Source organism: Micromys minutus (assembly GCF_963924665.1).
Source record: "Micromys minutus genome assembly, chromosome: 19".
Classification (NCBI taxonomy): domain Eukaryota; kingdom Metazoa; phylum Chordata; class Mammalia; order Rodentia; family Muridae; genus Micromys; species Micromys minutus.
The window spans coordinates 32,473,407-32,539,991 of NC_137954.1; the positions used below are offsets into that span (position 1 = coordinate 32,473,407).

The following is a 66,585-nucleotide window of genomic DNA, read 5'->3' on the forward strand; positions in this document are numbered from 1 at the left end:
TAAAGCTGATCCTTGGGGAATTTCAGATACCAAATAGGTTGGTAAGGATTCGTAAGTGTAAGAGAATTTCATGAATGAACACATAGGTGGAAGATCTTCCCACATATCAGTCAGTTTGGTAGCTCTGAGCATAGAGGGATGAAATGCCATCCCTGCCCACCCAATGAGCAAGACTTATGTCAAAACTAAAGTGAAAGGAAGGCCCATGCTCTGCTGATGGGGGAGCAAACTGTGGCTAAACCTTCCGGGGGGACAATCAGTTTGGCATTTGGCAACACAGGTGTATGGGCTGTGACTCAGCAGTTCTAGCTGTCCTGTAGAAGAGCATGCACCGTGCACGTGTGGGCAGGGAGTCTTGTTCAGGAGTGTTCGCAGAAGCATTGTTTACAGTGGCTCCAAACTGGTCTAGCAGCTTTATGATGGATGGATAAGTGAGTTGTAGACTATCAGACACAACGGCCGTCTGAATGGAGGAGATATCAAAGGATGTGTAACTAAAAGTAGTGGCACTCTGGAATGGTAAACATGCCTTTGAGTGGAAGGACAAGGGCAAAGGGCTTACAGGCATCTCTCTCTCTCTCTCTCTCTCTCTCTCTCTTATAAAACTGAAAATGGTTAGCAGTAAATCCATGAATTCATGTGTTTCAACACAGATGCCAAAGGTTGCTGGGAAGGCAGGAATGTCTCTGCGATAAGGCACCAGTGAGCAGGGGCAGGGTGTGTGGGGTTTGAAGAGCTTTGGTTTTTACAGAGGTGATAATAATTGAATATACTAAATATTTATTCTTGGATTCTATAGGCTTTTCTATTCAACATAGTGTTCCAGACATTGATTTTGCGATCTCAGTTTGATTTTAGGTTGGTAAGAAGGTTTAATCTGTTGGCTGATATATGTACAGGTGAAGGTCAGGTGGAAGGTGACCCTGGAAAACTAGAAGATAAAAAGACATCATTTGGCCTGTGCAACAGGTCAGAGACAGACGTCTCCACCAGCTTTCTGGGGGTATGAGAATTACTGTTATGGAAAGGAAGATCTAAAATCTCTCCTCTTAAACAAGCAAATGCAAAAACACTGACAAAAATCATGAATGCTAAAGAGAAAAGGGCCATGAATATAAATAAGGCATTGTTGTAGAATGAATGGAGGGATGGGATGAGAGGGGAAGGAGACAGTGAGGGAGGAAGAAAGACATAAAAAGAAAGAGCAGAGGGAAGAACTATGCCAAAAGTTGAGAAACAAGAAGCAAGAAGCAAAAGAGACATTTGCAGCTAGGCTCTGATGCTGTTTCCCATCTCTGAGGAAGGCAGGACAAAGGTCAAAAGAAGTGAAAAACAGTGTGGCCCGGAACAGAGAAATTACTCAAAGATTTGAAAGAAACATGGGAATCAAAAGTTCACGAATAAAAAGGAAATGATGCTATGTTTCTTTCTTTCATTCGTTTTTGAAGATAAGAAATGTCTATAGGAAAACAGAAGGGTTCTCATTTCAATGTAATAGGAAAGTAAGGATGATTCGCAATTGGATTATTAAGGCTGGGATATTAACTGGCGGAAGATGAGGGGATGCCACTCATTCCATCGATCATAGAGAGGAGAGCAGAGAGATGACTCGGTGTTTAAAGTGCTTGCTGTGCAAACTTGAGGGCTTGATTTCTGTTTTCAGAATACACCTTAGAAACAGGGGATGGTGGCTAGACTGGAGGAAGTCCTAATGGGCAGAGTCCTAGGACTTCCTGACCCATCACTCTGTCCAAATCAGCCATTTCCCAGCCAAGGAAGGGACCTTGCCTCCAAAAGCAAGGTGGACCATATTCCTGGGGATACATGAACTTGACCTCTGGCCTCCATATGCACCAAACAGACGCGAACACAGACACAAAGGAAATACAGGTCACAGAACTGCTAGAATCTTACAAAGGCCAATGCTACTTGCATTTTATTATAAGTAAAACTGAAAGGAGGCAGAAGAGTTGAGAAGTACCACAACGGCCATCCATTTATTTGGAGTCACTCCCAGTCATTAAAACAGGGGAAAACCAGCTATTGCAGAAAGGAATGCTTTGGTAAAGCTGGAGAGGCGGATGGGAAAACTCAAGCAGAGGGCTGTTTGAACTATGAATTCATCTCTCCTCCCCTCGGGCTTAAGCACTAGCTCTGCAGGAAAAGCAAGTTACATACCGGCCAACGGGGCCCTAAGGAAGTGACATCACATGGTCCTGTGCTCTGGAGTCATTTGTGCCTTCCATGATTTCGCTCAGTCTACCACATCTTGACCTAGTTTGAAAACTGGGTCAGGTCGTTTTTCTTTCTTTCCAAACAGAAGTAAACAAAGCCCCCTCCCTTCAACAATGCATAGTGTGGATTGTTTTGTACAAGTTTCCATTCTACCACTTTGGGGATGCTAAGAAAAGTTACTAAAGACAGTAAGACAGCCGAGAGTCAGAATCCATGGGGCAAAGAGCCAGAATCTGGGAAACCAGAGGGAAGGCAGACATGTGAACAGCCAGACCTCTTGGTCTGTCCCTGGTATCAAGTGGCAGCTCAGTGCCCCCTGTCCCCTCTGAGCAATGGGAGAGGTGCAAATGATTCAATCTCATATCAAAGCTTTCTAAGAGGGACACAGAACAGAAGCAAGAGACATGGAAGAGCAAGACATCAATGAAGGTACAGAAATAGATCCAGACATGGATCACCAGACCACATTGAGACTCTGCGAAGGTGATAGAATGGTAATACAGCCAAATGCATCCGGAAGCAGAGCAGAAGGGACTAGCATGGCTGGTGAGTGATGTGGGAACCATTGGCTGGAGTGTGAAGCCAGTCAGAGAGACTGCTGGGTGATGAACAACTGTGGTTCAGTGTGAGTCACAAACATTGGAACACCGTTCCCCATGGTGTTTTTTCACTTAGCTGGTTGGTACAACTGCAAGAAAAGTGGTCAGATAAAACAAATTAAAGGATAACTTGTGAACTTTGATTTCAGGCAAATAACACAATTACTGTATTTATTGTTTATATATGTGTCTGGGTGCAGGTACGCCACCTGTGTAGGGACCATGATGGCCAGAAGAGGGCGACAGATCAACTGGAACTGGAGTTACAGGTGGTTGTGAACTGTCCCAGGTGCATATTGGGAGCCACACTTGGGTTTTTTTTTAAGAGCAGCAAGCATGCTTAACTGCTGATCCTTCTCTCCAGCGCCCCCCCCCCCGCCAGCATAACTTTACATTGAAATTATGTTTTACACATTTCCTGCCCTGTCTTCCTCTCTTTCTATGATTGCTGAGAAGATGTAGAGGATGTGTAGGCTGAAAAGACACTGGGGGACGCTCAGAATCAATTTGTTCATGAATGCATGATTGACAGATAATCCAGGTGCAGAATGACCCAGTATTCTTTCCTTAATGTTTCCCGGACATTATCTCTTCTATTTCCTCCTCATTTTCCTTGAATTATTTCCCTCTTCAAAATTCTTTCTTCTCCATTTCTGTCCCCAGACGTCTCTATCAGCTACCCAGGCATCATTCAAGCATTTATCCATCTACCAATCTTTGGTTTGTTTTTCTTTATTTGAAAAGAACATTTTCAGATCTATTAATTTTGACCTCTTCCAACTACTTCATACATTTTATCATCTCTGCCATGGTGTGCCAGTAGGTATAGACGTAAGAGTGAACACATAGGCTACTCTTGTATTGAGGAAATTTTGTAGTTTTCACACTATAAATATGGGAAGAACAGTTTCAGAAAAAGGGGGACTATTGTCAGAAGATATTGGAGGTAAACATGGTGACTTATGGGTGTCTTTGAAAGAGCATTAAAGAATTCAGGTAGGTAAAAATAAGAACAATAACACAAAAGTTTATTTGAATTGCATTTTCTCTTCAAGCTTGTCAGCTACACATTTATGTTTGATGTAGCATGATTTCATCTTATCGGTTTATTATTGAAGCTCTGTTCTCAGGATAGGTGGACAGGACCAGAAACAACAACCTGAGGCCACGTCTCTCAATCTAAAGGGCTCTGAGTCAGTAAGTCCAGCCAGGTTGTAGTTAAGGCTTGCCTTGTCTCACTCTTGAAGAAGATTCTGTGGTTGGCGATTTCTAACACTGGAAAGTAAAAGACTCAGAAGACGCAGGACATGTCTTTCTTGGGATCAGCACACACCCTGAACTGAACCTCAGGAACTTAGTGTGGGTCCAAATGAGAGAGATCTGCCCAGGGAATCTTCTCTTGAATACACACCATGCTTGGGAGTCAGCCATTTTTCATTGTGTTTGAAAGTATGATGGCAACTTGCCAGCTGGTGGTTGTCCAGAGTAAACCAGAAACTTCTATGTAGGTTTACAATAATATGGTTATTAAGTTCCATTTTATACCCAGAGTTCCTGGGGGCCTGGCTATTGCTTTTCCCAAACCAGTCAAGTGATCAGATGCCCACTTGTATTAAGAACCTTGCTCTGCTCCTGTTTATATCCTTGGCTGTATTACAGTCTTACCAAAGACTTCTTACATCTGGATAACATGTGTGGGGTGCCAGTACACATTAGAAGTTTTAGGAGCTCCCAGACAAACATATTACATAGCCATAGTAGAGAACTTTTAGTGGGAAAAATGCTTGCATCTACATAACTTTGCATATTGTTCTTCAAGTTCAATATTAGGGAACCTTGCCCATGATACTCCAGAGCCAAGAACCAGCCACTCCTTAGTGTGACTGTAGAAACCAGGGATTCCTTGTGGAGGCGGGACTGTGCTCAGTACTTCCTGAGTGCTCACCAAGTCCCCAGGCATGTACTGTGGTGGCCATATATTACCACATCTCTCAAGGACTCAAGAATGTTTGGATTGTTATCAACCTCATTTTGTAGGAGAGGATAAGGAGATTAACTCTGCTGCTTAGATTCATGTTGAATGGCATGGAGCCTGACTCAGAACTTGTCTCTTTACTAGACTGGCAGACAAGGGAAATTAGAGTCTGGCTGGGAAGGGCTTACTGGAAGAATGTTGAAGAAGAAAATGGGTAGACAGGCTTATGGTATGTTAACCTCCAAGGGTAAATCCAGGGAGAGCCTTAATCAAGGCAGAAACTGAAAGAAAAGAACACACATAGATATCCCTTTAGGAAGGAGCATGGATACCTCCTTGTGTAAAGGCGCACACTTCATTGACTCCTTTCAATAACTTCCAGAGGAGGGACAGAAACCGATTCTTAGTATAAAGCATGTAAGCCATAAAGTACTCATCAGGGAAAGGACTTATCATCATGTGGCTGCCCTCTAGCCCCATGCAGCCATCACAAAAGGCATAATGTTAGACTTAGGGTTCCTAGAATGAGAGACACATCAAATCATTCCTTTGTTTTTTCAGACCACATCAAAAGAATGAGCCATGCTTGGAAAAGAAGAGAGGATGGAAGCATTTTTAAAGGATATGTTAACTTTAGGAGGGAGGGACTTACCTGGATCACAGTATAAAGGGTGCATAGTTCACTATAGTAGGCAAGGCATGGCGGAAGGAGCTTGTGATATCTCAGACCAGGAAGCTGAGAGCTGATAAGGAGTGAGGTTGAACCACAGCCCCCAAGTGTTTCTCCTTAGCAACCTACTTAATCCAAACCTAAACCTTCTACAACTTCCTAGAACACTACCACCAGCTGTGGACTAAGTATTTAAATATGTGAGGAACATATCAAGTGCTTTTCAACTGAAACCATAACACGGTCTCAAGGATGAAGGCTGTGGAGACTGGTGTAAAGAAGGGGTGGGCCTTGGAGGCCATTTTGAAAGGTGTGTCCTGATAGCTTCCTCCGAGATGTTCTGTTAAAAAAATAAAGTTAACCTTGCTGGGTATAGTCCCAAGAACTCACCTGGTGGTAAACCAAGGCAGGAGGACTTAATATATTAAGAGAATACGGTGTCTGAGTACCTTGAAGAATATATCCCAAGTTACTGCAAAGACCCAATGGAGCTGAGCAATGACTGTAGACAGGTCTGGGTTTTCAGGTCTTTCAAGTGGCATGTATATTATGCTTTTCCCATGATTCCCTCACTTCATGCAGAGCAATGGCTAATTGGCTTGGTGATGAGGATGGTTGATTTTGTGGTAGATGCACACACATAATTGGAAAGTGCAGAAACAAACAGCATGACTCATGGACATCTAATGATAGACTTTCAGCATGTGTTTTTGAAGACAGTGCTTCCTTCTTATACTGTAGAGTTAATCTCCTGATCTCCACTTTCCTTCATCCCTCTCTGTCTTTGACTCTCATTCTCTGTTCCTCTTCCTCTGTTTCTGATTCATCATCTTCTCATCTAGACATCTTTCCCTGAGTTTTCTTTTTAACAACTTTATTTTAAAAAACAAAGATAAATGAACAAATTTCAAGCATTTTTGCATACAAGTGTACGAATACATTTTTGTCAGGGCTTGGCTTTTTTTTCAAAGGTTTGATAGTGTGCATTAAGGTCTTACTAGTTACAATGAGCAAAAAGTACATGTAAAACAGGATGTAACCTGGAATTAGTCAAAGTTTTGTTTGTGTGTAAGGATTGAGCATAATGTTTTTTTTTTCTTGAACTTCACGCAGTCTGTGAGTTGATTCTGGGGTGTTCAGAGCTTTCTGGGGTTAGTATCTCATTATCAGTGATCCCTGAGTTCTTTTACCCCTCATTTTTTCCATCTACCTCATTGCCATTACCCACTAATAGATAAACAGCATCAACGCATTTGTTTTGAACAAAACCTACCATATAGATACAAGCATTTGTAATATACACACTCATCGTTTCTATGTTCTTGGTTGCATAGGAAAATAAAAATTTAACACAGCCTGCATTAAGTTTCATATATGACTTCCTTTGAACTCCTGATACATTTTAGGAAGAGAAAAACAACCCACCAAGTTCTTCATCTCTCCCAAATCAATGCACAAAAGAGGATGTTCTCTCTCTACCCTGAGCATACTAAGTACTGAGAGGCTTATACCAGAAACTACATTACATGGTGTGTGCTTTGTTACAGAATAATCAACAGCTTTCTTGTTCTACCCCAGGTGTTCAGGTGTGAGATATTTCTGAAGCAACACTCTCAAGAGAATGGTTCACTGAACTTCATTGTTGAACAGGAGGTACTTTCCACTGGTAAATAAATCATTTGAATATATTTCCTGTCTAGAAGTTAAAATCCTGGGTGAATTTGAAGAGCAGGCAATCAAGAAAGTTCTGCTGTAGTAAGAGACTGGAGGGCGTGTAACAACAGCTTTCGGGAACTTTACCATGCAGGAAGAACTGCAAAGGAGGTCACTCTGGGCAATTTTTATGCATTAAATAGCACATCCCGCACCAAAAGGGAACATTAACAAGACAGTATTGCATAAAAGAGGTCCATATGGTCTATTTCTGTATTCCTGCAAGGCATGAGATGGTCTAAAAGTTTTATTATGGTGTTGGGAGGCTTTGCTCACATCCAGAAGAGCAATCAGACTCCAGCCGGGATAAGATTTCCCCTGGCTCCAAGCCGAAGTAGATAATATCGCCAACTTTTCTCTTATTCTCCCTGGATCACCACACAGATTTTTACTTTAGTTGTCCCTGGAAAAACGTAACGAGATGCCACATTGCCAAGACCATCTGTCAGTCATGTGGACTGGTATCCTGTGGTTTGTGCCAGGTAATATACTAGTGATTTCCATGTCTTTTTCTTTATTTTTTTCAGGGTTAGGCATTTATTTATTTATTTTCACATGATAGGAAGGCTCAAAGGTCTATGAAGGCCACAAATTACTCACATTCTCATAGATTTAGAAACAAAAGATGAGTTGAAGTTCCCATTTCTTTTTTCCTGACTTGCACACCTCTCAACTTTCTGGAAATTTAATTAAAAAAATTGCCCTTATCTAGGTTTAAACAACCTTTGCCTTTTCTTTGGCAAAGCTCTTAGAAAGCTTGGGTCTGCTCACAGTGAAATCCTGAGTCAGGGTGACTGGGAAGTGTGTGTGTGTGTGTGTGTGTGTGTGTGTGTGTGTGTGAGTGTGTGTGTGTGTGTGTGTGTGTGTGTGTGTGTTTCAGTTCCAACTTGCAATAAGGTGCAGAGATAAAGTGGTTGAAGTAGACTTCATGGGGCCAATGACTATTTTTTGCCTCAGCTACTAAATATCCATACACACTCTTCTCTCCTTTTAAGATTTCAAACCATAGCAAAAAGTCCTGAATGATGTGCTCATGGATGTAATGAACCCACCACTCATGCAGATGAGAACACACACAGTATTTTTCTCAGAGACCCAAGCAACAGCAGTCATCTCTGGGCATCATTCTCTCCTCTTATCACAGTTCTCATACTTTACCTTGTCTATAAAATTCTGAACTCACATGCTACCAACAGTCCCCCAAGTAAGAGAGGGAAAAGGGATGGAGAGAATAGAATGACACACAAGGAGATACATTAGCTACAACAACAATGTTCCTTGTTTAATTCGTATATACACCTGATATGTTTCCCCATTCCATTACCAACGCTGTCTCAGCTATCTATCTACCAGGTTAGGGTCTAAGTTACAAGATAATTCAAATCATAATTAGTGAAGGGCATGGAGATTAATGAGATATTAATTGCACTAGTACCCACAGTGCAAAGCCAAACCAAAACCAAAACAAAATCACAAACAACTCCTATTGGTTTTTGCCACTTGGAACAAAAATGCCATCTCAGAGAAAATCTAGGTTTGAAGACTAGTCTCTCATTTTTACAGGAATCTTGTTTCCTCTCGATAATCTAATCTTTCCAGTCACTGTGGTAACTTCTCATTTTGTTCTCTCTATCCTAAGATATAAGCAACCTGAAATGACCCAAAGGAAGTTTTTAGCTATGAGAACATATTTATTATCTTTGAATAATTTTGTCCTTGGGAATCTCAATTTCCAAGGAATGGGATTGATGGTTGAAAAAAAAATCTATTTGAGTTAACTGCTAGATAGACGTTTTCAGAGATGGTAAAATCACCTTTATCCTGTGGATCCCAGAAGAGTGTGCTCTATGTACAGAGACTTTGTACCCAATCTAGTTTGTAGTTCAAAGCAGATGATCCTATCAGGACGATAACATGTTGTTTTCTACCCAGTTGTGTAACTATGTCCTCTGTACATGTCTGTCACTTTCAAGTTATGAAGTCAAGAGCAGAAGTCCTTTGAATGCCTTTATTCTTTGGCCTAGATATCAGGTTCATGTACAGAAGCAATATTACTTAAACAGTGTGATTGTGACTAAAGCACCTCATGTTTCATAGAGGAACAGAAAGAAAGTTCTTGTCCAACTTTACTCTTTTTCAGTGAGCATAACCTTTTGTTTCCTCATCAGTAGAGCATTTCTTTCTCACGGAGATCATCCTAGCCTTCAGGATGCTTAAAACAACTGGGGTTTAAGGTTGGTTCCTGTTAAAGGTGACCTCAACACTCAGCAAGCAATATGTACTCCAATCCAGTGGCAATTGGTCAGCTTTCCTGAAAGAGAAACCTTCCTCCCTCCCTGCCTTTAGAGCCAACATACGCACGGCCCACTAGAGTTCAAAATGGAGTTGATAGAGAGGAGGCTAATAGATCCCTTTGCCATATGTCTCCTTTTTCTGTTATCTTCTGGTAATACTCATAGAGCTTAGGACGTAGCTCAGTAGTATAATGTTTACTTAGCACACACAAGGTCATGAGGTCGACCCCAGTTAAGGACTTAGAAACCACCCCCCCCCAACAAAAAGGAAAAAATACATTGTAATAAGCGCCACTCTTGTGGAGACCTTTGGCAAGCATTCTCACAGGACATAGTCCTTCTAGCTAGAGTATAACTTTATAGCCATCCACTCACCACTTATGGGGACATATTTAAAATATACTTGATTATATTCCCTGCAACAACTAACTGAGCTCTGAAAGGGAAGAAAATTGTAGGAGGAGGAAAAGATGTTAAGTAGGCATCATCTCCAGATAGGTGTACCAGACACCTATATTTTGTTCACCAGGTGCCTGCAGCATCAGGGTTTTCTTTAATCAGACCATTAGATGCTATTCCTACATAGTTTGCCAAGAGCAGAGGATTAGTTTTTATGAGGTCCATATGATAAGCCAAAACTATTTTTAAAAGAAGAGCTGATTAAAGAACAGGAGATGGTTCACTTCCAACCCTGGGTTCCAAGCTGTACGTCTCTGTGAAGGCTTTGCCAGAGGTTCTATACCATATTCTATGAAACCGAAGACCTTTGACTCAGAACTGCTTCTGTTTGCATTGCTTCCCAGAGCAGATGCAACTACTTATAGCCACCTCTGTCTGTGTTCATTGCTTTAGAATTTTACTCAGGAGACAGCATGTAACATCTTTACCTAGGTTTTTACTTCCTAATGAGATAGGATGTGTATGCATTTTATGTTTTATATTTTTAGCTGTCAAGAACACTGGTCTCCTAGAAAGTTCGTGCAGTGGCAGACCCTTGTACTTAGCAGAGATTATCTTTAAACCTTCCTGGTTCATTATCAGAAATCCTATTACTTTGTGTTCATATTGTCTTATTAGTGTGGCAACATCACAGAGGAGCAACATGGGCTGCTGAGAGGGTTCTATGCATATGGTAGCTCTCTGCATCTCTTTTTGTCCTGGTTGCTGGACCCACAACCCTACAACTAGTATAGTTCTGTCTCTAACTCCACATCCATAACAACTCCTGTGCTCCACCATCTCCAGCCTCTTCCTGGACTCTTTTTCTTTTCTTTTATATTCAATGACCCTGCAGGACAATCTCTACAACACTGACATGGTCACTCTGACTGCTTAGCGGGTAGACTCAACTGGAAGTTCTCAAATTTTGTTCCTCTGGCTGTCCAGGAATATTAAAAGTTTTTGTTTTTCTGTTTTAAGAATTATGGTTCTAACTACCACTGAGTCACATCATTGGTTGGTAAGATAGGTGATTAAAAGCATCAGACTCTCAAACAGCAGAGTCCAGGACTGGTTTAAAACTTTTAAGTATACTTTATCTTTAATTGATAGCCAATTATTGTAGACTTTTGTGGAGTACAGTGACATTTCAATTTCATGTGCAGTGTGGCTTACTAAGTTGGAATCCTTTTCTTTTTCCCCCATAAAATAAACGGACACTTTCAGATGATATTAATTTCAGTAAACAAACACATATTTAAAAAAAACATTTTTCTCTCTTAAAATATACTCTGACCTCAATTTCCACTCCCTCTTCTCCTTCCCACTTTCCCTCTCTCCCAGATCCACTTCTCCCTTCAGGAAATAGCAGAGTTCCAATGGATATCAATAGAATATGGCACAAAAAGATACAAGAAGATGAGGCACAAAGCCTCATATTCCGGATGGTCCAGGAAACCTAGAAGAAAAAGGGCCCCAAGAGCAGGCAAAAGAGTTAGAGACACTCCAGCTCCCACTGTTAGGAGGTCCATAAATGCCAAGCCTACAACTCTACATATGCAGAAAAGGAAAAAAAAATAGCTTCTGTCTTTATATGTTTTGTTATATCCATGGTATTGCTTTTAAAGATTGGTTTCATAAAATGAAATGGAATTGGCTTATTCCATTCAGTACCTAATGCCCTTTGGTCTGACCTAGCCAAGGTTCTCCAAAAGAAAGCAACATACTTTAGATAGAACCATGTGAACCGCTGCCCTCTACTGTCGTGGAGTTATTTATCATATCCAGAACTTTTCCCTATGACAAAACTCCTCCCATGATACTTTACTTTGAATAAATTGACAATAATCAGCATGCCAAGACATAGTTGAGAGTTTAAGGATTCTGTTATGGGGGGGGGGGGAATAGCTGTGTTATGACTTTCTAGAAAAAAATGTCCTAAATATCTAAAACTTGGACCCAGTGTACTACATGTATGTGATTGACTCTAACACTCCCATGAGGCAGGAAGTTATCATTACCCTCACTTTAGTTGGAAGCAACTGACCTTTTACAAGTGACTGTAGTAATAAATGGCAGAGTTGAAACACTAAGATCAGATACCTCTGACTAATAGTTGTGTCCTCTGATGTGCATGCTACCTCCCCAAAGAGGACGACAGAAGTCTGACTCTCAGCAATTCTAACCTAGTCACATGACACACCTAAAACGTGAAACAAAGCACAGATGCTCCCTTGACTTGCAATGAGCGTAAATCCTAAAGAACCCATCTACATTGATATTGGGCCCCACTGAACATTCTAGCTCAGCAGTATAATATCCTGTTGATTGTTGGCAGTTGTTCGATATGGTTCATTGATTCCAGCATAGAAAAGTTAGATAATATTAAAAGTCAAGACTGAGAGTATGTATAGCTATTGAGTATGTATTACTTCTGCATCACTGTAAAGTCAAACTATTAAAAAGTTGTAAGTCAAATTGTCCTAAAATGAGAAACTGGTCACATACTAGGTTGGTGTGGTGTATGGCTCAAATAAGGAAATATACACAACCCTCATTGCCAGTAGGGTTAGCTTAGGGAGAACTCCTAAGAACTGGAATTCCTGAGGCTGGGAAGTCTCGTCAGCTTAGAGAATCTTGCCTTAGAGGATGGTCAGGATAAAGGCTGGCTTTGATGACCTCTTATCTCCCAGCCGTGTGAAGGTCTCATTTGGTTTCACCCTGGAGGTCATGAAAGTGTGAAGTCTCACCCATTCTCACAGGAGATGTATCATTTGCAACTGTAGCAAAGGCTCTTCCCACCAGCAAGACATAGGGCATCCAAGAGCTGGGTTCAGCCCATCCCTTTCTAACTACCAGTAACATATCTAGACGATGACTGATTTCATAGGTGTGGTAGAAGAAGGAAGGTAGACTTTGTCACAGCTGCACGTAGAAGGACAGGGTTGCAGAACTTCACTAAAATTTTGGGAACCAAGCTGAAGGAAAAAAACAAACAAAAGAATAACACGCAACTTCCCTGAGGTGATGATGGACTTTCAAAAACCCCATAAAGAAACTTTCATGTCCTGCCAAAAGGGTGGAAACTGAGCAGAAGTGACAGCCTGCAGCAGGCACCACTGGGTCCTTAATTTTTTTTTTTTTTTTTTTTTTTTTTTAGTGAGCTAGAAATGAGGCATTTGGAAGACCACTGGGGCCCTGGAGAGGACCATGAGACTTACTAGTAGTTGGAGAGCTCCTTAAAGGTTCACACAATGAGGTTCCAGTCTGCAGTGTGAATATCTGGTTGATGGTGTAGACATGAAAAACATTTGAGGGATAGAGGCAGGCGGTTTCATCCGGCCAGACGGGAAGTGTGCCCCTTGAAACCAGGAGTTCCTGTAATCATTTGGCAGTGATGTGTGTGCATGTGCTAAGACTGACCACAGGTCATTGTCACTTCTCAGGGTAGAAAATAAGAAAATTTAGGGATGCCAGAAAGCACCACAAGTTGTCCCCAACTCAAATAGCTTTGGGCCAAGCCCATTCATATAGGACTTGTCGAGAAAGATTTAGTACCAGTCATTCAGCTCCTAGTTAGTGTCTTGTCTCATCCTGGTAAGAAAACCCATAACTACCTTTTGAGTTTGTATTTCCATGCTGAAGTTGAAATTTGAGGTATGCTTTTACAGACTGTTTGAATCTTCTAGTGTCCAGAAAACTTAAATCCAAGGTGTTGGAGCAACTAAAAGTGAGAAAAAAAAGACTTCAAGATGGTTGAAGATATGGTTAAGTTTTCCCTAATGAGCTAGATGGCAGGATTCTGTCCCATCGGCCGAAGGTATCTGAAAGCATGGTGTACAGATATAAACACACACACACAAACACACACATACAAACACACACACATAAACACACTCACACACAAACACACCCACAAACACACATACACACATACACAAATAGAAACAGAAACACACACATAAACACACTCAGACACAAACACACACACAAACGGAAACTTAAACACACACATATAAACATACTCACACACAAACACACATTCACACACACAAACACACAAACATACACACAAACACACACACATAACCACACTCACACACAAACACACACACAAACACACATAAACAGACGACACACTCACTCACAGGGTGAGGGTGCAGGTTGGTTAAACAAAAGCAAAGAAAATTGGTTGGAAGAAAAAAAAAGAAATTTAAAAGTAATGGAGCTTTCAACAGGAAGTGGCTGAGGAATCCTGGGTCACGTGACTTTATCCACCAGATGTGGTTTTCTATTTGAATGCTTGAGGAGGGAGCAGCAGAGCAGGGATGTCGTGGAATATGTGATATGCAGTCCACACGCACCACACTCTGTGGAATGGAGTTGAATTGAGTGTGTTGAAAAGATGAGCCTACCTGGGTAATGCTTGAAGCAGCTGGAGTAGGAAGCTTATCAGGATTCAGGAATGAGAGGGAAAAAAATCCAGTGTAGAAATGAGCAGACTGTGGGATGTGAGCGCTGAATGGAATGGAAGAAAGTAATCTAGAGTTGAGTAATCAAAGGTGAGCAGGGTAAGGAATACGCTTCATCAAGGTCAGGATGAGGGGGCCAGGCTTGGGAAGTGTAGTTTTCTAGTCAGCAACCTGTGTTCTTCCTTCCTTCCTTCCTTCCTTCCTTCCTTCCTTCCTTCCTTCCTTCCTTCCTTCCTTACTTCCTTTCTTTCTTTCTTCCTTCCTTCCTTCCTTCCTTCCTTTCTTTCCTTTCTTTCATTCATTCTTTCATCTCTCTCTCTCTCTCTCTCTCTCTCTCTCTCTCTCTCTCTCCCTTCCTTTCTTTTAACCATCCTTCCCTAATCTCTAATGAAAATGCAGATACATTAAGAGCACCGAACCAGAATCTCAGAACTGCAGGGGAAATTTCATCTGGTTCTGTCGCTGAGCCAATTTGGCAGCAAGTTCTGTAACTTGGCTGCTGGTCATACCACAACAGCTAGAACATTTCTGGTGCTGGGAAATTCTCTGAGCTTTAGAGACAGCCTGTGTTAGTCAACTTCATTACTGTAACAATATCTGAGATAAAGCAATTAACATTTGAGAAATGTGATCATAGTCACTCTCCTGTCCCAAGTCTTCCCAGGTCCACCCCACCGTATTCACCCAACTTTGAATTCTCTCTCTCTCTCTCCCAGTCCCTCCCTTCCCTTCCCTCTCCCTTCCCCCTTTCCCTCATTCTCCTTCCCTCTTCCTTTTCCCCCATCCTCCTCTCCTCCCTCCCTTCTCCCTCTCTCTCTCTTTCTCCTTTTTCTTCATCTATCATTTATAGCTTGTGCTGGGGTAGATTCTTGGACATCCATTGGAGCACATTTGACTTACCAAGGACAACACTCTTAAGGAAAACTGATTCTTTCCCTGCAGCCATCTGTTGTAAACAGTCCCTTAACTAGAGTGGGACTTCATCTCTTCCTTCCTTCTCTGTGGGATTTGGTCTGCCTTGAGCTTGTATGGGGTTCATTCATGCTGTCACAATCTCTGTGTTTATTTCTACATTGTTTTCAGAGGACTCTGTTTTCTTGCATTCAAATCCACAGCTTCTGGCTCTTAAAATGTCTCTACCCTTTTCTCTGCAATGATTCCATGAACCGGGAGGAAGGGGTGTGAAATACACATCCCATTTAGGGAAAAGCGTTCTGTAGCCTCTTACTCTCTTCACCCTAGAAAGTCGTGGGGTTTTGTGTTAATAACCATGCACTACAGATGGAGGCTTCTCTGTTGAAGGTAAAGAAATGGATTAATGTATGGGTATAAGTCACTAGGAGTCCATTTAAATCTACACTTACTTATCAGAATAATAGGAATAGGTTCTTTCATAGGGCCCATGACCCATGTAGCCACAGGTCCTTGGCCCCCGTGATGGTGCCAGACCTGGGTTTCACCTCAAGGAGTAGACTGTAAATCAGATGAGAAAGTGGTTGGTTCCTCATATGATATTCATACCATTATTGTACCTGTTGGGATGTCTGGCCAGGACAGATGTTTTACTGAAGCTCACAGGGCTCCAGCCTGGGTAAGATTGATGATCCTTTATCTGTAGTATGGAGGACATCACATCTTTGTGCACCATAAACGCTAGCCAGTAGAGAGGAGGCCACCCGGTCAGAAACAGCTTGATATATCCACGGTCTGGGTCTCAAGTGCATGGTTTCCAGCAATAGGGCATTGCCATCAAGTTCTGGATGGTAACCGACAACATTTACAATAGCCTGTAATGTTCAAGGATCCATGGGACCTCAGTGGGCAACAACTCTGAAAGAGGGAATCTATTCCTGGCACCAGACATCTGTTTGTTTGTTTGTTTACTTAGCTTGTAGCGTCTAGTAGGGACATCATTGTCCTTTTATGGGGGCAACTCCATTTTAACCCTTTTCATCTAATTGTATGTGTACAGACAATGCAAATTTTAATAGACGAAGCTAGTTTGGATCTTAGTTTTGGAAAATTAAGTCCTGAAGAGATTGTCTCTGCTGTTGTGACAGCACATCACAGTGAGGAGTGTGTGGTAGAGCCAAGCTGTTCACCTCAAGGCTGAGACTCAGAAGAGATAAAGGAAAGGATTGGACCCTTCTATCTGTGCTCAGAACATATACTCCAACCTAAGTGTGACTCATTTCAAATCCACCTGAACACTGATTCCTTTTCGATGTTGTTCAGGAATAGGTATCAGTAACAGTAGCATATCCAGCTTTACCAGATCTCCCTGCATATTTATTGACTGACTCGGTGGTTCCTTACTGCCAATTTACAAGTTCCAGGTAAGATCAGATGTTTCTGAGGCCTGCTGTAGGAGTGTAAGGACACTTGGGGAAATGGTAAATATAACAAGATATTACATACTCCTTCACAAGCAGTCCCTCCACTCTGAGGCCCATTGAGCAAGGCCACTCCTAGTTTCTGTGCATAGACCGTCTTCCCTTCCTGGCTTCTAATATCCAATATTTTCTTCCTCTCTAATAGAAGGTGGAGGCTGTGTTTTATCTACTGCTCCCCATGAAGGCCCAGTGATGCAGATTGGTCAGATGCAGGTCAAGAAGGGTCCAAATGGATTCCTCAAAGACCAGCTGTTGATGGAAGTTGTACTCCTACCCTGCCCTGTCTGTCCCCATCCAATGCTGAGCTGGACCCTTGCTGCCCAGCCTTGACTTCTTGCCTTTGTCTCCTTGCCTTTCTGTTTCTATCACTCTTAGGAATGACCCTCTCCCCTACTTTTGCCATCCTGATGACCTTATCACTTTCCCAGCTTGTGCCCACTGACATTTGTCCGTTCCTGGGATTTATCTAGAGCACAGTTAAGGGTCTTATTCAGATATGAAGATAAGGTCTCTGCCATCTGCTGCATTCGAATACTTAGTTCCCAGTTTGTGGTGCTGTTGGAGGAAGTCTACCTGGTGTTGTCTCGCTGCCACTGGGAGTGGGCTTTGAGAGTTTAAAGAATCCTGCTGTTTCTAGTTCTCTCTCTCCCTCATGTTTGTGATTTAAGATTTGAGTTTCTAGTTTTCTGCTTCAGCTACCATGCCCGCCTGCTGCCACCCTTCCTCACCACGATGGTGAAGCACTCCCTTTGGAATCACGAGTCATGTGGACTCTTCCTTTTGTAAGTTGCCTTGGTCACAGCAACAGAAAGACAACTATACCCTGACCTGATATGAATATAGTATAGAAAAGATCTGACAGTGGGAGACAAGGCCCAACTTGAATCACTCAGTGAAATGTATTAAACCAGTGCTGTGAATCTCAAATTTCATCCATCATGATTATCACCAAGAAATTTGTTTCAAATAAAATTGTAGGGCCTCCTTGATGGTTTTGTTTGTTTGTTTTTTGTTTTTTGTTTTTTTTTTCTCTTCAGCAAGTCTAGGGAGACAGGAAATGAGCACAGAACAAAATGTTGTGAATTTTGTTGCAACCATTCCTGGACCACATTGTGAGAATTGAAGGCCACAGTAACTTCCTTTGACTAGGTTGATTGGTTTAGAGGAATAAAATTAAGGCCACTGCATGTGTTGCTTCTGGCTGCCCAAGGTTGATTGCCTTAAGAGCATCTCAGTTCAGACTGCTGCAATAAAATGTCATGGACCATAGATACCAATTCCTTATGATTCAGGAGGCAGGAAGTCTGGGCAGGGTGATCCTCTAGTCAGTTCTGGTGAGTCTCTCTTATGGGCTTTAGGTTGTTAACATCTCACTGTATCCTGACATAGAAAGAGGATTGCAGAGCCCTCTGAGGGCCCCCCTTATATCAGCCTTATCCTCAGAAACTAAGTTGTTCCTCAACCTCCATTTAATATGCCAGCTCTCTTGGGTAAGAATTTGAACATATGAAATTTGGGGGGAGGGGAACAGATAGTCAGCCCCCTGCAGGGGACAGACCCAGCGCCAGACACTACATTCTGTAGAAGTCCTGGCCAGTGTTGATTGCTCACCTAGTGAGGAATTGTGCAAAACCACTGAGAGTTCTATTCATGAAGGATGGTTAATGTCACCCTGTGAGGAAGCCACACCAGCCACAAGCTGTGATGGGGACCAACATCTGGGCAGACTTCAGACTTTTATTTTGGTGACTCATAGCTTAATTCGCTCGAGGTGAAAGAACTCTGCACACTGGTTGAGAGACTGGTCCTGTGGTTTCTGGTAATGAGTAAGTGATAAGTCAACTTTAACCTCAATTTGAGCCACTGCCAATGGAGGTTTGAGTCCATTTGACAATCTACCTGTCTTTTTTGGATCATTTGTTTGTACACAAACAGAAGACAAAAGTCTTCTAGGAAAATGGCACAGGAGAACTTAAATTGGGTATCTGACAACAGTTCTGGTTTGTTGAATTAGAACCCGAATATCCCTAATATAAGAGGTTCTTGAAGAAACTACTATGGTTCTCAAAGTGCCACTTCTAAAAAATATACAAAGGCCAAGGCAAGACCTGCTGCCTTTCTGGGAGGTCTTCATCATTAAGAGATTGGGATTCAACTTGAGGGGTATGCTATAGTTTGGGTTTGAAGAGATATGTATTGAGGGCTTGGACCCCAAATGTAGTGTTATTCAGAGACAGGGTCCTTTGGAGGTGACTGGTGACTCTAACTTCATCAATAGATTGACCACTGAGGAAGTCACAGCTAAATTGTCTATTGGGAATTAGCTAAAGGAATTGGGGCTTACTTAGAAGAAGGAGAACATTTTTGTACCTTAATTTGTCCTTTCCCTTCCTGTTAGCTCTCTGGTCATGATGAGGTGGGTAGCCTCCTCTAGAACATATTATAATGTCTCAAGGATAGACCCCAAAGGGACAGAACCAACCATAGACTCAAACTTCAAAATCCATAGTTCAAAACAAGCCCTTCATCCTTTTAGTCGATTTCTTTCAGGTATTTTATTATCCAGAAAACTGACCCATAAGGAAAGAGGGATGCTTCCTTTCTGATTAGGTCAAATAATGCATTCTTGGCAGGACTTTCAGAATCCTGTCCTCTTCTGTGGAGGATAACAGCAGGTATGGAACGTCAGTGTGTCTCAGTATTGCTGATGGTGACTTTGATCATGTGATTTAGATTTGTCCATCAGATTTCTCCACAGTGAAGTTGTTTATGTTCTCAAAAAGTAGGTGTGGGAGCATTAACACTGCTGAGCACCATCTATCAGACCTCTTCATTTCCCGAAAGTGACATTTTTATCTTTCTTTTTATCCCTTCTTTTTTGTCCCTGAGCCTTGTAATGGCTAGTAGGATGGCTGAGCAGGAGGAGACAGTAGGTCACACATGTGTCTGTTTGCCTAGCATGAGACACTTCCAGACAGAGGTGCGTTGCTGGCTTCTACTAGGTGTGACTGTATTTATCAACAAAGGCATTGAACCCTTCAACTTTCTTTCCAATCTTCCAAGCAAGAAGTCTTGGTTGCCTTGTCTTTTAAAAATATTAAAGGGGTTGTCATATTTTTCTTTAACAATGAAAGGAAAGAGAAAGCATTGGTTTAGAGGCGTTGGCAGGAAATAGAATACTAATCTGGAGTGATCAAAATAGCTCTTTAAAATTGCATACTTGTATTTGCTCTTTATTGAAAACTGTATGAATATTTTATTTTCCACAATTCTTTTTATTACAGTCTAAAAGAAGGTAAAATAATGAGTTGATTTAAGAAAATTTTAAACAGTTAAAATCCCTCCCTCTTTCTTTCTTTCTTTCTTTCTTTCTTTCTTTCTTTCTTTCTTTCTTTCTTTCTTTCTCTCTCTCTCTCTCTCTCTCTCTCTCTCTCTCTCTCTCTCTCTCTCTCTCTTTCTTTCTTTCTTTCTTTCTTTCTTTCTTCTTTTATAACTCTTTTCTATGTGGTGGGCCGATGTCACCCTGAGAACACTGGCTGCTCTTCTGGCTGCCACAAGCTGAGCCACAAGTTGAGTTTTCCTGGGTTGCCGCGGGGCTGCAAAGAAACACTTGCGCATGCGCCCCAGTGTCCCGCTGCTGTTTGTCCGTTTCCATGACTACGAAGCCCATCAGGGTAGGAGAGTAAGAAAATGAAGCTTAAGAGCCTCTTGCTTCGCTATTACCCACCAGGTATGGGGTTCCCACGAATGAGCCCTGAATTCTCATTCTGGGATGGTCCGGGACGAAGGAGGGGGCGGAGACTGGGGAAGGGCTCTGAGTAGCCTGGTCTCAGTGACCAAATGGGACAGAAAGAAGACAAAGCTCTCCAGTCTGGGTCTTCCACCCTTTTCACACGTCCGACCACTGTTCTTCAAAACCGTTTCAGTGACTCTTTGAGAGACTCTTTAAACTTTTAAATGCTTTCTAGTAAGTCATGAATCTAAGGAGGAAGGAGCTGAGTGGTAAGAAATAGTGATGCCCTAAGACAGTGTTTTCTGGAACTGCAGAGGTGAACTCCTGCTATTTTAAAGTCTTAATGATCAAGTTAAAGCGAAGGAAACACAAAAAGAAAAGTGCACGACCAATTGAGTGTAGTACATTTGTCACAGTCCCGTCTGCTGTAGTAAGAAATCAGTTGATTATGAACCTACAACGTAACCTGCTTTGGGTGCCTTGCCATATGACTTTAAAGCGCAGAATCTGTGGTTCCAGTGTGGTGATTGGGAAATGAGCTCATGAAATGTTGATATTTTAGAGTAGGATATGCTTTTCCGGTGGTCATGTGTTATGGGTTGGGGAAGGGGGTTTGCTCACTATTAGAGACTAGCAACTTGTTGAGGACAAAATAGAAGGAACTCAAATTAAAAATAAAAGGGTAGGGGGAGGGGGTGAGGCTCAGTGAGTGAAGGTACTCCTGGCCAAGCCTGGTCACCTGAGGTCCATCTCAAGTGGAAGCAGAGACCTTTCTCCCTGAAGTTATTCTCTGATCTGCACATGTTGTGTAGTTCTCGTGTGTGCGTTCTCATGTGTGCACGTGTACATACACAGAACATAAATGGATAAATGTAATTGAAAAAGAAAATACAGTGAAATATATAAAATAAAGTCCTTAAAACTTGGCTCAGCAAGAAGTACTTACTGGCAGGAACCAGATAGAGATGCCTCCTTAGGGACTATGTTAGAGTCATACAGATAAGGCTGAGCATGCTTGTAGTAACTATCAGACAGAACTTGGGAACCCCAATGAGGGTGCTAAAGAAAGGAGAGAAGGAACTGAAAGGGGTTGCAACGTCATGGGAAAAACAACATTATCAATTAACCTCCAAAACTTCCATAGACTAAAACACAAACCTTTGTGCACACATTGAGAGACTTATTGATCCAGTTACATATGTAGCTGAAGATAGCAGTGTCTGGCATCAGTGTGAGAAGAGGCTTTTGGCCAAGGGAGGGCAGGTTTTCCCAATGTAGGGGAATGCCAAGGCAATGGGGTGGAGAGGGTGATTAGGAGGGAGTGAGTGCACCTTTGTGAAAGTAAATGGAGGGGGAGGGGAGATGGGAGCAGGGCTGGGGGGAAAAGGGATAACATCTCAAATGTAAATACAGAGTATCTAATAAAAAATGAGAAAAAAAAGAAGTAAGCTATTGAAGGATTAGGGGAAATGAGGAGAGGTATCTTCAAATTAATAAATTTTATTGCTGATTTATATTTAATGTTCTAATTTTAATTTGTATTCATATATGTGCTCATCAGTCCACTAGTCCATTGTAAAACTCATTCATTAATTTCTGTTATCTAAAATATAAAGAGAAAATATTTATAAAAAAGAAAAAAACTTGGCTTAGGATAATGGCCAAGCACAGCAGCTCAAGGACACATCCGGGTAAAGAAACTACAGAGATTTCCGAGTAGAATCAATCCATTCTCTTTGTACCAGTTTAACCAAGATAGTTTTCGGGGTGTGGATTGAAGAATCTCAGGGCATGTGTCTTATTTTCCTCAGCAAATCAGCCAACATTTTAGCTCAGTATTTAACCCAAAATGTCTAATATTCGAGGCTGTCATCTATTAATAAATTCTATCAGCTCTACTTCCAAAACATTTGGTGGATCCATCAGTCGAGCCCTCTTTCCCCTCACAGTTTGACTCTGCAGCCCTTCCATCTGCTAATATACTCCAGCTCTTAATCCAGGCACCTGCCGTCTGTTGCTAGGAAACCTCAGTGTCTGGCCAAGTGCTTTCTTGGCTTTCAGTCTCATCTACTTCTTGCCAGGAGAATCTGAACCCAGCACCCCAGCAATTGCCTATTATGCTCATGTTAGGGTTAGAATAAGATCTACAGTCTGAAAGAACTGGCTCAGCCTGCTCTGTTGACTTCTAGAACTTTAGTTGCTACCCTCTCTATAGTTTAGCTCTCTGATCTATTTTTCTAAAAGTTATAAGAAGGCCTGTCATGCACCGTCCCCTTTCTCTGCAAAGCTTCTCCTCCTAGACCTCACAATGGTAGCCTCTCTTTACTTTGTTTCAGCCAATGTAACTGCCCCAGAGAAAGCTTCCTTTTCCACATCTAGTGTCTCTTACTTACTTCCTGTATATAGCATTGATCATCCTGTATATATTTATCATCATATGACACTGTGGTGGTTAGTTTTTTCTTTTTTTTTATCTTAACTGGACATAATCTAGAGTTATCTGGGAAGAGAGCACTTCAATTAGTAATTGCTCCCCCCACCCCCAGATTGGCCTGTAAGCAAATCTATGGTCTTTTTCTTAATTAATAATTGATATGGGAGGACCTAGGCCATTATGGCTGATGCTAACCCTGGGCAGGTTCCTGGGTTGTATAAGAAAGCAGGCTGAGCAAGCCAAGGAAAACAAGCCAGAAAGCAGTGTTTCTCAATGGTTCCTGCTGCTGCTCCTGTTTGAGCTCCTGCCTGGACTTCCCTCATGGACAGACTGTTCTAAGTATGCAGAAGCCAGATAAGTTCAATCCTCTCTCCCTCCACAGTTGCTTGGTTAGGAATGTGGGCTCTGAAGCCTGAGCAGCCAATTCTCAACACATTCGAAATTTTCTTTGGGGTGAGTTGATCGGCTGCATCAAGTTGTGGGTCACCAGCACTCACTTCACACTTCTACCGACTTTGCAGCTTCCACCTCGGTTGTGCCTTTTCTTCAGCACAAGCCCGCTTTGAGCTCCATGACCTCCAACCTTCTGCTTTCTGTCTTTGGAGACTTTCCCAGTTTCACTGTTACTATGCCCTGAAGTCTGTACATTTTAGGGTCCCCACTGACCTCCATGTTTCTGAATCCACTCATTACATCTGCAGCTGGGGGCACAGAGGTCCTTGTACTCAGGGAGAAGCCCTAGGAATGTTAATCACACAGGGGTGTCCCCTAAGTGGAGGAGATAAAATCAAATACCTGCACTCGGTCTAGCAAACTGGGAGTAAATTTTTGTTAACAACTTGGTGACCTCTTTGTTATGTGTGGAAGCAGATCTTGCCCAGATTTCCCCAAATGGTTATTTCCGACTCTCCCTCCCCAGACCATTCCTCATCCTCAGGGGAGATGTCACACGTATTTTTTTAGCCTGTTGACTTCTGTGCTGTCAGTCAGAGACCATTAGACTCTAGGCCGTTTAGCTGTAGACATCACCCTCATGGTCACTTATATTTTGTAAAAGAGTTTCTATGGAGTCGCACCTTAAGCTTTGTTGCTCATCTGGAATTGGACTGATTGGACTGATTGTTGCCTGGAAGCATCCCAAATTGTACTGTGTTTTAAGTATGCTGACAATGAACTGCCTGGCATTAGACCTCTCCCCCCCCCCCCCGCCAAGTCTGGTCCAGGTTGAGGAAGTCAGCCTGCACAGGTTTTCATTCTTACCTCTCTGTGTGATTGCTTTCCTGCATGGCATCTACAGGGAGCCCCTAAATTACGGTTCTGAGCAGACAGTGGCATGGAACAAACATGGCTTCTCTTTGGTTTCTAAGACAAGCACTCTGTCATTCTTTCACCTCACTATGACCCCTTGCACTGTCCTGTTGGCTCATCTTCTTTCTTTAGAATGCCCCAGACCTCTGACGTCAATCTCCTCTTACCTATTTGCAATCATTTGCTGGGCATCCCCATCTATTCTCCAGGATGAGAAAGCACCCTGAGTAATCCAGAGCACCTAGCTATCCGTCCAACATGGGATAAGCTGCCTGTGGTCTCTCTCATCTCATCTCTAACTTTGGATCTACACTAGCTCAGGACAAGGAATGGGACTCATTTCTATTTGTTCCCTAATCTCCCTTTGTATCTTGTATGATGAATAATTCTGTCAGTTCATTTTTTATCTATCCATCCATTCATCTATCCATTCATCCATCCATCTATCCATCCATCCATCCATCCATCCATCCATCCATCCATCCACCAACCCACCCACCCACCCATCCACCCATCCATTCATCCATCCACTCATCCATTCATCCATCCATCCATCCATCTTCTATTCATCCATCCATCCATCCATCTTCTATTCATCCATCCATCCATCCATCCATCCATCCATCCATCCATCCATCCATCCATCCATCCATTCATCCATCCATCCATCCATCTATCCATATTGGTCTCTGTCCCTGTCTTTCTCTTTCCATCCATCTATCTGATATATTATCCCTATATTATACTAGTATCACCAGATATCAGAAACCCTATTCCCACACCAGTTTTCTCTATTACTATAGCTTTCACCATGCCCCATGTCAATAGAGCAACCTGGCGACTGTTTAAGTGTCTGTCTGACCAATCCACTCTGCTGCTCCCCACACACTTTGGTTTATTTTTTTATCTCAAAGGCAAAGGGCCATGCTGTCCAGGCTCCTACAGGGCCTCATCCTTCTGCCTCTCTCACACTGAAATCTTCTGACTCCTCCTTTAACGCTGTTCTGCATGCCTACTCAAGCTGGGCATGGTCCTACTCAAGAGTCCCCGAGGCTGATGCTACTCTTTCCTGAAATAGTTTTTCTGTGGTCATTTGCTTAGTAGGTATTCCCAAACTTTTAGCCCTTTTCTCAAAGGTGTATCAAGTGAAGTCTAGATAGCTTCTCTTTCTAAAGGTTCCTCGTTCCCAAGGTAGTTTCCAGCCTTTTCTAATTTTATCACCTACCCCACCCCACTCCACCCCAAGGCAATGTCAATCTAATATACTCACTTTTTACTATTTTTTTTCTGCTTAGCTTTCCCCATAAGATAAGAATTCCATTATGGGCTTTGCCTGTTTATCATCCATTTTCAGCAGCTACACAGAGCTCAGCACATAAAATATGCAGTCACGTGTGTTGAATAAGCAAGCTTGATGAGATGACATGCAAGGATCCTGCTGGAACTTCAGCTGAAATGCAACTAGAACAGAGAAACCTGACATCAGCTGGATCCTTCGTCAAGAGGCAGTGTTCTAGGAGGACTCTCAGACCTACTGCAGGCTGTAGAATCTGGTCTGCAGCGCTTGACTTAATGACTATTTTTCTAGCAAGGCCACATGACTGCACAATTAGATAGTTATGACTTAAATTCCAATCCCCGGGGTGGTGTTTTTATATGCAAGTTTTCCAGGCTACTGAATAGCAAGTGGGTGTTTTAATAACATTATCATAAGGGATAAAAATGCCAGACACAGAATGCTTCCTGTACTCTCGTCAGGTCTATTTGGAGAATCAGTTTGTTTAGCCTTCCGAGGCTCTCCTTTCTATTCTCCCATTCACAAGTCTGGGGCATCCTTCAGTTAGCAGCTTCTAAATCAAACCCATCCCTGCCTAAGTACCTGATGACCAAGTGCACACAGCAGGGTGTGGCCGAGCCAACACAGATCATTTCCTGCCAGTGTTGGCCATATGCATTGGTTCACTAACTGATAAGATTTTGAAATTTTGTGATTTAGGTACTGACTGAGCCTTTCCATCAATCAGCTATGACAGCCTTTGTCTCCTTTCTTGTTTTGTGCCCAGTTCCTTGCTCTTTGGTTGGGAACTAAATACACAGAAGTTAAACTGGGCAAGGTTCCCGTCACTTCCAAAGCTTCAGCTGTTCTGAGTAAAGAATACTACTATTTCTTGATGAGTTGCTGATGTGTGAGGGTAGAGGCTTCTTTCTGAAGTGTTTTCAGGATTATGCTTATTTCGTAGTGACTGATGACCAGCAGAAGATGAAGGATAATGAGGTGTGGATACAAATCACCGAGAGAAGTACACTATCAGCAACCTTGTGTGTGTTTTGTTTATATAGATTCTCTGTAGCTCTGGTCGAAGCCCAGTAGTTGTGAGAAGGACAAGCGCATCTGCCTTGTCACATTGTCACAATGATGCAGCCAAACGTGTTCATTTTGATAGAAACAAGATAAGTAGTGAACGGAAATAGAAGCCAAGCAGACCTTTTGAAAAATTGGTTCACTAATTTTATTTTATTTTATTTTATTTTTTGGTTCGCTAATTTTAATAGTATGTTTTCTTAGGACACTAGATGGTATAATGTGGGGTGCCAACTGCTGTTTTCCCCAATCTTCAAGGCGTAGATTATTGTATCACTTCTCCATCCCTTATAGCAGTGGATCTCAACTTTGCTAATGCTGCGACCCTTTAATACAGTCCCTCGTGTTGTGGTGACCCCCAAAGAAATCATGATTTTCATTGCCACTTCATAGCTGCACTCTTGCTCTAGTTATGCACGGTGTCGTAAACATCTGTGTTTTCACATGGTCTTAGGCAACTTGTCTGAAAGGGTCGCTCCACCCCCACAGAGGTTGTTGAGAACCTGTGCTGTATAGCTCTTACTTGAAAAGGCTTTACGAGTGCTTGTTTTCCTCAACCACAGTACAGAACACTTCGACTCATACAGAATGTAAAATCCTGTGGTCACAGAAAGGGGAAATGGTTCTAATGAGAATGGTGCCTTGCTTTCAAGTAAGCTTTGCATTGTTCAAAGTATTGTGTCTTCTGTGGGTCAGATAGTCAGGTAGAACCCTCCTTCCTTTAGAGTTTATATCCCAACAGTGTTCACCTTTATCACCGCTTCTCTCTTCTCTATTTTTTTAACTTTTCTTATACTTTTTACATTTACAGGCATATTTAATTTGGCCTAAACCTTTAAAAACACATTAAAGAAGGATGAAGAGTGTGTTCTTCCTCTGGAGGATTCATGATCCCCTGATAAGGTCACTTCAGACAGTTGTATGAGCTCCGTTTTTTTAGGCCATTACCACTGAGTGTCACTATCATCCACAATCTTCATTATTCTATGGAAATTATATTTTCTTTCTTTAATGAAGCAGAGACTCTTATTTTGTTTATTCTTATTAATGAGGCAGAAACTCTTGTCTTTTATATTTTCTCATTAATGAGGCAGGGACTCTTATTTTGTATATTTTTCTCTTAATGAGGCAGAGACTCTTATTTTGTAAATGTTCTCATCAGTGAGGCAGAGACTCTTATTTTGTATATGTTCTCATCAATGAGGCAGAGACTCTTATTTTGTATTTTCTCATCAGTGAGGCAGAGACTCTTATTTTGTATATTTTCTCATCAATGAGGCAGAGATCCTTATTTTGTATATTTTCTCATCAATGAGGCAGAGACTCTTATTTTGTATGTTCTCATCAATGAGGCAGAGACTCTTGTATTTTCTCATCAATGAGGCAGAGACTCGATTTGTGTATTTGCTTATCACTGTCTGTTGTACTTGTATTTTTCCAGATTAATCACTCACACCTTGTGTTTACTTTTGTTCCTTAATATCAGGCTTAGAGTTCTCCATACAGAACTCCCTGAGTTGAAATGTTTCCATGGATCTTTATTTGATTTTTTAATGTCAATAACTTTACTATGTGGGAGCTTAAAATTAATTGCATAAATCTCCCTCAAAATTTTCATTTTTAGCTACTGAGTTTCACATACTTAAAAAACTGGTTACAGATATTGAAATATAAAATATAAATATGTTCCATTATTCAAAATACTACATTTTATTACAAATTTAACTTCTCTAGTCAACTTGCAGCATGTTTTTGCACGCGTGTGGCTGATATATGTTCTTAAAAAATTTTTAAGACAAGGTCTTTTACTTTTTTAGATTTATTTATTTATTTTATGTATATAAGAACACTGTAGCTGCCTTCAGACACACCAGAAGAGTACACTGGATCCCATTACAGATGGTTGTGAGCCACCATGTGGTTAATTCATGGGAATTGAACTCAGGACCTCTGGAAGAGCAGTCAGTGTTCTTAACCTGAGCCATCTCTCCAGCCTGATATATATCTTTATTTTCAAAAGTCCAGTGGATTTTTGCACCATTATCTGTTAAGTCACATATTGTTTGCTCATTAATTCTCTATGCTCCCTTCACCTTACCTTTTCTGTTGTTGCTAAATGGTTTGGATATATTGGGCGTTTCTCATTGATTTTACAGTCAGGTACCCAGTGATTCCTTTTGCAATAGTAAATGGGATCTTTCTATCAATTTCATCTTCATTTGTTAATATGTACATAGTTCTTATCTAATTTCAACCTTAGATTTTTACTTGTTCTTTTAATTCCCATTCAATTTATTTCTATATAATTTCTAACTGTGTTCTTAAACGATTTTAAAATGTGACGGATTTAACAAAAAACTAGAGATACTGACTAGAGTGGTCAGGGAAGCAAGGGGAGCACCTGGGAGGAATTGGAGAGCGGCGGGAGTATGGTGGGAACACATCATATAAAACTCTCAGAGGACTAATAAAATGAGAAAAATGTCAATATCCACATTTTGCTGAAAATCTCATCATGCCAAAGGCTGAGGGTTTTCACTCCTAACAAGAATTTTCTTTCCTTAGAACCATTTCTGTTTTTAAGTTTATTTCACAACTATAAAACTAGAGTTTGACTCCAAATCTTTACTATGACTTATCTCCTGTTGTGGTAGGGGGATGGCAAAACAAAGCATGGCAAATAACAGATTAACTCCAGTGTTCTCCTGTGCTAGAAGGTTCTGGGAAGTTCCATCAGTCACTGAAAGCATTCTGAATGCTTTGTTTGTTTGTTTTCCTATTCTAAGATGGTAAACTTCATTACTCAACAGATAGTTGCATAGCCTGTGTAGGCTTTGCCAAGTGTCATAAGACTGTATTGAGATGAATTCCCTCCAGGGTTGTGACATCAAGAAGGGACCCTAAAGGAGGAGCAGGGCTGGGAGAAGAGCCTTGTTTGTTTAATGTGATGGCAAGTTACCTACATGTCTTCAGAGGTCTATTGTGAGGCTCTGTGATTAAGTTAATAATTACAAGTAATGGTTAACATATTGATGGCAAAGCCAAGTACCAATGACAGATAGATAGACAGACAGATGATAATTAGATAAATAGAGGATGGATAGATAGATAGATAGATAGATAGATAATAGAGTGAAAAAAAAGAATTTTTGGACAGGGACTTTAGAGACCATTAGTGTTTACCAGTAAAAAAGAGTAAATGAACAAAGTCATTGGAAGAGAAAGATGGAGAATATTTGCAAAATCCCCAGGAAGAGGTATTTGAGGTAAATGGTGTGAGCTGTGTAATGGTGTGACCTTTGGAGGGTCATGAGTAGAAAAGCATGTGGCGCCAATCTAAATAAGGAGTCTAATATCACATGTTCAACTACATACCATGTTCATGTGCTTAGCAAACACCTGGTGGTCCTTAGGAAAATATTTGTGGTTCTGTGAGCTGTAGAATGAGGTACCCAACCTAACTCTTAACCCTTTGAAGGTAATTTTTACTTGAGAGACTGACAGTAACTGACACTTTTTAGATTTGAGGTATTTGGTAGATGTTTTCTTGAAAAGTAACAACCACGAACCTTCAAGTTTCTACTGAAAGCCTGGATATTCCTTGCCAGTGATGAAATTTGAGTTTTCAAAGAAAAATAAAAGAGGTTCAGAAAGCTCGTACCCACCAGCACCACCACAGTCCTGACCGTTTGCCAGCCCAGTTTTCTGATGAGAGATTGGAGGTGCTGCTAACAGATGTAGTCACTGGAAACTCTATGATAGAGCCCGTGAACCCTCCAAAGCTCTGCATAATTTGAAGAGTGTTTTCACAGGTTCGCTTCCATAAAAACCCATGGGGGAAAATGCGGATTTTAATGTATCTGTGTATCAGAGACCTCACCAAGGTGACTGCAGTGACATATTGCAGCTGTCACTTGATAGCTGAAAGCACTTTTAACTGTTGTGTCATTATCATATTGATGAAGAATGAAGAACCATCATCACTTGAAAAGGCCGTTAGCTGTTAGATACCTACACACGACCATCCTCTTCTTGTATTTCATCCAAAGCAGCATATGTGTGCTAAGAACTTGGATGCAGAAGGGGGAGTCACCTCAAGGCTGGCTTTAATTAGGCCGCATGCTGAAGGTGTGTGTGAGACTGCAGTTCTGATGGGAGTCTTTGGGGGAGCGCAATCCTATTTTTCCTCTCAAAAGGTATACTGTCATTGCTGGCATGTGATGGCTCTGCTACCTAAACCACTGGAATGCTTTAACATTCTCAACTCTAACACGGAAACGATTACACATTAAAAGCATATTTGCTGTCCCAAGGTGTCTGAACCGTGCAAGCTGCTTGAGTTTGGAGGCAATGCAGCTGCTCCCGGGGAGAAGATTCAGCCAGGCAGGCGATGCATGTGACTGGGATGGGCTCAGGTCTTTGCTCTCGTCTCCTTTCTTTCTGCCGTGTGGGTTGAGTATACTTGACTTCTAAGTGTTCATAAACACAGATGATGTATTTAGTCACCTTTATGACCCAGACAAGCCACACTGGAGTGGAAATCTCACTTGTTGGTCCCTGATGGCTTCCAGCCTCTGGGACTGCAGGTAGAGGTGTAGACAGAAAGATGAAGTGCAGAGAAGACTGGACAAGCTCACGGCTTCCTGGGCTTGTTTGGAGACTTGTCTGGGCAGGGCATTGGGGCATTGGGATCTTACCTGGTTGTCCCTGGGAGGCAGCCGGTCTCTGGAGATACAGGCAGAGCTGTGTCCTCAGAAATGGAGCACAGAGAAGACAGGGTGGAACTCGGGTTTTTTTTTTTCCTTTTTCATCCTTAAGAAACTTTACAGGTGGATTTGCAGTTAAATATATAGTGTTTTATTAATCTTTGAAGATTTAATGCATGTATATATAATGTGTTATTATATTCGTTTTCCATGCCCCCTTTAATGCCTCTCACACTTGCCCACCCTTTGGCTTCATGCCCATTCATGTATTCCTGATGTATTCCTGAGTGGGAGGCATCCATTGAAGCACAGCTTGCCTACCAGGGACCACACCCTTAAAGAAAAGTGACTCTCCTCCTGCAAGAACCATCAGCTGTCCACGGGTCCTCAGCGAGGGTTGGAAATTGTGAGTCCATTACCCCTCACTCTCCCCCAAAGCTGGAATGTTAACTACCTTGGTAGGCCTTGCGACATCATACACAACTGCTGTGAGTTGGTTGAAGCATTTTCTTTTTTTATTGTTAAGATTGTAGTTTTGTTTTTAGGTTTGATTCCTCTGGAGCTGGATTTACAGATGGTCGTGAGAACTGGGAACAGAATCAGTGTCCTCTGCCAAAGCTATATTCGTGCTGAACTGCCCATCTATCTTTCCAGCCCATGCTGAGGCACCTTTAGTGATTCTTTCCTTAAAATGTATACCGGATAATTGAAAAGTATCGTTCATATCAGTATTGGCGTTTGATATTCGGCTCTGCTCATTCTCAGTATGATAAGTGATTTAAAAAAAATATCTATCCTGGATCTTGGTATGTGTTGACTGTCTCTTCCTAGTTTTAGCACCAAGGGGTTATTATTAAGATTGCATCTAGAATATTTGTTTTAATGGCTCATCACCTTGCTACATTTAGCAAATCCACCTGGTCCCTTCTGGCGGCTTTAGTGCCAAGACAGTTTGCTTGGCACTCATGACCCTTAACAATATTTCTGCTCTCTGCTTTGTGTTTCTGGTGCTCTTGCGACTTCAGCAAGGGGCATAAAGGTCGGCTGTTTCCAGTGACCCTCTAAGTAACGGCATGAGTCTGAAGGCGTGGCTGCCTGGGGGACACAGACACAAGGCTTCTCCGGAGCTACTTCAGCGTGTAGTTGCGGACAGGCTTGGCACATGCGGGACTTTACCGGTTCCCTTTTAGGACAGGCGCAATGGGTTGTCCTCCAATGATCAGCCTTGAAGAAAATCGCCGAGAGTCCAGGCCAGTTCTAGCCCGGGGCCCGCACTAGGGCAGGAGCTGAGGGTCCTGGAACTCTGTTGTGGCTGTTTCTGTCTACTGGCGCCAATTAACGTGGCAGGACAAGTATAGCCCGGGGCTTCCAGTATGGTGGACTGGTCACATTGCATTTATCCGCAGGAAGCAGAGCGAGAACAGAAAGTGGGACCCATATATAACCTTCTTTGTCCTCTCAGTGACACACTTCCACCGAGGAGGCTCTTTCTAAACAGACCATCCACTAGGGACCAAGTATTCACATCTGTGAGCTGATGGGGGACAGACGAAGACCGGATTTCAGATCGGCAACATCCTAGCACTGGCCGATACCGGCAAACCTCTGATGCTCTTTGGCAAGGCAATCTAGCCGAATTGATGAGCTAGAAAGATCCTGCCTCGAAAAGACAAGGTAGAGGATGACCTGACCTTGACTCCTGCCCCGTGACATACGCGCTCTTGCAAGTGTGTGCACACACTCTTTTGCACGAGTGTATAGCCACATGAACTTGTGCATATACCACACACAAATACAGACGCAGAACAATTAAAAAGTCTGAAAAGTAAAAGTGGGAGAAAAAGAACGTTTAAGTGCATTAACTTTTCCTAGGTCGCCTTTACATCATGATTGTTTACTTTACAGGAATTATGCTGGAATATGAGAAAGGTGGAGAATTAAAGACCAAATCCATAGATTTACTTGAGCTCAGTCCCAGGTAAGCGGGCCATGTACTTGCAGGCGAACACCGGACGAGGATGTGTGACTGGGCTGATGCAACTTGGTCATCAAAGACATAGAGCTCGCCACTCTGCCCTTTCTTTCCCTCCTTTTCACTTTTATGAGCAGGACTGTTTTAAAAGACGGCCTGGTTAGTCTAGAATAGCTCTTAGAAACGATTGAAGACAGTGACCAGCTTTCCCCGTTGGGTAGAATAGTCACAGCCAGGACTCCAGTATTGATACATTACCGTCAACGCAGGTCCACAGTGTGCTCTCGCCCTCCCAGCTTTGTTCTTCTTCCTGTCTGGGTTCCAGGACCATAGCCAGGATCCGGTAGCTAGCTCAGTCTTCATGTCTGCATAGTTCTTCTCGGCTGTATGGGTTCCTCCGGCTTTCCTATTTGTTGATAGTCTTAACACTTCTGAGCAGTACTGGTTTCTGAGTTTCAAAGTTACAATCCAGCCTGTTGTTTTCCTTCGTAAAGAAGAATTTCACAAGGTTGGTGGACTGTCGGAGAATGGGCAGAGGTTTGAGACCAGAGCTCCCCTCCACTGAAGTTCCCTGTGAGCCCAGAGTTCTCCACAGGTACCTGGGTTCACCATGTAGGAAACACCATGCAAACCTCCATTTGCACAGGCAGAGCAAGCTTGTCACACAGACCGCTAGCATACTTAATTGAAAAAAGCTACAAGCTTTGTTTGGTCTCGGATTTCCTTCTACCGGAAATAAGTCTCCGTGTTCTGCGTCCCCCCTCCGGAGAGGAGCGCATCCATTACTAGCACCTGTACTGTTCTGGGGACTCAATCTCAGGTCCTTCTGTCTGAACAGTGCGCACCTCCCACCGAGCCACCTCCCTGGTTCAAAGTAACCCAATTCTTCATGTTGTAAACATAGACGCAAATTTGACATGCAAGTGTTTGGGGTGAATTTCAGTACTGATGTCAACACCCTAGTAGGAGAGATCCAGAAAGCGGAGCCTCTGATCACCGCATCCCGGACGAAGCAAGTCAGGCTCCTGGTGCAGAGGCTTCAGGAGAAACTCAGGCAGCATTGCGACCACAACTTCTACCTGTTTAAGGTAAGGAGCGCTCAGGGACACCAGGATCATGGCTGCCACCTTACCTGCTAAAGGCATGCGTAGGGACACCAGGAAGGACAACTTGGGTGCTTTACTGATTTCTCTTAAAAGTAATGACTTTTCTTAAAATATGGGGGTTTTGTTTTGGTTTTCTTTTTGAAATAGGGTTTCACTGAGATAGGTCTGGCTGTCCTGGAACTCACTGTAGGCAAGGCTGGCCTCGAACCCTGAGATCCACCTGCCTCTGCCTCCCGAGTCCTGGGATTAATTGTGGGCGCCACCACTGCTCCAACTATGTTTTTTTTTTTCCCCTAGCAAAAGACCTGTTTGTAGTTTTACTATTTCACGTGTATTTTGCCAAGACTAAGCCTTCAACAAGTATTTCTTGTAAGAATGAGTGACTCTCAAAATACTAATTCTTGAGACAGTCAAGAAGGACTTGAAGTAAATTTATTTCTCCCTTTTATTAAATTATTTTCTAGTTAGAGTACTTCCAAGAAGTTGTATTTCATGATATATCAACATTTCTGCTTCATTGTGAACTAAGCTACAAACCAGTAAATTATTGACCAAATATGGTAGAAGTATGCTTTACTTCTCTATACGTTTCTGACAAAACTAAAAATATAACAAATGCATCCATGTATTTACTTAAGAACGGCTTTAAAATTAAATTTAAAAATGTTCTAATATGTTTTCATGTTATACTGAATTATCATTTTGGTTTGGGTATCGTCATCATCATCATTATCATCATCATCATTTTTATTATAAAAATCACACTTCTTATTTAGCAATTTAGCATTCGTTAGCTCTACCTGATATAAATCCAGGTTCTCTTGGTCCCCATCATTCAAGTTCCCAGAAAAATGAGGTTCTTCATTCTTTACTTTGTCCAGCAGGTGGCAACGTTTCATCACAAATGTAACCACAGTGACCCTGTAATTTCTCATGTTAGAACATTTTTGATAGCGAAAAGGAAGCTATTCGTAGTTGTAGTCTGGAAGCAGATCTATCTGATGCTGACTCACCCCAGATAACCACTCAACCAACTGGCTACTCAATTACTACATTTATCCAATGACCATCCATTAAGTATCCACTAACTAGATAGTGTAGGGGTTCAAAGATGGATGAGGCATTTTAGGATTAAAATTAATAATTCATTATACAACATATATAAGGATTTTTACGTATGCTGTTCAGACTTCCATAGCAAACCATATGTAGCATTTATAAATCAATGTTACAAAGGAATGCCATTTGGAACCCTCTTCAGTAACCACAATTCATCTTAGTAGTAAATTTTGTTGACGGGAAGTGAGCAAGTCGGGTACTTCTTGCAATTGTCTGTAGCTCCTGAGAGTACAGTTTGTCTTTTGCTCCTAGTTCGTTTGGCTTTTGAGGATCTTGTCCACTTAGTATATATGGCTAAGAATACATCAAAGGTCACCATTTGTTTGAAGTTAAAATAGATACATTTAATTTGGTACGAGTCCAATTAACGCTGTTTTCTTCTATTCAAGGTTCTCAGAGCACACATATTGCCGTTGACCAACGTGGCACTCAACAAAGCAGGCTCCTGGTAAGGGCCCCTTGTTCTTCCTAACTTTTAGCAATTAGGGTGAACATTTCTGAGGGTTTCTCAAATAGTTAGTTACAGACCTAATGTATGCATCTCTTGGATGGCCTGACTCTGCTAACGGTGAAGGAGAGATGCAAGCTCTTGCTCCCACTGCTCCGACCCAAGGTTTTTATGTGTCTATCTTCTTCCTGTGAGAAGCACCTAAGTTGTCATCGAGTGCTCCAGCCTTGAACGAGAAGACCCAGAGCAGACCACTTGGGTGCCTGGCTCATCGCCTGGCTGTGGGAGCTGCCAATCAGGGGCAGCCCTGTGGCTAGCTGGGTGGGTTCACAGAGGGCCTTTTCTATCTAGCTTTGTGCTTTGGTGTACAATGCTTAGAACCATCAATGCTGTGCTCACAGACTGCTTTGGTCAGGTTTGGATCTGAAGGTCTGGTTAGGAAAGTTGAGATAAAGTGATTGTTTTCATACATCGAGACGTATGATATGCACTATCAGCTCCCTGGGATTGCTGTAATAAAACAGCACAAGCCAAATGGCTGTCAAACAGACAGGCATTTTTATATTGCAGATGGTAATTACAGAGACTGTGTAGAGTGTAGGGGAAGAGAGGGCGAAAGATAGCATCCGAACTTCTGATCTGGCATCTGGGGGCATTGTCCAAATCACATCACATCATTTGCAGTTTCATAGAAGTCACTATAATGCACACTTTAACTGTACAAGAGTATTATAGGAAGAGATTTACGTCTTGTTATCTAGAAAGTTTTAAAGTCAAAGAATTTGAAACGGTTATTTATTCTGATAATTAAGGGGTTATCTTGTTGGAGAACAACAACAAACAAAAAACCAAAACCAAGGCTACCTATGAGCACAATGCCTGCCACACTCGCCACCCACTGCATTCACGCTCCCTCTGTTAGTTTTATCACAGGAAGCTACGATCGGACATGCAAGGTATGGGACACGGCATCCGGAGAGGAGCTGCACACCCTGGAGGGCCACAGGAATGTGGTTTATGCCATAGCCTTCAATAATCCTTACGGGTACGTTCACCCATTACTTCCTTTGCTCACCCTTCACCATTCACCCCACTACCGTGGTTGATGATAGGAAGATAAGAGGATGGTCATTCACTGGGGTTCTGTGATGGGAAGTGGTCCTTATTTTGTATAGCATACTGCTGGTGGCTCTGGGGAGAGTGGTGCTCATCTACCCTATAAGATGGCTTCCTTTATTTATAGATGAATATTCAGTCTTGCGGGGCAGAGGAAAAATACGCAAATAGTAATATGCTAAACACTAGTGCGGAAGGGCCCTTTCAGGTCAACCTCTTGTTACCAGATTCGCACACTTACAGTGTCCTCTGGTCCTACCCATCACACATTTCAGATGCCCACGACACCGTGGGTGTCTGTAGCCTCTAGAAACCCCATCACTGTGCCTGAGTCTTCTGTGGGGAGGCTCTGAGCGTATCAGCAGGTAGTTGTATGTCCACATGCTCATGCTTCCGACCGTTGTACTTGTGGAAATTCCCAGTGATTTCAACTACACAAAGCATCTTTAATAATTACAAAAGCATTGCCTACATTAATGAGGTGCAGAGATGCGAAGAGAGTTGCTGTCTTCTAGGGAAGGAAACTGAGAAGTTCCCCCAAGTGAGGCTGTGGCTAAGACTCAGTGGGCTCTGTGCTTTCAGTGGATTTAAATTTGAAGACTGTGGCTTTTGTTGTTGTTTTGTTTGCACAACTGATCCCTCCAGATGACGTTTTCCACTAATGAAGATAGTTTGAGGATTCTGGCTCAAATCACTCTCTCTCTCTCTCTCTCTCTCTCTCTCTCTCTCTCTCTCTCTCTCTCTCTCGTTGTATGTGTTTCAAAATTGAAATTAAAATAAAAGAAATTTGAGAGATAAACCGTCTCTCTTCCTGGCAACTAGAACACAAAACTAAGTTGCTGAAGGACTGAGGTAGGGAACCAGGAGATTGCTCCTGGCTTGGGCATCTTTAAAGGTGGCTCACGTGAATCCTGATGACCATACCAGAGTGTGGGAGCCGTAACCAGCTTCGGCTTGTAAGCCAATGATTTACCAGCTGCCCCATAGCCAGTGTGTCTCTGAAGTGACCATTTCCCACAGAGGGGACACAAGGCTGGGGTCAGCACAGGCTGCGGAGGGCACAACTTGAGATTGGTACATTTGAAGGGCAGAAAGGCGGGCAAAATGGACCGAGATCCTCCTAAAGTCTATGAGCTCATGCTGAGCAGGAGTGGAAAGGCAGCATAAGTGGAGGCGATGCCTTGATGCCCTGGAGCCCGACTGGCCGTGTGACTTGGCCCGTACACGTTAGAAGACGGATACACAGCAGAGCAGCATGTGATGATGAAGATGAACTGAGGATGGGGTCAGTGCTCAAACACTTGCTCGGCGTAGGCAAGAGCCCAGGCTTGGGAAAGAAAGATGAAAATACCAGAGAAAGAAAAGAAAACAAATATGTTAGGTTATAAGATAAAATAGAATGTCAGGCACAGTGGTGTGTGTCTAGAGTCTGAACACTCTGGAGGCTAAGTGGCTGGACTGGCTTTACTGAAGTTATAGTGTTGTGTAATGAGATTTAGTCTGAACAAACCAAACCAAACCAAACCAAACAACCACACCAAACCAAACCACACCAAACTACACCAAACTACACCAAACCACACCACACCACACCACACCACCACAACAAATAATGCAATTAATGGATTTTCTGAAAGGGATAAATAGGATCAGGGGTGAAATGAAATATTTCTGTACTAAGATTAAGTGCTAAAATAATCAGGCTGACTAGCCTCTGTGCTCTTTAAGTAAGGGAAGTCAACACGATATTTTGTTTGAAAGGGACTCAGGTCTCTCTGTGTGTGCAAGATACATATTTCAAGAATGTTTTTGAATATAAGGTCTCTCATTAGCCTGGAGTTTGCCAAGTAGGCTGCGCAGACTAGCCTCAAAGCCCCAGGGACCCTCTTGTTCTTAACTCTTCAGAAAAACCTTTTTCACATTGCTTGGATGTCTGTAATTTTCTTTCTTTCTTCTTTAAATTTAAAATTGTGTTGAGCATCAATGGGAGGAGAAGCCCTCAGTCCTGTGAGGGCTCAATGCCCCAGTGTCAAGGGGATGCCAGGGCAGGGAGGCAGTAGGAATAGGTGGGCAGGTGGGGGAGCACCCTCATAGAAGCAGGGGTAGTGGAGATGGGATAGGGGTTTCCGGAGGGGAAACCGAGAGATGGGATAACATTGAAATGTAAATAAGGAAATATTCAATAAAAGAAAAGAAAAAGAATTGTTTGTATATGCACATGTATGTAAACATGTGTGCACAAGTTGATGCAGTACCCCTGGAGACCAGAAGAGGGCAGTACATCTAGAACTGGAGTTGTAGGCAGTTGTGAGCCACCTGATGGTGGTGCTGGGAGTTGAACTCTTAACTCCTGAGCCACCTCTTCAGCCCTAATATGTAGCTTTCTCATATGGGTTCTGGGCCTTGAACTAAGCTTGTGCAGTGAGCACTTGGACCAACTGAACCATCTCCTTCTGCCCATTGGATTCTAGTCTTCAAGTCTCTCTCTACACCCCTCTATAACAGAAATAATTTGACATTATTTTCTCATGGAATCACTGAGGTCAACTTCTCATAATCTTATCAATTACATGCTTACCTAGGTTTATCTCTGTGACATTTCCCCTTTTAAATTTAGTGTTACCCTTTTGTATACCTGCAACAGTTTATATTCATACACCTAAGACTAGATATTATTGGTATTCGTGTAGTTGATTTTCTGAAGTTGCAGTGTTATTATATTAACAATTGACATAATTGCAAAACGTATCTATACCTATTATGCAGCTTCTTTAACATTCATACCTATGAATTGATACAATTAATTACTAAAAACCTTGATTTTGCCAGATACCAGAGCAAACGCAAGATTACTTATTGTTCGAACAGTGCAGTGTATGCCTCAGTAGATTGGTAGCTGGTATGTCAGTTCATGGTTCAGTGTATCATGAAGAGTGGTTGAATTTGTTTCTAAACTTTGAAAATTTTCAGTGACAAAATTGCCACAGGGTCTTTTGACAAGACCTGTAAGCTCTGGAGTGCTGAGACTGGGAAGTGTTACCACACCTTCAGGGGCCACACAGCAGAGATCGTGAGTACATTTGACACCCCGAAGTCTCCTTTATGCTGCTTTTCCCTTTAAGATTTCATCTCAAGAGTGGAGGTCCCTTTTATACTGAATATCCAAGCTTTGGGCCAGTATTTAGAGTCTGTACACGTTGTCCACAGCAGAATCGATGTACTTCTCAGTACTGAAGATTTAACTTCTCACAGCTACTCTCAGAACACCACACACTGACTAACTAGCCATATAATGCATGATCGGGATGTAAGTGTGAAGGGGCAGCCGCACTCTCTGATTTCCATTTGCTTATTGTTAGAGAATTATCTCAGTGAGGGTTGATTAGGTTGTCCCAGTAGCATGGGGAATGTGTACGCTGATCATTTCATGCATTTCGAGAGGATTCAGACTCATACATGTCTAAGATTCCAAATAAATAGCTCTCAATACTGGGACATCCCTGTCCCCCTCATCTGTGTCTGCTCTTATGATGATTAGTGAGATAACAGCACCTGCGGAACACGTGATGATCCTGGAGAACAAACAGGCTGCTTGGATTGGGAGCAAACTTGGTTGCCACCCACCTTCAGGTTCACAGCATGTCATTCACTCAAGAAGATCCTGCAGAGGGTTTAAGGTTCTGTAGGCATGGGGGCTGCTGTTACTCTGCAGCCACTTCTGGTTGTCCTCAAGCTTATGTTTGGCCCTTCACCAGCTCGCCATCTTGATGCATAGCTAGGGAAACTGAGGCACTGATGGTAAGTTGGCTGAAGTCTGTAAAGTGGTTGCTTAGCAGTATCACAGCAGGTTGATTCTGAGCACTGTGTAAGCTAGAGGTGCTAGGGGATCCCAGTAATCTCAGCATCTAGGAGGTGGAGGCAGGAGAACCAGATCAAAGTCTTTCTTGGCCACATAGGGAGGTCTAGGCTAACTTGGGCTGCCTGCAGGAAGCCATGCAGGATATAGAATCGATGCGGTGAGGCAGACATCACAGATAAGTACGAAAAGCCATGCTCAGAAGGGCCATGGTCATAGCTGCGAGGACACCAGGGAGCCCCTAGCACGAGACTTGCAGGGGATGGGCTGTGCTTTGGCTCTCCCTCTGGGTTCTGGAAACTGTAAAGGGAGCCCGTGATAGAGTAGGTAGCACGGGAAGGATGAGGTCCCCTCCTTAGGAGGAGATTGCCCAGGATCCTACCTGTACACAGCAGGTCTGTCACTCATTACGGCTCCGTGTGGTCGCACACAACGGGCTAAACCTGGATCTGCTTTCATCTGCTAAGGAAACCTCAAGAGTTCCCATGCAGAGCGAAGTGTCCCAAGAGTCACACTTGCATGTTTTCTGTGTTGTAGGTGTGTTTATCCTTCAACCCTCAGAGCACAGTGGTGGCTACTGGAAGCATGGACACGACAGCCAAGTTGTGGGACATCCAGAGTGGAGAGGAGGTGGTCACACTAACGGTATGTCCTTATCACCGATAAAGAAGCCCATCCTTTGTGCCGAGTACTAGTTTCTTCATATTATTAGCTATAAAATGAAGGCTACGTTAGAAGTTTGTGAGCCACTGGCTTTTAAACTGTGGGAGATGTTACAGCTGGCTTGCTGAATCCTGGCACAGAATCAGATGAACCCAGAGAGGCTTTGCTTTCTTTTATGTACATCACATAATCTCGGCATCCCTCCTTTACCTGGCCGTACATCACATAATCTCGGCATCCCTCCTTTACCCGGCCGGAAGAGAATGAACAGGAGCTGTTTGGGAAGATACGGTATTAAAAAGCCATTCCAGAAGATTCTGAGATTACGGTTCATTCTCTTCCTTCCCTTTCATGCTCAGTTTCGAATAAGCCCAGTAAGGGACTGGAAACCCAAAGGCCAAAGGGTGTGACCCACTGAGAGGCTGCTTTGGGCATATTGTTATCACCGTGTGTCTGACACCTTCCCAGGACCAGTCGTTGTCCTCTTTCTCCCACCCACCCCGTGGTGGCTGCAGCAATACAGCCATCAGAGTGAGATCCATCAGATGGGGCTTCTGGTTTCCTCGTCTTTTTAAAAGTATAAGTGAGTTTTACAACCTCAACCCAAGCAAATACAAACGGGATACTTTCTCCAAGAAAATTAAAAGTAGACTAAAGCAAGAGGAGAAAACAATCATCTTAAAAGTTATTTCAACAGCTTTTCTTTTGAAAACCCGAGGCCATAGCGTCATTAATGTCAATATGGAGCAGAACCTCCTGAATACGTTTCCGGAGTATTTTTGAAATTGTTTCAGTGTATTTCTTTTCCCTGCTGATTCTGCTTCCCCTGCTTGGCTGACTGAGCCCTGCTCTGCGCATGCGCATCCATCTGCTGATGGAAAACACCGGAGTGCATGCCCAGTGCTCAGCTACACTTCATCTTGGCAGCAAATTAGCTTGTAAATGAGCTTTTAAACTATTTTATTATATAAAAATATAACCAAAGGCTGAGGGGATATCGTGGCAGGTAAAGTTCCTCTGAGTGAGCATGAGACAGTGGAGTTGAATTCCTCGCACTCAAGTACCTGTCCGGTGCATAACAATTTACAGATGTGTAACCCCAGTGCTGGACGGTAGAGACAGATGGGTCCTGAGCACTTGCTGGCCAGCCAGCCTAGTCTAATAGCAGTCTGCTCTATGTCTAGTGAGAGAGTCTTTCAAAAATACTAAGTTGGATAGTCATGAGGAAATATATATGCCATTGACCTCTGGCCTCCAGAGAGGCCTCCATGGGTAAGTGAATCTGATACATGTGTGCATGTATGTACACCACACACATGCACAGATATACTTGCATACACACACACACACACACACACACACACACACACACAGAGAGAGAGAGAGAGAGAGAGAGAGAGAGAGAGAGAGAGAGAGAAATAGATAGATAGATAGATAGATAGATAGATAGATAGAGAGAGAGAGATAGAGAGACAGACAGACAGACAGACAAACAGAGGAAAGGAGAAGGAATAAGGGGAAATGGAAGGAACAGGTGAGGGAGAGGAAAAGGGGAGGGGAGAGAGAGAGGACAAGAATGATCCCAGCAGTTGAGACAGAAGGATTGTGTGTTCAGGGCTATAGTGGGAAAAGGCAAAACTAAAAGAAATAAAAGTATCTAATTGTATTTACTGAAATAACTAGAAACCTGAAGCTCGTACCCTAAATGAGGTCTTCTTTTCAGATTCTCAGATTTTGCTGTAGGAGGAACTTCTATATATGGTCTTATCCAGTGGGATGGCCAGGACTAGCCTGTGAGGAGGGAGAGTCAGATCCCAGAGAGTCGTGGGCACTGGCTACCATTGACCAGTTCCACACCCCACGATCACAGGAGTCTCTTCTTTCCTACAGTTATTAGATGATCCCATCTCCCGTTTTCTCTTGCCCACCACTCATTATGACAGCTATTTGAAAAGGGTCTGTTTTAACTCTTCCAGGACACTGCAGAAGACCCCTTCGAGTTTCCCCAAATGTATTCTTTTGCTTATAAAGCAACCCAGTCCTGCCCTGCAACATCTTGTTCTTCAGGGAACCAGATTGTAGTGTGCAAGGGAACAAGCCTTGCTGATTCACTCTGCAAATGTCACCAAATTCTGGTCTTTCAACCTCCTTGTCACCTTGTAGAAAAAGCTGTGCACTTGTGGAGTCCCTCCCACCTCAGCCTAGCCCAGCAGGACTTTCTGTCACTCTCTGCAGCTTTCTCTTCTCTACCATCTTTTGGATGATACTATGATCTTATCTATGCCTACTCTTAATCTATGTGCTCTTATCTACACACGTAGTTGACAGTATCTGTTCTTTTTTCCAGGGCCATTTGGCGGAAATCATTTCCCTGTCATTTGACACCTCCGGAGAGAGACTCATCACAGGGTCCTTTGACCACACAGTTGTAGTATGGGATGCTAGTACTGGAAGGTAATTTTCTAGATATTTTTGACCTGTGTCAGGGGTTAAGAAGATTCTGCGTTATGGATTAGTTTAGCCTTGGTTGGTTATCATTTCTTCAGTGTGGTTTCGTAATTTGCCTGCATGTATGTATGAGCACCACAATGTGTCTGGTACCCTCATGGTTGAAAGCCAGCATGAAGGTCTGAGGTACCAAATTTGGATCCTTGGCAAGAGAAGCAAGTGCCCTTAACCATGAGACATCTCTCCAGTTCCTATAGTTGATTCTTTAGTGTATTTCTGATCCACAAAATAAGTGATTTCCCACAATTCTGGGGAAATAATTCAAGGCAGCAACATAGAGGAGATTGTTTTAAAGAGCCTGGTGACATAGCTCTTATCAGCCCTATGTACTCTATAATGAGATTTCAATGACATCTTATTAAGGTAAGGCTGAATATCACAAGTTAAAACTCATAGCTAATTTCTTACACTTAATTTAGCCCAACAACTTCCATTTCCTTTCTAACGGTTGTTGGTCTTACTTGTTAACAGGTTAGCTAAATTAGCATATTTGTGTTGGGAAACTCCACTCCGAATGTTGATAGAGGGATTCCTTACCAGTGCTCTCACGCAAAAGGCACTGAACAAGGCATGAGGGAAGGATGGGCCTTTCCACCATTTGATGCACAGCTCCCGAATGTCTGTGGGTCTGTGGGACCCACTGATGTGTTTTTGTTCATTCATGAATTAGTTAGCTCATTAGTTCCTTTTGGAGTCAGTCTCACAGAGCACAGGCTGGTCTCTAGCTCTCTATAGCTACGGGTGACCTTTAGAGTCTGATCCTCCTTCCTCCATCTCCTGAACACTGGGAATCTAGTCTTGTGCTGCTGCACCTGATTCTGGATTCTGGGGATCAATCCTACAATGTTGTTCATGCTATGGAAGCCGGCCAGCGCTCTGCCACTGGAGCTGACTACCTAACTGTAATCGTAGATTTTACCACCATCTCAAGAGTTTTAGAATGCCTTTATGAATCTATATCTTTATAAAATGTTAGTTTAAGCTATAGCTTTGAATTTTTATTTTAACTGTACATATTTATATGTATAGTGTGACAACTCAAAACATGTATACACTGTTAAATGAAGAAGACAGACTAGTTCACATCTCCATCTCCTGAAACACTGTTTTCCAAAGTTATACTGATATGCGGTAATTGTACAGTTTCATGGGGGTACATCTTGATGTGTGTACCACACATGGCCACATGATATGATATGTTTCAGATGAAGCCAGAAACTGGGACTGAATTAAATCAGACACAGTGGTATTATCTTTTAAAAAGGAAGAATTTATTTTGCTTATGTGGGTGTCTTTTGTATCCTTGTGCAACATATGCCTGTCTGGGCCCAGGAGAGAACACTGGATCCCCCAGAACTGGTTGCAGGTGGTGGTTAGTTGCCATGGTTGCTGGAAACCCAGCGTGGATCTTCTGGGGATTGGGAATCATCTCTCCAGTCTCAGTCACGACATCTTCAGGGTAGTTTGTCACAATAGAAATAAAACCAGGACTTTTTTTTTTAAAACCAGTAGTAACAATTTCTCTTTTGCAGGAAAGTGCACACTTTAATTGGCCATTGTGCCGAGATCAGCAGCGCCCTGTTCAATTGGGATTGCTCTCTAATACTAACAGGCTCCATGGACAAGACGTGCATGGTGAGCTCAGAGGCAGCCTTGCTTTGTAAGGTGTCTCTACCCTCTCTGTAGTGTCAGGTATTCATCATAATAACTATTTCAACATTGATTCACAAATAATAATTGCTAAGTTTTATTTTAAGTTTCCAGTTTCCATAGCTTGAAGGAAGCATGAGATGATAAAATGATTTTGATTGCTTCAAAAGCAGTAAAGGTCTTGTTAAAAAATTCACATTAATTTTACCCAGTTTCCTATTGTTTATTCAGTATGCACATTTCATATTAACGTGGCCTCAAGGAGCCTCAAATAAGTTTCTTCCTGTCACTGAGCCTCTTAACTTTAAAAATAATTACTGAGAGGCTGAAACCATTTGCCACTTAAAAAAATAGAATAGAGTTTATTTAGGAAAGGGGAGTTGAAAGGGTAGTAGAGACAAAGAAAGGGAGAGGAGAGGAGGAGAGGAGAGGGGAGGGAAGGAGAGGAAGAGGGAGAGGGAGGGGGAGGGGAAGGGGAGGGGGAGAGGGAGAGGGAGGGGGAGGGGGATGGGGAAGGGAGGGAAGGGGGAGAGGGAGAGGGAGGGACAGGGAGACAGGGAGACAGAGAGGGAGAAGGAGAGGGAGACAGAGAGAGAAGGCTGGCCATGGGCATATGGAGAGAGAGGGAGAAGGAGAGGGAGAGAGGAGAGGGGACCAGAGAACAGAGCAAGGGCAGGAAGGTAAGACAGCCTGCCACTTGTTTTTATAAAAAAGCTTCAATCTCCCGCTGTGCTTTTCATTTACTAGCATTATAGGTTGGGATCAAGCCCCTCCTCATCTTTGTTACAGAAAAGATCCCTTCATGATGGTCCCTAAAGCAATACCACCTGGGATGTTTGTTTATTCCTTCCCTTAATATTGTAGAAAAGGCTAAATGTCTGCTTTGATTTTCCTGTGACCAGTTGGTTGGCTGTGGTCTTAGGTCATAGATCAAAGTGGAATGAACTTATCGGAGAGAATTAAATGTGTCCTTCTCAGCAGTTGTTTGGCAAGACTCAGTCATATTGAAGATCACTGTGTGTCTCTCCCTCTCTGGGGAGGAATTCAGTTGCTTAGCTGATAATTTCCATTTCTCCCAATTTCAGTTGTGGGATGCTACAAGTGGGAAGTGTCTAGCGACCTTAACAGGCCATGACGATGAAATCCTAGACAGCTGCTTTGATTACCCTGGGAAACTTATTGCAACAGCTTCTGCCGACGGTAAGTCATCATTTGACACATTTAAGCTATGGAGGCATTTATGTCTCCTTGGAGACATGCTTCACTCTATACCATGCTCCATCTCCCTGAGAGCCTGCTGTGGCTGAAATATGTGCCTTAACTCCATGTGTGTCACCACAGTGTGTCCACGCCCCATTGGTTTCTTATGTGTGTGATTGTGTGAGCTCAGCAACACTTTCCCACTGAATTATATCCCCTGAGTTTTATTTTGACATACAATCTCTGTAGCTCATACAGATTGGATTTGAATTTACGCTGTATCCCTGACAGCCTGACCTTGTGATCTTTCTGCCTCACTCCCTGCATGGTGAACATTGCTGAATGAGTCAAAAATCCTGGATCCATGTTATGCTCTTGAGAGTCACATGTAGTGTTTTGCATGTCTTTGTCACCTCTTTGATAGAGCCACACATGTATATACAGATCTCGACGTCTTCCATACATATGGTACCATGTTCACAATCATATCTTTGATGATCATGTACAATACTTCATTCTGTTGGTCTTAGGTCATAGATCCACTTGGTCACCATTGATTTTACAATAATAAACTGTATTAACTCCTAATAAATAATATACTGTTTCCCCACATCTGCCAAATTCTTGTAAAAAACATATTCTATAGCATGCTTTCATTACCTTTTTCATATAACATTACACGATGACCACACATGTTTTTGAAACCCCAAGTCCTCATTCTGATTTTGTACCATTGACCTGGTGGTCATAATATAATGCTACTTGTTAACTACAAATGATGCTATATTATTGAGGGCTCTTCAATTTGCAAATTCAAAAAAACCCTAGGATAGCAAAATCTATTCTCAGCAAGAAGAAAACTTCTGCAGGAATCACTATCCCTGACCTCAAGCTATATTACAAAGCAATTTTGATAAGAACTGCATGGTATTGGTACAGAGATAGGCAGGTAGATCAATGGAACAGAATTGAAGATCTAGAAATGAACCCTCACACCTATGGTCACTTGATCTTTGACAAAGGAACTAAAAACATTCAATGGATAAAGGACAGCCTCTTCAACAAATGGTGTTGGTTCAACTGGCAGCCAGCATGCAGAAGAGTACGAATCTACCCTTTCTTATCTCCTGTACAAAGCAAGTGGATGAAAGATCTCCACATAAAACCAGGTACACTGAAACTATTAGAAGAGAAAGTGGGAAAAAGCTTAGAACACATAGGCACAGGGGAAATTTTCCTGAACAGAACACCAATAGCCAGTGCTCTAAGATCAAGAATTGATAAATGGGACTTAATGACATTTCAAAGTTTCTGTAAGGCTAAGAACACTGTCAAGAAAACAAAACAGAAGCCAACTGCTGGGAAAGGATCATTACCAATCTCACATCTGATAGAGTTCTAACATCCAATACATACAAAGAACTCAAGAAGTTAGAAACCAGATAATCAAACAATTCTCTTAAAAATGGGGTACAGAGCTAAACAAAGAATTCTCAACTGAGGAATACCAAATGGCTAAGAAGCACCAAGAGAAATGCTCAACATCCCTAGTCATCAGGGAAATGCAAATCAAAACAACCTTGAGATTCCACCTCACACCAGTCAGAATGGCTAATATCAAAACTTAGATGAGAGCAAATGCTGGCAAGGATGCAGAGAAAGAGGAACACTTCTCCACTGTTGGTGGGATTGTAAGCAGGTAAAATCACTCTGGCAGTTCCTCAGAAAATTGGACATAGTACTACCTGAAGACCCAGCTATTCCACTTCTGGCCATATAGCCCAAAGATGCTCCAACATATAATAAGAACACATGCTCCACCATGTTCATAGCAGCCTTATTTATAATAGACAGAAGCTGGAAAGAACCCTGATATCCTTCAACAGAGGAATGAATTTAAAAAGTGTGGTACGTGTGTATATTTACACAATGGAGTACTACTTAGCTATTAGAAATAATGACTTTACCAAATTCCTAGGCAAAAGGATCAAACTAGAGAATATCATCCTGAGTGAGGTAACCCAGTCACAAAAGAACACACATGATATGCAGTCACTGATAATTGAATACTAGCCCCAGTAAGTTCTGAATACCCAAGAAACAATTAACAGATCTTATGAAGCTCAAAAGGAAGGCAAACCAAAATATGGAAGCCTCAGTCCTTCTTAGAAAAAGAAAAAGAAAAAAAAAACCATGAGATTCATCACATATTATGTAACAAATTTTGTGAGCTATAGTATTTTATAAAATAAAATTTAAAAAAGTAAAAGACTCACCTGGAGATCCATCCCATATGCAGCCACTAAACCCAAGCACTATTGCTTATGCCATGTAGGGCATGGTATCACACTACTTTAAACCTAGCAAAGAAACCCTTATCTAGCAAAGTTCCTCCTGAGTTCTTTATACTGTAACTATTAAGTAATAAAAACATCTTTACCCCACAAGTCTTGGGGAACTTACTATATGAAGCAACATGTAATATATAAGAATATGTTTTATAATATATAATTTTTTTAAGTTTTTGCTTTTACATTTTATTTCAGTAGCTTCTGTATGTGGAATAAGTGCTAGTGTGAGCCCATTGCTTCCATACCCATATCAAAATGACATTTTATTTCTCCAGTTGGACTGGAGTGGGCAGTGGGGTGGAAGCCACATGTGAGCCTCCTCTGCACTCTCTATTTGTGATCCATGTCTATTTTTTTGGCTAAGGCCTCACAGTCTTATATACTATGGTACAAAGGAAATATTGGTACCAGGAAAGAAAAGTTATCCAAATGCTGTCCTTTGAAATGATTTCAGTTTTTGTCAGTCCTTTACCTGCTTCTCTGTCCTCCTTTGTTCGTCATCACATTTCTTCCTTAGTTTATAATAAAAAGTCTTATGTCTCAGAAGACCTGTCTTCACTAAACACTACCATGTCTTCACTAAACACTACCATACTGTGTAAGTTTAGAAATTTGTATCAATAAAATGAATATCATAAAATCAATCATTGAAATATCATTTCTTATAACACAGTTCTGTAACTTTGGACAAAAGTTGTTATGAGCAGGAGCTAGAGAAAGGGCTCAGAGGCAGGCAGATCGCTGTGAGTTCCAGGCCTTACATAGTGACTTTCAGAACAGCCAGGACAACATAGTGAGACCCTATCTCAAAAAGCCAGCCAGCCAACTAACCAACCAAACAAACAAATTGGCATTTATTGGGTCAGTGCAATCTTTTTGATGCTTGGAATACTAAGATGAATCATGCCTTATGCTTCTGCACTGTGTTTTTGACTTTCTTTTTATAGTCAGGCCTCATACTATTCTGTGTTATACCCTTGATCAGCCCACAGAAATCTTCACTGTATGTGCCTAATGTCCAGAAAGACCACAGATGGTGGCATGCACTGTCTCTGTTATCTTTTTGATGGCTGTATGTGGTACTGGATTGTGTTTCTATATCCCAAATTACTATGCCTGCTGATTCTTTGTATCTGTATGATCTCTCTATGTCCCAGGTATTATGATACCTTATGTCATATACAATGTATTTAAAACAACTTGAGATACTGTCTTATCATCTCCTTGGAAAACACATTTGGTGAAATGTCATATGTCACATACATTTGATGTCCACTTAAAATACAAGAGTATTACAATTTATCTTTTATGTCAGTGTATTAAAATGTATCATATCTTTGCCATCTTTTGACTAATGAGTAACATATTTAAGCCTGTATGTATCATGTGTGGTATCTTGCTATGTATGCATAATATATACTATATATACTATTATATATGCTATGTATAATATATGATCATGTATAATATATATACTCTGATTTTCCATCCTTCTTGGATAAATGTAATGTGATACTATGCATGTTTTATCTATTTATCCAGGTATTATGATTTCTTCTTCCTGTATCATAGCTCTAATATTATATAAATTTCATATTCTCAGTGATCCCACATCATGACACACTGTTTCTTCTTCTCTCCTCAACCTCTTCTTGGCATTGCACAATATGTAGACAATCTAACTTACTATACCAGTTTCTGTAGTTTGAGCTATGGAAGTAGTGGGGTGAAGCATCCCATGGCTCTCTACCAAGTTTATGCCAAGGCTCAGTATGCTGACACCATGTATGTCTCTGTCATCTCATGAAGATGACATCTGAGCACTATATCTAACTTCTGTTTCTACAATAAGTCCTGACATTTCTTTCAAGCATATCTGGCACCATGGATATGAGTGACTCTTTGCTTCATGTGTTTTGTCATACAATAATACAATGTACAACCACACGTGGATATGTTATTTCAACAACAGCTTCTAGTACCATATATTATGTTACAAGTTGGCTGTTTCTTTCTTCCCAGGAATCATGTGGAACACTATACTAACTGTGCCATGCCCTCAAAGACCTCCATGAGGCTGTTTGATATCTTACCTGATACCTCACTGTTGTAGTTTATCTTGTTGTGGATAATTCAACATAGTTCCCATGAAGTTATGTTATGGGAAGCAAGACAGGACATAATACTTATATATTATATAAGAGGTCAGATTGCACGGAATATTGGAAGTTATGCAGCAGCTGGGGACAGGTCTGGTGAATCAGCAAGCTCGGCCAGAGGGCAGAGTGAAGAGTTTATTAAAGTTTAATTCCAGTTTTTATTTCCTTGTTACCTGCTGTTTATTCTAGTATTGATTCTGTTCTTTCATTGTTCTACAAAACATTATTTTAGAATAGTCTTTTCTTCTTTTGGAGTATACTATAAACCTCTTCTGATTCCTAAGAACTATTGAGATGATATTTACTTATTTATCTATTTATCTCCAATTAATTACTTTTTGCACAGCAAACATGGAATTGCTACAGTAGCCTGTGTCAGGATACAGAGTTAGGAAGTTATGGAGGTGGGATGTGGACTTAGCAGTCTGACTTCTGAGTTCATTCTCATCCTGTCTTGTTAATAGCTATGATGTCATGGAGAGTCTAGGCATCACATACTTAGTTACAAGTCCCAGCCTTCCTTTTTAAATCGCCCCACATTTCTGGGGCAACTGGTGTTACCGGGTTGTGAAGCATCCTAACTGCATGCTTTATGTTTGTAATCATATACCTACTGTAAGATGACATTTAAAATCATTTTATTGACTTTCTTTTCTTTTCTTATTTTATGTATTAGCCCTTCTTACACTTGGGACCTCAAGATCTCTACCAACAATGTAAAAGAGAAAGCAAGTCATGTCCAGCCTTTTCTTCATTTAGAGGGTTTAGTATGGCTCTTGACATAGTAAGGAAAATCAGTCTTGAGCTCATTTGTCAGAGGATAGATTTTTAGGTAATGTGAAGTCCTGCATTTTAGATCTATTAATGTACATTCCCATCTCCCTCAAAAAGGAACAGCAAGAGTTTACAATGCAGCCACAAGAAAGTGCATAACCAAACTGGAAGGCCATGAAGGAGAAATCTCAAAGGTGAGTTGCCATTTCATTTGAAGTAGTGTGCTTACTGTAAACAAAACAAAAACAATGATAGTAGAGTGTAGGTTGATGTCAAGGCCCTACTTGATTGGACAGTAGAGAGTGGGCAGGGACTAAAGTCGTGTTAAGGCAGAAGAAAAGGAGAAAGTGGGAGATTCAGGAGGAGGAAACATGGAGGCAGACATGGATGTTTCTCTCGGTGTATCTCGATATGGATAAGGTCGTTATGAATATTTTATAAGGGATGGAATTGTTCAGGATCATCTGGCTTATCTAGGTGAGCAAATTATATTGTAGCAATTGGATCAGAGTATTCTGGTGTGTTCTTTGATGTGGCGACTTAATTGAGTTCATAGAGGGTTAGTGGTGGGACACACAAGGCTCACCACAGAGTTGGGATGTGAATGAGCAAGGCTTGGAAACAACGTGCCAAGGGAAAGTGAGTGAAAGCAACACACTGGGGCTGACATGGACCACCCAGGACAGAAGCAGCTGGGGTAGGCGGAGTGGATTGCGCCTGGGTCAAAAGAAGCTGGGGTCTGTGAGTGCTTAGAGACTGTGTGAAGCCACTAAAATAAAGACACCAGACAGTGCCATGTGCCCCACAGGCATTGGTACTAGCACGGAATAAAAGGTTATCTCCCTTTTTATTCTTACCGAAATGGTAGAGGTTACAAATTAACCCTCTGAGCTAACATATCATAATGTACATTCAAAACATCCAATCTATTAATATGGTTCAGGCAGTGGAGTAACATCTTGGACAGTAAATGGATTGAGGTGGAGAGAGCATATATAAAGCCAAGTGAAGTGGACAGAAAGACATGCTGCTGAGCCCTTGTTGAGTTGAAAAAAGTATTCAATGCAAATGGCACATCATTGGATTATTTTTTCTGTCATGTCTGTATTTTATTATCATCTTAAGATAAATTTCCACCTAAAGTGTCATGCCAGGAAGTGTTTGTGGACCCCCAAAGACCACTAAGGAGCTGATTTTGATGCAATCACATTAGGGTTTCTTTATTTACAAGCTAGAGCTTGGGCTACACCATTGTCACTGACAAAGCAGAACAGGAGGGTGTAGTCCCAAGTCTAATTTTAAGCAGGTATTTATAGTGGCAAGCAAAGGGTATCTAGCCTGATACACATCTGACTGAGGGGCCATTATGACCTTTCACACAATTGGCTGGTGCTGGGAGCCAAACCATAAAGTTAACTTTTGTTTTTCTCTTGATTGGTGGTTGTTAGGAAGTAAAGTATCAGAGGTGGGCTTGTGTCCTGGAGGTACAGATTTGTTGGGGAGTAATCGGGAATCTGGTGCTAGACACGGGTCTCTGTGAATAACCTGGAAACTTATGTTAGATACAGGTCTTGGTGGGTAATCCGGAAAGTTGTGTTAGATACAAGTCTTGTTATGGGGTAACCTGAAAACTGGTGCTACATGTTAGTTAACTCAAGTTCAACCCTAGGTCAGGTTCTCTAAGATGGTGTCTCAACCCAAAAGAGCTGGTCTCTCAAAAGGACCAAACGGGTGGAACTTAAAAATATCATCCTGAGTGAGGCACCCAAGTCACGAAAGAATAAACATGGTATGCCCTTACTGATAAGTAGATATTAGCCCAAAATCTCAGAATACCCAAGATACAATTCACAGATCATATGAAGCTCAAGAAGAAAGAACAAAATGTGGATGCTTTAGTCCTTCTTAGAAGGGGGAACAAAATACTCATGGAAATACAGGGACAAAGAGTGGAGCAGAGATTGAACGAAAGGCTATCCAGAGACTGCTCAACCTGGGAATCCATGCCATATGCAGCCACCAAACCCAGACACTATTGTGAATGTCACGAAGTGTTTGCTGACAGGAGCCTGATATGGATGTCTCCTGAGAGGCTTTGCCAGAGCTTTACTGCATGCATCCTCATCAGACTGAGCACGGGACCTCAATGGAGGTGTTAGAGAAAGGACTGAAGGAGCTGAAGGTGTTTGCAACCTCATGGGGAGAACAACACTATCAACCAATCGGACCCTTCAGAGCTCCCAGGGACTAAACCACCAACCAAAGACCACACATGGAGGGACCCATGGCTCTAGTCGTATATGTAGCAGAGGATGGCATTGTCTGGCATCAATAGAAAGAGAAACCCTTGGTCCTGTGTAGGCTCATTTCTCCAGTGTAGAGGAATGTCAAGGTGGGAAGGTGGATGGGGTGGGACGGTGGAGGAACATCCTTATAGAGGCAGGGGCAGGGGGATGGGAGAGGGGAGAACCAGAAAAGGTAATAACATTTGAGATGTAGGAAAAAAATTACTATTAAATGTCTACCATTAAATAAATTCCTGGATGCTCACAATCTTTTCTGTATCTATTACCAAGAGTGGGCTTCCTTTTGGACAGCAGAGCTGTGAATGAATCAGGCTCGACTTCACCTACGCATAGTTGACTTACTAGGAATCCAAGAATTTCAGTTAATTTTTCTTTCACAATATCAACAAGCTCTTTTATTTTATAAAGAGTGGAGCTACACCTAGTGCTGGTGACATAACACCTAGTGTCTTTACATCTGAGAGGTATTAGCTGGGCCTGATGACATATGCTTATAATTCTAGCTTTTTGGAAGCAGAGACAGAAGGATCAGGAGTTCGAAACCACTGTGGGCTAAAAATGTTGCCGTTTCTCAAGCAATCAAAAAGTAAAACAAACCTCTTACCTTTCCTCCCCAGAGCAGATATATTGGATCTGAGATACCAAAATCTCTTTAATTATATCATCCTGCTCCAAAACTCAACACCTAATCCTTTATTGTTAAGCATGTCTTGTCTGATTCAGCAAAAAATTAACTGATTGCCTAAAAAAAAAAAAAAGCTTAAAAAGCACAAAACCATATTCTTTTCAAGCATCAGCAAATATTTAATTAGCTGAAAATACCCAACTCAGCAATTTCAGGAGTTTGCAAATTCCTTTTTTGTAGCTCTAGTAAACACTCAAGTTTGTATCATGCCAAAAGGCATGTGGTGCCTCAAGGGATTTGTGAGTTAGATATAATGGTGAGACTAATGTTTTGAAATATTTAACACAGTATAAAAGTACTTATTTTGAAACTCCATGACTGTATCTTAGGGTTTTATCAAACAGTTTTTAGAATCTTCGTAGAACAGAGCTGCTCAGTGAGAGACTGAGGTTTGTATATGTCCCCAGAACATGACAGTGTACACTGAGACTGGGGACTCTTACCTCCCAGATCATCCAAAATTCTTGGTTTTATATGTGAGATCTTATCTGCCCCTTCTTTATAAAATAATAACTTGGTTGCTTCTGAACTCTGAAGGTTATAGCCAGATTCTGACTTTGCCCATGGGTCTTCCCTTCTTTTGTCCTCAGTGGCTGGTGGCCATTGCCCTGTGGTAGGTGCTGGTATCCATGGCAATGGATGCTGATGACCATGAACTGAGAGATTAGATGGTGGCAGGAGGGTGTGGAAAAATGGGGTACACAAGGGGAGCCTGGGCCGTGTTCCCGAGTGTCCAGCTAAGGAGCTACCATTATGATCGACATTTTCCCCCTTGAGTGCATGTTTATTTTTGTAATCATGTGACTGTAAAGAAAAATTTGAATAGATTACTCATTACATTTCTTTCTGGCAATATTTATAAGGAGTACAAAGCTAAAACATTTAGTATTTCATTTATCAACTCATGGGACACTTAAAATGTCATGTTATATGTGCAATATTAGATTTATTGTGACATCTTTGTGCATGGGTATAATGTATTGTGATCATATCTGCCCCCACTCCCCTCTCATGTCCTGCTTCCTCTTTTGTAGTTTCTCTTTCTATTTTGAATTAGTACTATTATAGTTTTGTGTGAGGCCCAGTGAGTTTCAATAGGATGGCTTAGAGGAGTGTGGTATCATTAATCACTTTTTGAGAGCTTTCATTGTGCTAGGCATTTTGTAGACACAGCTTTGTCCTCCACATACTTTCATTTTCAGTGGAAGTGGCTCCAAATATTGTCCTGTGATAAACATAGAGAGGCTCTAACTGGGACTTACCAGATGAATACAAGGGCCAACAGCAGGTCCCTCTGCCACTTGGTTACTGAAAAAGAGTGCCTGGCCACTGGAGATAACCAAATATGTTATCTGAAAGGGATGCATTTTAAGTGTTAAAGGACAAAAATCCTCTTGCAGCCTTGCCCTGGGCATCTGTTCTTTCTGTGGCACAGATGGAGGACAGAGTGACAGAATATTGTGTTGCAGAAGTGACATTGGACATTACAGATCTAGCCTGCTTTGTCTTCATCTACAGCCTGGTCTGTCCCTGTTGTGGGTGAGGAGGGAACCATTGAGTCTTTGGAAAGAAACTGTTGAGGAACACTCAAAGTATACAAGTGCTTTGGTCTTTTATGTTTAGAGGTGTGTGTGTGTGTGTGTGTGTGTGTGTGTGTGTGTGTGTGTGTGTGTTCGTGAGAGAGAGAGAGAGAGAGAGAGAGAGAGAGAGAGAGAGAGAGAGAGAGAGAGAGAGAAAGAGAGAGAGTAAAACATTAGCATCTAAGTTTCAATTTTGAGATACTATTGAGATACTAGTCCCTATATCTTCCCCCCCAGAAAGAAACTATTGTAAAATAAACTGCAGCTCAGACTGAAGATGTGTGCTCATCCCTCCTTTCCATGATGGAAGTCTATTGTTAATCCAGACTCAACTCTTTTGCTACTTTGCAGATCTCTTTCAATCCCCAAGGAAACCGGCTCCTGACAGGCAGCTCTGACAAGACAGCCAGAATCTGGGATGTTCAGACCGGCCAGTGCCTCCAGGTCCTAGAGGGGCACACGGATGAAATATTTTCATGTGCTTTCAACTATAAAGGGAATATAGTCATTACAGGTATGGGGAAATACACACCAAACACCTACTTGGTTTGCCTTTAAAGTTGGCTACTAGATTTTTAGAAAAATGCTAAAAAAGGAGTTCTTGGCTTGGTTTTTCATGGTGTTTAGCTCACATTGGAGATCCATTTTACTACCACTATTAAATTTATTATTTTTTGTTTGGCATTATTTAAGAAATGTGATTTGAGACAGGGTAACATGTATCCCCTCATGACCTTACCTTGCTATACAGTGCAGACTGCCTCAGACTTGTAGCAATCTTTTTGCCGTAGCTTCCACAGTGGAGGTACTAGCCACCATACTAGATCTAATTTAGTTGCACCAGGATTCACAAGAGTGTGTTTTGCCACTGATGGAAGCTTTTTTGAATTTTAATTCTGTTGTTCTAAGTAAGGTAGCCATTTAGAAACAAACCTAGCAAGTTGCTTTACTTTCCCACCTGTCCATGGGTCTAGTGGTTACTACCCAGATGATGGTAGTGGATGCCAATATCCCAAACAAGTCAAGCCCATCATTTTCCAGGGATAGTTTTATAGCCCTGAAGAGATGTATTGTTAAACTTAACCTTTTTCTTGGATCTTTTCTGTTAAAGTGCTAACAGGTAGGGAAAAGAATACGGATTGAATGTTTTCCCAATTCTCAGCCATTGCATGACTTCCTGGTGTCACTTAGAAAGCCTCACATTTCACACTTGGCTGAGTGGTGGTGACCCAGGAGAAAGTCCACCTATTAGAAGAATAAGATAAGGGGAAAATGATCATGAAACTTGTTTCCTCAGGCAGTAAGGACAATTCCTGCAGGATATGGCGGTGACCAAAGGGCTCTGCTACGGAGCAGGGCTGTTGAAAACAGTGATCAAGAACTTGAACCTCCAGAGAACAAGTGAGCCTATTTCCTCTGCCGCCTCTTTTCATGCAACTTACTCATGGAACAGCCTGCCCTTCACTTTACAGACATGACCACGAAAGCCAATGAGCCTTCACCATTTCCTGACACTATCTAAAGGTCATGACAGGAACAGGCCTCATATGTGATAAATGTCACTAACTGTTTCCATTGTGTTCTGTGTTTCGGTAACGCCAGGATACTGACCGATGAAGTCAGAGTGCCTTAACAGCACTTCTTCTAGCTTCTAGAACCTTCTAGATTGTACCTGATGTTACAGTTTCTCTCTAATAAAATTTTTAGACAAAAATCTCTTATGACTATGTGTTTCATTATGTTTGGAAGGTAAGAGAACAAAGAACAAAACAGTTCTCACCAGCAAAAATATTCTGCACTGAAAATGGAGTAGGATTCACATAGGTAGCTTTCTTTTAAGGATGTGTTAAACAGCAGATAATCAGGTTGGTAAATGAAAAAAAATTCTGGAGTATAAGAGAAAATAACCAAATAGCGGCTAAAGTATTAAAAATACATTGAGGTTCTGTGAAGATGGCTCAGCAGTTAAGAGTAGTTGGAAGACCAGGTTTATTTCCCAGCACCAATATCAGGCATCTCACAAAGGACTGTGACTCTAGTCCCAGGAAACCTGATTCCTTCTTCTGTCTTCTGTGGTCATTTGCACTCATGTGGCATACATGCATAAACACAAGCAGATGCATACACACATTCATAATACATATACACACACGTACATCTTTAAAGATCCATTGTCTATTTTTCATACTGACATGATTTAAATCAATTAAAAAGTGTTCACAAGCACAGCATCACTCCAGTATACCCTAAATTTATATTATTTGTCATTTACCTATACGTTTTTACCCTTTGGCCAACAACTCTACACTTCAGCCACTCTCTAGCCCCTGGCTACCATCTGTCTACTCTGTTTCTACTGGCTTTGGCTTCTGTTAGGTTCAGCATATATGCGAGATCATGCACTCTCTGTATTTCACTGCCTGGATCATTTCGTTAACCCACTGTCTTCCATAGCTTCTATTTTCTCAGATTCCAGACCCTTTCTCTTTCTTATGGCTAAATTAGGCTATTCTCTGTCTATTTACATGTACTTTCTTTACATTTGTTTATTTCAATTTGTTTGGGTTTTATGTGCATGTCATAGTGTACATGTGTAAGTCATAGGACAACTTGAGAGAGTCAGTTCTTCTGCCCTGTGGGTCCCAGGTTGATGAATGAAGTCAGGTTTTCAGGATTGGCAGCAGGTGCCTTCGCCTTTACCCACTGGGACATCCCCCCAGCTCTGCCTCCCTTTCTGAGTATGGCTTCCTTTGCTGTGCTTTCGAGGGCACAGTCTCATTCTCCTTTGCTTTTGCTTCAGTTCTTCTGGGATCATTTCCAAATATTCATCATCAAGACCAGTGCCACAGTACATTTTGCTGATGGCTCTTTAAATTTTACAGCTTAGTTAGCTCTCCACCAGTGTGACCTAATATCTAAGATAATAAAAATTAACATATGAAAAGGTTTGATTTTTGACCATGCTTTTCAGAAGTTTTAGTACAGGACTGGTTGGTCCTGCTAATCCTGGGCTTGTAATAAAGGAGATGTTCTTAATATTGGTGCAGCAAAGTTACTTACCTCATGACCAGGGCAAGGAAGTGAGAGTGGGGTAGGGAGAAGAAAGGGAAAGGAGAAGAAGCGACAGCGGGAAGGGAGAGGGGAGAGGAAGGGCGGGGGAGCAAGGGACACTGACTGAGGGGAATCTCACAATGCTTTTGAGGCCATTCCCCCACAGATCTGTAACCTCCCTTTTCACCCCATTTCTTAAGGTTTCTACCACCTTCCTATAATACCAGTCTGTAAATAAAGCCTTTATCACATGGAGCTTCAGAATGTATTCTAGATCCAAATCACAGCAATAAAAATACAGTTTCATTTATTGCATGAAGATACTGTTTCTCCAACACTTTAATAAAAAGATATTTTTTTTTTCTCCACTGTGGCAGCTGCTTTTAGGACTCCAATGAAGTAGACACATACTGTGATTCTATCTTGGCTTTAGATCTTGTGTTGTAGTTATGTGTTTTTTTTTGTGTGTGTATTTCTGAACATCTTTTATTCAATCACTCATCCATTTTACCTTTTCCTTTTATTGGATATATTTTGTTTACATTTCAAATGTTAACTTTAACTGTCAATTTGACACATCTGGGAAGGGAGTTGAGGAATTGCCTCTGTTGGATTGGGCACGTCTGTGGGGCATCTGAATTGCTACTTTGTGTAGAAGGATCCAGTCCACTATGAGCCATGTTATCATTGGGCATCTTGTCTTCAGTTCTATTAGGAAGGAAGCAAAGCAAGTTGGAGGGAGCAAGTGTTCCTCTACTGATTTCTGCTCCAAGTTTCTGCCTTGAGTTCCTTCCCTGACAATCCTTCAACAACAGACTTTGATGGAGAAATATAAGCCAAATAGACCTTTATCTCCCTGCCATTGGTTGGGTCATTGTTTTATTACAGCAGCAGAAACAGCAAACGAGGGTTGTCATGTGACCATATTATTTGCTACGCCATTCAATAGAGTCAACCAATATGTAGTTAGTAGATGTACAATGTCTTATAAACCTGCAGAGAAATTTTAATGTAGTAACATGGTTTCTCTGGCAAAGAATCATATCCAAAGATATGATCAGGCTAGAGTACAGACAGGGTCTTAATACACACCTTTAATCCCAAAACAGTGACATCTAATTGAGGGGTAGACAAAGTGATCTGAGAAAGGCTTGACAGAATGAATCATAGATAGGATATGTCCAACTCTAAAAGGACAGGAAAGAGAGGCTACTGAAAGGTCAGTGAGGGAGAGTGTGGAATTCAGTTGTGCTCAGTTGACTTCAGAGCAATTCAGATCAGTTTGGTTCTTGGAGTTCAGAGGCAGTTTTCCAAACAGAGCAATCTAGTCAGAAGATAAGAGAAGTAAATTTGAATCAGTCAGCTTGGAGAGGAGTCTGAGACAGAATAGCTGAGTTGAATTAGCTAGCCAGAGATGAGAAAGAACTAGAAAAGGTGAACTTATTCAGAAGTGAATCTAAGACACTGAATCATTTTAGGCTTAGGTTAGTTGACAGGCAAAGCCTCCAAGGTCTGGGCTTGGAGATTAGATTGTATGGGGGCTAGAAGCTTCCAGGAGTAGGCCTAGGAATAGTTAGATAGAAATGTTCTGGGTTCAGCCCAAGTCATGGATTCATAAACCTTATGTATATTTTCATCTCATGCCTTCATCTGGGGAAATAAAAGTGACATTTACATTCACATTCACATAAACCAACTAAGGTGTAGGAAGCTTTGGCCAGGTAATGATTTATTCCTCTTGCCTTTATGTACCAATGATATCTTACTTTTTCTTCTCCCTCAGTATTTGGAATCAAACCTTGGGTTAACACATGATAGGCAATCATTCTAGACTGAGCTCTATTCTCATCTTTATTTCTTTTTCTATCTGTCCGTCTGTCTGTCTGTCTATCTATCTATCTATTCATCCATCCGTCTGTCTGTCTGTCTGTCTGTCTGTCTGTCTATCTATCTATCTATCTATCTATCTATCTATCTATCTATCCATCTATCTATCATCTATCTATCTATCTATTCATCTATCTATCTATCTATCTATCTATCTATCTATCTATCTATCTATCTATCTATCTGAGACTATGTGTTGCCAAATTTTCCAGACTGCACTTGAATTTCTTCCGTGGCTCAGTCTGGCCTTGAATTTGTGGTCCTCCTACCTCAGCTCTTGAGAAGTTGGATTATAGGCCTGTGATTCTAGGACTGGAGGGAAGTCTTTCTTGAAAGAGTTTAAATACCACAACCAGCTTAAAAATAAGTGCTTAAGTAATCAAGACAATAAGGAAAATTATGGCATAAATCACTTTGTTTTCATTTGAATTAAAGGAAGCATGGTATTGTCATAAAGCTTGTGAATTATATATTCAGGTTGCCTAGATATATATTGCCCAATTAGGCACAAACCAGTCTCAGCCCTGCTTGGTTTAAGAGATCCCATGAGATCAGCCATAACCAGAGTGATTTGGCCATGAACATCTAGGTAAATGCTGTGGTTTTAACCCAATTATTGGAAACTTCCTTCCTCACCCTGATTCTTAGTCTTCTGTTTTCAATGTTCACAATAATAAGTTCTACTTTGGGGATTATGCATGTCAAGTGCATCATAAGCATGTGATAAATAATAATTTCAATTTGTAATATTGATACTTTTGTCATTAGGTAAACAGGTTTTTTTTGATAAAAGAACACAATACTTCTTCAGAACTCAGAGAAAAGATCTGAACTATTTTGGCATTTTATAGCATCATAGGAAGAAATATTTTGATCATTATTCTTATCAAGTAAAATCTAACGTTTTTGGGGAAATTGCCTCTTTATAAATATATTTTGATCATGTTCATCTTCTCCAATTAATTCCTCCTAGATCTTTACCTCCTAATTTCCCATCTATTTTCTTAAAAAAAAAAGACAACAGATCAAACACTGTCTAATTTTCAATAGCTATGTGCTTAGGGATATGGAACCATCCAGTGGACTATAGTATCAGAGTTGCACCGGATTCTTCTTCCATTAGCAGTCATCAATTGCTTGAGTCATTTAATTAAATCAGCCTGGAGTGAAGGCTACTGAGTCCCTTTCCACTCCGGGCTGGAATATTACTAGCTTGATCTTGTACACGCCTTGTTTATGTAACTAATAACTATCTTTGAAGGTTCCGTATTGAACCGGAAGTACTAAGAAGTGGGGAGATGGTTAGTTTAAATTATTAAATTATTATAAGTATGGTTTTGAAATACAGTATTGGTTCAGATTTGGTTAAACCTATGGTTAAAGCACTCCATGGTTATAGAGGAGTGGCTGTAGTTTTACCCTCTCTGTCCTTTAAATTTGATATCATCTCAGATGTTCCATTTCTACCAACATGGGGTTGCTCTCTTCCCTCCTTTCCCCCTTTACCCATTCATCATTAGCACTGATCTCTTACTGCTACCAAGTCTGTAAGCTACCATTTTATTACCACTCAGGCACCAGGAACAGAGACTGAATAAAGTGGGACTTACTCCAGATTCCTTTTACCTTTTAAGATTCTTTGTGAAATAAACAGTAAGAATAACAGTTGTATTATTTTGTATTCACAAGACTTCCTTATAAATCGGTATGTTTGCTAAGAGGGAAGGAATGGGAGTGCTGAGCCCCAGAGATGTGGTAGGTCCCACATGCTCAGAAGTTGAAATGATTTTGGTTCAATTTCCCATCTTCATCTCTTTACCACCCTCACTTTCACCCCTTATCTGGAAGCACTAAATTGGTTTGCATATGATTTGTGAACCTTTGGAGATGTAAATTTCAGAAAAGTTCTGTAGAAGTAGAACATAAAAGAATGGTGAGGATTGGTGTTTACCTTGACTGTAAGGAAATGTTGAATTCACTGCTTTGGACAAAGCCAACTTTACTGCTCTTTTATTGGAAAGATGGTGTATTACTTAACTAAATATTTGCTCACATATGTCACGTGGTTATTGGGGGGAGAAAGGACACATTAGGTCCCTTTGATGTAGCCTGGGAGAAGTTGCAGTTTCCAGGCTAATTGGCTTACAAGCTTTGATTTCTTCTTTCCTTTCAGCAGGTGGCAGTGTTTATCTTTCTGCAGTTCTTGCTTTTCTTGACAAGCAGAAACTGTCCAGTGTAATGTTTTAAATTTCAGGACCTTTACAGATAAGGGTTGTGTGGGGATACAGTGGCCGAGAATGTGGCATAGTTTAACACTTGGGACTATCCTGGCAGATCTGGGACAAATGACATAACTCATTAATCTTGACATTCTGCAGGGACATTTTCCCATCTGTCTTAAGGACAGAGACCATTAAATTGAATAATAGATAGCTCCAATATTTCCTTTAAGGTCTCCCGTGGGGAGCCATGTGAGATTTTTTTTTTTTTTTTGGGTAAGGTCTCGTATCAAAGCCTGCAACTTCGAGTGAAGTCTTTACACTATTTTACCAGAACAAACATGGGTTGTTTTGTGTGCTAATGAAGGTTTTCTGTAATTACGATGGATCGAGAGCATGAATACTGTATTTTATTTTCATCATTACATAACTGTGAACTTTACAGTCAAATCAGTTTGTGTTTGGTTGGCAAAGACAGAAGCATGAGATCAGGGGCTGGAGAGATGGCTCCGTGGTTACTGCTCAGCGCTGACTGCTCTTCCAGAGGATGCGAATTCAGTTCTCACCACTCACATGACAGCTCACAGTTGCCTTAACTCCAGTTTCAGAGCATCTGACATCCTCACACTCACACATACTTGCAGGCAGAACACAAGTGCACATACAATTTTTCTTTTAAAAAGTAAAATTTGCTTGAAAAACAATGAGACCAAACTGAAAAAGGTTTGGTATTCATGAGCTGGTGGCAAAGGGTTCCAGCTGCTGTCCCTTTCTTTCAGGACATGAGAGGCAATCAAGGGTCTGCTTTACAGAACAGAAAGAAGAAACACTGGATGGCATCTCATCAATAGACTGATATCTTTTATGATGGAAATTTTGGAAGCAGAGAGACTTTCTCATTTGTCTTCAGGCACAACCAGGGGCTAGAGTTTGGGGAAGTGAGCAGTTTATGATAACCGAAAGAGTAATAATCACACTTAGTGTAATGGTTGGTTTTGTATCAACTTGGCACATACTAAGGTCATCAGAGAGAAAGGAGTCTCAGTTGAGGAAATGCCTCATGAGGTCCATCTGTAAAGCAATTTTTTCAATTAATGATCAGTAGGGGAGGGATCAATCTGGTCCACTATGGGTGGTGCCATTTATGGACTTGTGGTCCTGGATTCTGTAAGAAAGTTGAGCAAGCCAGGGGAAGGAAGCTAGTAAGCATCACCCCTCCATGGTCTTTGTATCAGCTCCTGCCTCTCCTGCACTGCTTGACTTCTTGTCCTGACTTCCTTCATTGTTGAACAGTGATATGGAAATTTAAGCCCCCTCTTTTTCTCCTCAACTTGTTTCTTTTGGTCATGGTGTTTTATTATAGTAATAGAAACCCTTAAGACATTTTTGTCGTGTGGGAGAACCCCACTCACCTCTCTCTCACGGCTAGAATGTTTATTTATTTATTTATTTATTTATCTATCTATCTATCTATTTATCTATTTATTTATTTATTTATTGATGAAACATTCCCTGAGGTTTTCTGATGTGTAGTATTTCATACATACTGGAGACATTTGGTAAATGCTCCAGAACTTTAATTGTATTTGCTGCAGCAAGTCAGTAAAGAATCCAGTGTCCTTCAGAATAAAAAGCTGCAGATGCAAGTCACATGGGCTTTCCTGGTATATGGGCTATCAACATGCCTGTCTTTGCTTTATCCTCAATGTTTAAAGATCTTTTTGAAAAGATCCCTTTTTAGTATTACTTCTGGTTTAGAATTTTAGTTTTAATCTGCACACTCTGCTGGTATTTCTAGGACATGCTCACATTTAATTATGGAAACAACAATCGCAGGAAGAATGCCTGAATTTCTGTTTAATTCAAATGCAGCTTTTTTTTCTTTCCAGCTTCTGTGTGTTGGAAGGTGATGGAAGCTTCTGGAAGATAATTTTGGCCTTCTTTCCCCAGGCAGTATAAGACTTATTTTCTAGGTGTGCCTGAGGCAAAAGGACTGCACGGCAGACACTCTCCAAGGAGTAGATGAATAGTTAGAGTGTTTTGGGTTATTGCCATGAATAAGAAATTAGTGCAAATCATATGCAATTGCCAATTATGACGAATTCTGAGTTATAATAATTGCATAGGGGTTGACTTCATATGTTGCTTATTCAGTGCAGGGTGAGAGACTTTTTCTGTCTTTGAGATTTCAGCTCAGACTTGTCCTTAAGCAAATTCTCAATAGTGGTCCACTCCTTAATACTGGAGCATGGTAGAAAGGGCAGACAGCAGACAGCAGAACTCAAACCAAATGCTGAAGATAGTATGACCTACTTCATTAGGGAGAGAAAACCCACTATGTATGGCTTTGGAATAAGACCAGACTCTGCTCATTGCTCCAGTTGGCGTGAATGCTTCCATTACTTTGTTTGTTTCCTTTTCTATAGCAAAAAATTCGACAATGGAATGAACTAGGGTACTACACATGGATACTCAAGTTCAATTTCCTTGGTGCCGTTGATCGTTGTATGTTTGACCTTCCCTGTCTCCCTGGAGAATGTCTATTTTAAGGTTGGTATCAGTGATGACTTGTGTCTGAGGAAAGGTACTTATGCTAACTGCCA

At 41.6% G+C, this 66,585-nt stretch overlaps 1 protein-coding gene across 4 annotated transcripts; it reads left to right on the plus strand.

Annotated features, from left to right (window-relative positions):
- Nucleotides 1-20,433: 20,433 nt before the first annotated feature.
- Nucleotides 20,434-58,157, plus strand: DAW1 (dynein assembly factor with WD repeats 1; the record flags this gene model as incomplete). Of its 4 annotated transcripts, none has more annotated exons than XM_080932966.1 (13): nt 20,434-20,519; nt 33,238-33,310; nt 34,248-34,392; nt 35,919-35,977; nt 36,900-37,022; nt 40,064-40,163; nt 41,487-41,594; nt 43,960-44,066; nt 45,653-45,755; nt 46,856-46,970; nt 52,372-52,448; nt 57,177-57,339; nt 58,123-58,157. In XM_080932966.1, the coding sequence occupies 13 exons, from the start codon at nt 20,480-20,482 to the stop codon at nt 58,155-58,157; spliced, it is 1,248 nt and encodes a 415-aa protein (XP_080789092.1). The 4 variants fall into 4 exon arrangements, with proteins under 4 accessions (XP_080789092.1, XP_080789089.1, XP_080789090.1 ...); XM_080932963.1 differs by having other exon boundaries at nt 20,480-20,519; nt 34,209-34,392; XM_080932964.1 differs by lacking the exons at nt 40,064-40,163; nt 41,487-41,594; nt 43,960-44,066 and having other exon boundaries at nt 20,480-20,519; nt 34,209-34,392.
- Nucleotides 58,158-66,585: the final 8,428 nt, after the last annotated feature.